A 72,089-nucleotide genomic window follows, 5' to 3' on the forward strand; every position below is an offset into this window, starting at 1 on the left:
AAGGGGAAGTCATCTGCAGGGATTTCTGGGATAGGTCTTCCTCTCTGGCTTATTGAGAGAAAGAGAAGGAAACTATTAAATTGAGTCTGCCTTTTCAGAGGAATTATCTGCTGGTGTCATCTTGAGAGGACATGCACCAAATTTAACATGCTAGTGATCAGAGTGGAGAAAAGGAAAGGAAACAAGTCCATGAGATCATTGCATTACTGAATCAACCAATACCTGAAACACCACCAGATTTCTTGTATATAAGATAATAAATGGTCTGTTATTTAGAACACTTTTAATTAGTTTCTCTATTACTTGCAGCCTAAAGCTCCCTCACTTATAAAAAGGCTTTACTGTAAAAAAAAAAAAAAAAAATTAAATTCAAACCGAACCAAACAGTAATGAACATGATGGTGCTGCAGCTGTTCTTCCAGCCTATGATTTAAGCACATGTAGTCTGGAACACTTGCAGTCTCAGGTATCCAGCTGCCCATCTTCTTGAGAGCACTCTGAAATGGGTACCGAATGTGCAAGCAAACTGGGTGGCAAAGAGATCAAGTAATTTGACCAAAAGAGCACAGGGAAAGAGCTTGGAATCAAAGTCTGCCTGACTGAGCTTGGCCTTCCCTTGCACACCACTTTGCTCCCAAATAAAGCAAAGATTTTCTCGGTGAATATAAAAAGGCCAAAATGTTAATGCACAGAAGTATGTTTACAGGCCACCATTTCAACAAAGACCAAACCAGTGTTTGCTAAAGGCATACCATGCATCTGAATGTTATTCAAGGTCTCTTAACAGTCCATATCAGGGACACTCTTATTTTTCAGCAGTTTGCAGTAGAAGTGGAAGTGCTCACATGTCAGCCCCATAACATCCCACCTACATGCCCACACTCTGCTTGCTTCTCACACTCTCTTCCTAGGCTGGAAACTCCCACTGGCCTGCAGCTCCCAAGGGACTATAGTGACTCTGGTAGGAACCTTTGGATCACACGCTAAAGCCACACTGAGCCAGGCCAAGTGTTTCTGAGAACACTTTCTTGGCTCCCAATAGTCATACAGTGCCTGCTTCAAAGTTTAAAAAAAAAATTGTCTAAGGCTTGCAAAGCAAAGGATCCATTTCTTGGAATTAGAAAAATTAATGCTAGACAGTGTTTAAGGTCAATTAAAATGTAATCTGACAAGGTTTGGATGATAACAAAGACTGAAATGCCTCTCAGCTGCCACCTACTCACTAGGATTGTACTTTCAAAAGATATGTACACAGTCCTTCTCTTAGGATATTGCCATATTTTTTGATTCACTTGCAAAAATTATGTGGAATATTAAGACCAGGAGGTTAAATTTTATTCATCAACTACAAATTAACATAATTTGGATACATGTTTCTACCTCCAGTATGTATTCTTGGAAATTGATTACATCTGTAGGTTATTAACTCTTGTACAGAAGGCCGTTGGAGATGCTGAGCACTGTGCTTTATACGGAGTATCTTATAACAAATAGCAAACTCGTAACAATGCTATGAAATAGTACTGACTGCTCTTGCTGACCTTCACTCTACAGATAAAGAATTTGAGTTGTTAAGTTTCCTAATTTGCCTGATATGGGCTGAATGTTTGTATTCTCTGCCACCCTCCCACCCTGCCAGGAAGTCTACAAGCCAGGAAGGAACCAAATCTGCCACACTTTGATTTTGGACTTTACAGTCTCCAGAATGGTAAGAAATAAATGTCTATTCTTTCAGCCACCCAGTCTGTGGTATTTTGTTACAGCAGCCCAAGCTAAGACATTGCCCAACTTTTCACAGAAACTCAATTAATAGTAAGGCTCTTTGACAGCAAGTGCACAACTTTTCACAAGTACACACTGCTTTATGTTCTTCATATAGTATCAGTGATCATAATGTACTAAGCAATGGCATGCAGAAGGTCATTGGCCAATCTTGAGAAGTCCTTATAAATAAGATGGAGAAATAAAAAGTAATGGCTGAAAAACAGTGCTATTGGTATATCCTTAGTTGATCAAATGATCTTAACCACAGTTTCTAATCAGTTTATCACTGTCAGTCGGAATTGCTCTGTCTACTAAACTACAAGGAATTTGAGGGTAGGACCCATCAAATATATGAACATATGCCAGTTATTAAATATTTAGTGGTTGCCAAGTATTATTTTAAGTGACTTAGATGCATGAGTATGAAGACATTTAATCCTCACAACAACCGTTTCATTGTTAGTTATTAATAACTACTATTATTATCACCATTTGATAGATGAGGAAAGTGAGGTATAGATAAAATACAAAAGAGCTAGACTACCTGGAAAATGGCAGGGCTGGGGCTAAATGCAGTCAACCTGGCATCAGAGCTCATAGGCTTATCATTGCCCTGTCTTGACCCTCTATGTTATTCACCCTGGAATCAGCAAGGAGCCACTAAGTCTTTGTTGATGAATACCTAATAGCTGTTTTTACTAGGTGAATGCCAAAATCAGTCACTCATTACTGTGCATTAAAACAAGGCTTCTAGGAAGTGGGGCTGAAATCCTATCCTTCAGGAAGGGAGGAAGACTATGATGAATGCGTGAAGCCTGCAGATGACTCAGTGGGCGTGGTGTGACTGCACAAAGAGTTAGTAGCTCTCGTTGCTGCATTTTTGTGTTATTTCCAATGAGAATGATCTTCCAATATTACCACCGGCATCTTATTAAGGTGTCAGAATTTGTTTTTGTAAAAATCAGAGAATCCATGTTCTAAAGCATTTCAAATATAAAATGTGTAAATACTGTCAAACATCCCACTGGCCTCCCCAGGCTCCTCTGACTTCAGCAGCAGGGTCCCAGGGGCATCAGAGCTGCAGGCCCAGATGTGGCTGGTCCTCTGGGATTTCAGCCCCTTCCTGCCCTGCTCAGCTCCCTCAGGGGATCTTTCAGAGACATTGCCTCTGGGATGTTTCTCTGCTGGAGCTGGTGGCTCTGAGTCACAGCAGTTTTAATTCCTCTCCCTGACTAAAAGAAAAACTGTACTAGGCTTGACTCTTAAACTTGTCCACAGAACCTGCCGCCTGCCTTAGAGGAGCCACCTGTCAGGCCCAGGCCGGGGCTTTTGATTGTTGTGTGGGAGGAGGGGTGATAGGGACAAAGGGGGAAGTTCTAGGAGTCCAAAAAAGGACTGCAAGGATGAATGGCAAGGATAGGAACCAGAGAAGGGAAAGGAAGAAGGATCAGAGACAGTGTAGATAGGATTCAGTGAAACTGCTGAACTGTGTCAGATGCAAGGGGATTACAGTAATGAGTTATCATTTGCTAATTACAAATCGCACGTTGTAAAGGAACATATAGGAAACTTGCTTCTAGGGGAAGGAGCTTGGACCACACACATAAAGTGTTAGAGGCTCTAACAAAGCCTAACTCATTCAATTTTGAAACAGGCTGAAAAGTTAAATCTCTCCCTGTATGTAGCCCTCTAACTGGACCTTTCTGAGCTTCAGGAATTTTAACTGGAACGCCCCTCTGGAGACCACAGGTAAGGACATTTCATTCTTGAGGGAGTTTCAGAGCATATATCCTCCAGACTTGGTACCAGCACATCTGCCTGGGAGCCATTGATTGACCATCAGTTCTGCATATAGCTCCCTCCTGTCTCCATGAAATTCCACTTTAAAACTTTAGAATGATCTTGGGACACTAGTCCACCATCTCCCAGGTTGCCAGCTTCCTGAGTAAAGTGAGCTTTCCTTTTCATCCACACTTGTCTCTCAAGTTTTAGTCTTTCAAGTGACGAGCAGCTGTACTTGGGTTTAGGACAAAGCTATGGCCCTGTAACAAAAGTTGTCAACACTTAGCATATGCAGGTAAAATTGCAATATTTCCAGAATCTCTCACCTGGCCTTAGTGCATCTCCATATCAGTAGGTATTTCCAAAGGGTGGAGAGAAGTAGTTCATCTCTACATCAATAGGTCATTCCAAGGGCCAGCAGGACACATCTGAACCAAAGAGGTTGGGTGGGGTCCCTTCTGCAGCTGGCTTGTAAGAGACATGGGAGAGCAGAAGTGGATGACTGCTTGTAAGCAATAAATGGGTTTCTTCCACTTTATTTCTCCCTTTGACTGATTTTGATTTGAAAGGTATTTTGCCCAGGGATTTTCCCTCTGGAGTTACAGAGCAGTTTTAGGGGAGCAGAATTTGCCACCTCAACATATACTTCTTTGGCATATTGATTATTTCAAGCTGGTTTTTTTTTTTTTAGAGATGTGTAGACGCAAGACAAGCTTTGATAACCAGAGTAGAAGTTATCCTTTTTTAAGAACCATTTACATGTATAAGAGAAATCTCCTATTTGTAAGGGTGCCTCCCTAGCTGTATCAAGAAGAGGGAGATGACTCTAAATCTCCGGAATCTGTTATCCGTTGAGAAAGCAGAGATTTAAATATGCGTAACAACCTTACTTTTGTTAACTGTGTTTTTCCTGGTGACCTTCCACAACTGACTCCTAAGCTCCAATATCTTTTGTCTATATCTGAAGATGATATTTAAGGTGGTGGCTTCAGCCATTTCCTGGAGTTATTCATTTTCCTGGGTCTCTCTTATGTAAATAGGAGGATGTCTGTTGTCTTCTATTTTATTTTCTCCTATTAATCTAAATCATGCCAATTTAATTTTAGACCAGCCAGAAGAACCTTGAAGGGTAAAGAAAAAAATTTCTTCCCCAACACAGTTTGGGGTATATTTCAAATCACTGAACACAGGTCTTTCACACGGGAGCCTAGAATGCAGCAGAATCCTTGGACTTGTCTCTTACCAGTTCCCTCTGCAGGACTCAAGGCTTCCGCTCCTCCTGCCACACAGTGGGAGGTTCTGAGACCCCAAGACAGACCCTCTCTGCCTCCTTGTGCTCTCTGAAAACTATTGCAACAACCTCTACTCCTGCTTAACCATGTGCTCAATCCCCATTTTCTTCTTCCAAATCCCAGTTCCCCCTTTTTCTAATTATCTCCCATGGTGGGCAGTCAATATCTGTTCATTCTCTGAATGAAATTTTCTAGATTATTGAACAAGTATAAGAAAGTAAATTTCACTGTGCTAGAATTTTGCTTCAGGGAAATTCATGGTCAAAAAGAATTAATGTCTATGTTTTCCCAAGGAGACACATTTCAATTATGTTCTTTATTATGTTAAAAAAAGAAGACCATAAACTATGAATTATAATTAACTCTTTAGAAAAGGACAGTGGCTTCTCCTTTTCAAAAATAAGCTTAGTATGAACTAAATATTAAATAAGAGAAAACAGTTATCTTTCTAAATTAGTTAAGTGGCCAATAGAAAGAATATAAATACTCAAAAACCATGCTCAGATTCAAAGATTATATTTAATGGCAGTGGAATGTAAGAGAGGGACATGATTTTCTGAGGAAGTCTAATCATTCTATTCAGTTTCATGTTATATTTCAATAAGAATTATATACTATTACTATTCAATAAGTAAAATTTTAAATGAACTTAATGTGTTTTTTACTGCCAAGGTGAGATGTACAAACATCTGGGGTGACAGAGAGACACATGGGCAAGAGAGGCATGTGTGGCACGACAGTGGAATGCTAGTGGATAGAAAGGACCCGAGGAATAAGAAGAGAGCTTTGAGAAAGAGGAAGAGATACATTTCTAAGGAAAGCACTGCAGGCAAGCCAAGAAAGGAAAGGAAAGCATGAAAGAAAAAGAACAAGATCAACATCTTTTGCCAGCCATAGTGACACGAAACAAAACCCAACTACCAGCTGTCACCGGTAATTCCCTTAGTGAAGGTCACAAAGTGGGGATCACCTGACAACTTGGCAGTACAGGGGCATTTTTTTATAAATACTTGGTTTCAAATGCCTTTAGATGCAGCATTTCCTCCCCAGTTTACCACCAAACTAAACATGCCCTAGCATCTAAACATTTAGGAGTTTTAGTAATGATATGAGATTTCTTCTAGAATGGAGGACTGTGGTTTTTTTGTTAGGCAGCAAGACAGATATGAATGGAATGAGAAGAGGGTGAAGCCCATCAAGAACTCAGGGAGTTAATCAGAGTAAGCCAGAGAGCCAGAAAGACTCACATCCCTTTGCAATGTGAAGTTCATTCCAAGTGCTCTGGATCTGAGAGGACCTTGAGACTTGCTCCAGCTAATGCAGGTGAGATAGGGCAGAGACGTGAGACAAGCATCATGATTAATTTTCCTAAAAAATGCCAAGATTAGCATATTAAGAACAGTAGGGACTTATCTTAAGGCAAGCAAGCAGTCTTAACTGATATGTTCCCAGTACTTGAGAGTGGCCACTACCTTAGAGAGGAGCAAAAGGTTTGTCCTACAGAATCACCTAGAGGATTGGCTATAGAAAATGACATATTGTCTCTCACTGGAGATAAACATCATGAGACTGCCTGACAAGTCTATGCCCACCAACCTTTTTACCTTCATCCCATTCCTGAAACTTCTTAAAAGACAGAATCCCAGCTTTTGGGTGTGCCTCCTCCTCTCTGAGGTTTCCCACACTCTGCTTTCTTGGAGTGTGTATTTTTTAAATGACTTCTTACTGCTTGACTTACTACATTTTGTTTGTCTGCTCTTCCAGTGGTGTCTTTCTCAGTTTGCTATTCCATTCTATTTTCCAGACATTAAGCTTAAGTCTTCACTCTCTCTGTCCTACTCCAGGTAAGTAGGGACTGGGATACTGAAAGCTCTAATTTGGGTTTGCACGTTCCGATTCAATGATGAGCTTCCCTTTCCTCCCTCTTTTTCCTTCCTCTCTGCTTTAGTAACCTGCCTTGTCTGGCCAGCTCTTCCCTCAGAGTGTATTCAAATAAAACTTTCATTGTGCTTCATAACTGCCCTTCAGTCCTCTACTGCTGTGGGGACAGGAACCGAGGGGAACAAACTCATTGCCCCAAGAGTTTGAACAGTTCCCATCTCACTGTTAAAGGGCAGGGACCCCAGATCAGAATGTTTCATCTTCTCTGGGCTCCTGCCTGTGTCAGTCAACCCCAAAGCCCATTCTCTGTGAGGTTTGCCAAAGTACCTTCCTTAAATTTCTGTTTTAGGAAAGCTGGGTTTCCAAGAATCTCACTTTGCTGAAGCAATCCCAGTTTTTCTTTTCAACTCCTGTCCCCAGAGTCTCTGCTTCCCAGAAACCCCACAACTATGTACAATGAAAACAAAGTCCTAATCATCCCTCCAACTGTGAGTGATCTGCCAAAACCCTTCTCTGTGCTGAGTCTGGCCTCCTCAGTGTCTGACCAGCGCACAATAACCACCACCAACACCGTCATGTTGTCGGCAGCTGCGTCTGGGGAGGTCTCTCTCTCTGGGCGCTAGATGAAACCTCAGCCTGGTGGGGGAGGGTTCTTGACTCTGACTGAGAAAGAATTCTCCAATGTCGGATGAGTGTAGGTAAGGAAGGAATTCATTAAATCTTTAGTAGCGGTGAATGGCAGCAGCCGTGCCGGCAGTAGAGAGCAAGGAAGAACAGAGGGAGGAAAGGGATGTTCATTGAACTCCTGCTTAGCACAGGGCAAATCCCTTGTCAACTCCTGAAGCTAGTATCACCTGGACCTGGAGTCCAGTGTCCTCTTGAATCTGCATGGCATGGAAACTAAGTCCCTACTACCCCAGGATTTTGGGTAGCTGCCAGGCACTGGATGGAGAGAGCTTATGTTCTAGGAACTTTCCAAAGGCAAATAAAGGAAATTTTCGAGCAGGCTACTAAAGAGCATGATTACAAAGCTGCAGTCCTGTCCTGGTCACCCAAGGAATGGGAACTTGCAAGCCCAAATCAGAGATCTCAGTAGTCTTTCCCTACTTGTCTGAAGTAGGACAGAGGGAGTGAAGACTTGTGCTTACATCCAGAAAATTGAATGAAATAGCAAAATAACAAAGACACTTACCACTGGAAGAGCCCAGAGACAAAATGCAATTGAGTTAAGAAGTCTTTATTTAATGCAAAGTACACACTCAAAGAAAGGGGAGTGCAGGCAGCCTCAGAGAGGAGGCACTTTTACACTCTTAGTGTTCTGTCTTTTAAGGTTTTCAAGAATGGGGCAAAGGGCTGGGTGGTGGTGGGCGCTGCGCATAGGCTTGACATGTGGTCTCATGATGTCTCTCTCCTGTGAGAGTCATTATATATGTCACCATCCATAGTCTGTCCTCTAGATATTCCATAAGACAAACTTAACACAAAGAATTTCTTGATCCTTCTCTTCTCCAAGATAGTGGTTACCCTCAAGCAGTGGGGACATATCATTCAGGACTACTTGCCCTGCCTTACGATAGAGTAGGTTATTGGCTGATTATTAAAGAATATTTTAGGAATCTTACTTCCTAACTCCCTGCTTTAAAAAAAAAATGGAATCTTAGGCTTAAGATGGAGTTCCTTCTGTTCTTACTATGCTATCAATGTCTTGGCATTTTTCATTATAGGCAGGAAAAATTAATTATGATGCTTGTCTTACATCCCTGCCCTACAGGTCCCTGGTCTATAGCCATAATCAGTACCACACTCTAGAATTTAATCTGAAAGTCCTTTCCCTTCCTTCACAAAGCACTGTGTTTCTCTGCTTCTGAGTGGAGAGACACCTGTGTAAAGTATTTAGATCTTTGTCTTCACTTCAAAATTCTCCTCAGATAAGCAGAAAATTTAATTTTTTATTATTAACACGAGGGGTAAGAAGGTTGAACAGTATTTCATGCTCAGTTGAGTAGGTATGACACTGACAGAAAACAGTTCTGAGACACAGCTGATCTCCTTGCAAGTGTGTTGGCTCAGGAAGCACAGCCTCATCCCTTCTATGAACCACTCAGGACAGTTGTGTTTGGAAGTGCAAAATATGGTTTAGATTTGAGAATGGTAATATGAATCTCATAGTAAAGATTGCAGAATGCCCTTTCCGCCTCCAGCAAACCAGAGGCAGCACTCTAAAATAAACAGGTTAAGGGGCTACCACAAAATGCGAAAATATACACAGCACACCAGGTTGGAGAGATAAAACCTCTAAATGGCCTTTCATCTGTTCAGACCAGGTTTTGCCCCTACATAAGTTCAGGTCAGGAGAATTTTGCTGGCAAATAGGTAAAAAGCAAGCAAGCAACTGACCAAGTGACAGAGATTTCAGCTTTCAGGACATTTTGGATTTCAGAATTGTGGTTAAAGTGCTGAGGACCTGTACTACAAAAAGGAAAATATATAGAGAGGCAGGGAAAGCTTTTAAATTAAAAAGTGAAGCAGGCAAGCAGAAAAAAAGCGAAACAAAACAAAACCTAGCAGGCATGTGCTGAATGAAGAATGCATGAGTGACTGACCGTCATCTGTGTGAGGGAGAGAACCACAGCAATGCAGAGAGGAGGGGGCCATCTTGGGGCCACTTCACTCACACCGGCCGCAGGAGTATGTGAGTGAGGCAGTAAGGACACAGATGGAGGTGGGCCTGAGACCAAAGAAGAACCAGCGGGACCCAATGTGCTGACAGAGAATGTAGGGTAGGTAACCAAGAAGCTGCTCCAGGAATTTCCCCACCACTTCAACCAGGAGCATTGAAACTATAATCTCAGCAACAGGTGGTGCTATGGTCTGCATGTTTGTAATCCCTCGAAACTCGTATGTTGAAACCTAACCCTCAAGGCAATGGGACCACAGAAACCTCAGATGCTTAGACTGTGATGATGGAGCCCTCGTGAATGGGATCAGTGCCTATAAAAGGCACTGCCCTTCCTTCCTCGCCCTTCTTCCCTATGAGGTCATAATGGGGGAGATGGCCATCAGTGAGGAAAGCAGGTTCTCACCAGACACTGAATCTGCCAGGGCCTTGATTTTGGATGTCGCAGCCTCCAGAACTGTGAGAAATAAATTCCTGTTGTTTATAAGCCACCCAGCATCTGGTATTTTGTTACAGCAGCCTGAATGGATTAAGGCAGGAGGGATTAAGGCTTCCACACTTGATTTGTTAACCTAGACTTTTTTATGTGCTAGTAAATGTCTGTCTTTTCATCTGTATAAAGAATTTATCTCACTCTTGGGTTTTTCATATTCATCTTTACTAATTTTATCCTAAATGTACACACGAGTTATTCTGGGTCAGAGTCAGATTTCTTATTACTTTACTGTAAATAATAAATGCATTGTTCCTCTTTCCCTAGGCCTTACCCCCAGAGTAATGCCATGAGAGTCAGGTTTGTTGTCCTACATGAGCAGCAAGACACTCCATAGGTGAGAGGTGAGGAAAAATGATTTATCATTGCTTATATAAAGAAAGAAGTTCAGGAAGCTAAGGCTTTTTACAAGAGCAATCGAGGGAAGTTTCATTTCCCCACACTCACTCAGGTGGTTTTAATGAGGATTAAATGAGAATTATGGAAGACATTAACACAAAGTCTGGCATTTAATTCTATATAATATCTTAATTAATTTTGTGGGTAGGGTAAGTTGTACTAACATGGGAATACAGGACAATGATATAATAGTCGTTGAAACTACCTTGAAAACTTAGAAAGTACCCTGACCTAGATATTATATAGCTCACCCTTGAACATTGTGGAGCTTAGGCGTGCTGACTCCCTGCACATTCAAAAATCCATATATAACTTTTGACTCCTTCAGATTTTAACTACTAATAATAATCTACTATTGACCAGAAGCCTTACTGTTGATTAATACACATTTTGTATGTTCTATACATATATACATATTATATACTGTATTCTTACAATGTTTTCAAATTGTTATAAATCTCCAAAAATGTTTCCAATATTTTTATTGAAAAAAAATCTACATATAAGTAGACTTGGCACAATTCAAACCCGTGTTGTTGAAGGGTCAACTGTACTAGATTTCAAATTTATGTTTAAGTTTAATAGAATGAAATCTGCTAGAGATGCTATATCTCTATCTTAACATTTTGAAGAGGCCATAATGTTTTTCAATTGCTACATGAGGTAAATCAAGGGCAGGGGTCTGGGTTGGGGTCTGGTGACCTGCAGAGTAGAAATTAAATCAGTTCTTTTAAGATCCAATCTCAATTTTACATATAAATATAGTCTTTTCGTTTGTTTGTTTGTTTTAGAAATTATATCTAAGGAAAATATGCAGCTCTAAGATAACTATTTAGGAAAAATTACATAGAAAGGCAGAAAGACAAAGCCCTTATGCTTTAAAAGTTCCTGTTAATTAATGTATATTTACCCAGAGCAGAATATTAAATTGAATATCATAAAAGTGTTGCAAGTGCTAATTACTTTGCCATTATATTGTTTTACCTATTTATAGCAGGTTTCCTGATACAAATATAATATCATGTGGAAAAGTAGTTTTTTTATTATTAATTTTATGTTAGGGTTATTAAAAACAAAAATCTTTGGGAGACTGAGGAAATGCTGCTGTGTATAGAATGTAAGTTATAAAAGGGGCTTCTAAAAATAAATTGGTGTTGGCCTATTGTTTCTATTGCTCTTCTCAACATAGGTCAGGCTGCAGCAGCAAAGGATGGCGTAATGAGCTGAGTCAGGTCCATGAGGTCTAGCGCTGTCTGCTTCAGCTATCCTATGACCTTCGGCCCAAGTTTCTCTAACACTAAGCCTTCGCCCAGCATGTAAGAAGTTCATTTGAAGGAAAATCATATCTTATTTATCTTTAAATAAGAATCATATCTTATTAATCTTTAAAACTCCAATTGCTGGTGCAGAGTTGGTTCTCAATACTTATTTGGTTAATGAATGATAAAAGAATAAAGGAAGGATAGAAGGAAAAAGAAAAGAAAGAAGGCAGGTGGGAGGGAAATAAGGAAGGAAGGAGGGAAGGAAGGAAGGAAGGAAAGAAGGGAGGGAGGGAAGGAGGGAAGGAGGGAGGAAGGAATATTCTGTGGCAATATAGGGAACTTCAATATGTTCTAATTTCTATGTTTCTTATGCTACCGTCTATATAGATCAATCAGCCCACCACCTGACTTTGTAAATAAAGTTTTATTGGAACACAGACACGGATATTCATTTACATGTTGCCTATGGCTGCTTTCATACTACAACCAAATTTGAGTAGCTGCAAAAGAGAACATATACCACCAAATATAAAATATTTACTATCTGACTGTCTACAGAGAAAGTCTGCCAAGCCCTGACCTAAATATTCTAGTATCTCTGGCCTGCCATAGAGGATGTGTTTCAGGTATAACATCAGAAGCGTTCACCATTAACTTGGGTTATAAAGGACATTCCTCAAAAGACAGCCACACAGTGGGGCTTCTGAAATTATCACTGATGTTTAAAAACCCAGTTCATGGTAATTCTGAAAATAATTAATTTTTGAAAAGAGCCAGGATGTTGTTCAAAGCAGATTTATCATAACTATTGCTGTCAAACAATGTTGCTCTCAAACACATTCTTCCAAAAACTTAGGGTGACCATACATCCCTGTTTACTCAGAACAGTTCTGAGTTCTACCTGGATTCCCAGTGTAATTACTAAGAGTGCCCTTTCTCATCAAAATGTCTAGGTTTGGAGAATCTATTATATGATCATACTTAACATAATTGGCCCTGAATTTACTGCATTCACTCTTGTAAACTCAAAGTCTTTTTTATCATCTTTTGAGTTTCTTGCTGGGCCTTACAGTATGCAATTTTCTTTGTTGTTGTTAATCATGTTTTTTGTTTTATATTCTGAAGCAGTCTTAGCTAAAAAGAACACAGCTTTTAAATTGTGTTTTGACAGAAAGTATGTAGTCACAAAGACCTACATCCAAATGTTCTCCAAATGTGACTTTCTCCTGAAGAAGATAAAATGGAATTCCCTTGAAAATATTGTTTGATTATGAAGCTCAAATATTTCTTCTTTGGTTCCTATAAGAGCATCAGCCTGGGGCATCACTGGAAAGTCACTGAATTTCCCTTTACTTGTGGTGATGTCTAAGAATTCATCTCAGAGTATTTCTGAAGTTACAGATGGGCATCAGTGATCATTAAAGTGCACAGAATGGCTACCCTGAAAATGGAAGCTTTAGCTATAGGAAGACATCTCACCTCTACTACAGTGTGTTTGCTAACCCCCAGTCGAAAAATAGTTGAAACCAAGAAGCAGGTGTGCTATCCTGCTCTGTGTAGACTATTTAAAAAGGAAATTGATGGCTCTAGAGAGAAGAGTTTAACCAGAAGCCAATTTCACAACTTATATAAGCAGACAGTTTCCCTGTTTAAATGGTTTTATGCATCCAAGTTGCCATGAAAGTGTCCCTCAGCCCTAGAAAATATTTTTGTGAATTCAGTATAAATTTATACTATGTAGTAAAAGAACCACTAGACTTGTGGCTACTTAAATTTTAATTAATTAAAATTAAAAGTTTAGTTCCTCAGTTGCACCAGCCACATTTTAGGTGCTCAGTGCCCAAGGGGTTAGTGATTACAATATTAGCACAGATACAGAACATTCTATCACTGCAGGAAGCTCTATTTGTCAGTAATGGATGAATGAATGGAGAAAAAAGATGATTAGAGTAGTTCAGCTGGTAGATCTATAACAATATGTCATCTTCCTTCTAATTAACAAATGTTACATATCATAAAGTGGAATTATTGAGTCACTGATATATTTGGATTCAATTTATTTGTTAAGCATTGTATGATAGACAATATGCCAACTGTTGTGAATAATTAAGGAAAGAAAAGTGTTGCAGTTCAAGATAGCTGACCTGAAGAACTGGCTGTGCACAGGCATGTTTGGGGCAGAGGCATGACTACGTACAGCTAAACATGAAGAGAACGGTTCAAGCACACATAGGACAACAGGGAGATTGAACCATATCCAATCATCCAGGCTTCTTGGAGTAGTCTCAGAAGAGGAAAATATTCATTTATTCATTCATACATCCACAACTCTTGAGGAGTACAGAGCATATCTCTCAGTTTTACAGGATGCAATTAATGTCTTGCCCAAGATTACCTAAAGATAGCCAATCAGTAAGTGGCGGTACCAGTATTAGAGAAAAGCTCTCAGTTGGTGTCTTTTCTACTATATAGCAATCCTATAGCCTAGAAGTTGTAAATTTAAGAATTGGGCAAAGAGCTGTAAGAGGTAATAGAAAAACATTAGCTTTATAGAGTACTTTTTTATTAAAGGGAGATGGTTTTAGTAAGGGTACAACTTGAAGTCTCAATTTTCTTCTATTCTAAAATTTCCATTAAGTCTAAAGGTTTGAGGAAAAATATCATCCCCAAAAATGTTTATGATGTTTCTCTAGGTAATGCAGTTATGAAAATGAGATAAGTTTATGGACTAGTATTGTGTATTTTCCAGAATTAGAAACTGAAAGGCTTACACTGTGCTGACTGCAGTCCTCACCTAGACAAGGAGACGTGTTTAGAGGCACCATCATTTGGAGACCGTCCTGCTCAGCATATGGCTGCATTGCCCTTATGATCATAAAGGGCAGCTGAAGGTTTAGCATCACTATGTACATTTTATAAGGCTCTTGATAGAGTCATCTTTAAAGACTTCACTTAATCTGATAGAGAATGTGAGAGGAAAACATACTTTGGAAATGCATATTTGTGGTAATGTAATTCTTTTGAAGGACATTAGGCTATTTCTGTCTTGAAGGTTAAAGTAAGTTTAAAGCATAAATGTTTGAATGCAAAGTACAAAAGCAGAATAATAGTTCATTATCCAAATACCTAGTACAAACCCAAAATTACTTTCTTGACATAAAAGACTCCTCAGTTGGTTTCCTGGCAAACACTCTATAGTAATATTTCCATAGTTCTGGTTTATAGCTTCAGGGTGTCTTTTTTCTTAAAAAGTACTTTATCTTTTCCCTTTAGGCTGAGATATTTCCACCCCGATGTAAAAATCAATAGAAAACAGTGACGTTGGTCACAAAGAGACCATAGATTTCTATGAAGAAGAGAAAGAGAAAACTAAATACCAGCTCAACAGAATAGAAGATAATTAATATGCACTATGCCATCTAATCCCTGCCTCTCTCTCAACTCATCTTTTACCACATTGCCCTGCTCTCAGCCCACTCATTTCCAGTCACACCAACCTTCTTGCTGCTGCTTGAACATGGCAATTTCCTTCCAATTAAGTATTCTCACACTTGTTCATCCCCCATCCTGAAGTACTTGCCCTTTTGGTCTTTTAATCAAATGCCCCTCTTTAAAGAGATATTCCCCTCACCATTCCATTCCTTTCTGTCCCTTTTCCCTGCACAACTTCCCTTCCAAGCACTTAGCCCATTGGACTATAGCTTTGTTCTCTCCTCCACTAGACTCTATCTAAGCTGCATGAAGCCAGGGGACTCTAGTTCCTAGCTGTACCCCCAAGCAACAAGAGTGATACTCACAGCAAGCACATCACAAATATTTGTGGTGTGAGTGATGGAATGGGTAAGTTTTATCATATTCATTTCCTTTTTAAAGGTTTATATTTTATCTTTCCTATATTGCATTATGAAATGACAACTCAGAAATGCAGGCTTAAGGCGGGTATTGGTAAAGGTGAAGGAAGCTATGTTGTTTTGTCTTCAGTCTACATAATTCAGATTGATGGGGAGGACAGCAGAGAACCTCATAACCCTGAGATTATGTAGGAAAGGGTTGGTGGGAAATTTCTGGACTAAGAAGGAAAATTGTTTGTACACAATGATCCATGTGAACATGAAAATTAAAGTTAACCTGTCTTTAATTGGGAGGATTAGCAACTATCCCAGCTTCTCCAAAAAAAATAAAGGAACTGCCTGAGAGGCTTAACCTTTTTATCCCTGCAGGGCATCTTTATAAGGCAGGTGCTAAGGAATTAGAGTCACAGATTCCATTGGTATCAGAACACAGTGACATAATTTTCCACAAATATGGGTTCTAGGGCCCTGGATTCTGAAGATTTCTGGTTATCTTTTCCATTTGCCCTCAGATTATCAAGGATAAGGAGATCTGATTATCTTCTGAAACAGTGTCTTGTCGTTAAAGGTATCCAAGTCCTTCAGAGCTGCCTATTCCTGACGTATTCTTCAGGAGCATTTTTATTTTTAGCTTTGCTTCTTGAAACTAAAAAGTTTAGTTCATTCCCCAAGGAAATATAACAGCCTTTTCCTTGGGAATGAAACCTAGAAACATTTATCCTGAGTGATATAACTCCCATTTAGCATTTGCACACAAATTCTGCTGGACATTTCCAGGGCATTGCTTGACATTCAGAAATAACATGTAAAATTGGGTATATGGTACCTCTGTCACACATTAAAGTGATATGAGCCATGCTTAAGCTAAAAGACACAAGATTTTTGATCTCTCCCATAGCAAGAAATTATGTCCCCTAACATGTGCTTGGTAATTGCAAATCTTTACGTGGGCATCAGTTCCATATGCATAATACACCCTGGTGGCACCATTTGAAGGTTGCAGAGTCACATTTTGTAGATGAATCATTTATAATCACCACTGCTCCTGCAGCATTGTCTGTCACGCTTTGCTCTGCATGGGTCTTCCTTGAACAAATTTTAAGGTTGCTAAGGGATTTTTCTTTTAAATACAACATAATGCTAGTGTATTTGAGATATTTCTTAAGGTCTATCACAAAATCTCACCATGCACCTTGGCAAAAGAGTTGGATAAAAGAGAGAAAAGAATGCTAACCAAACTTCTTTCATGACTTACTTTATCAATATTTATACTAAGAACAACATTGTAAAAGTCATAAAGACAGGTGAACATTTTTTACTTCTTTATCAGAGCAATTTACCTTTTAAGTTATGAAGAATCTGATGAGGTGACAAGGCTCAAGATATTTTTATTTGCTTAGTCTTCTTTGGTTACATTATAAGACACATGAGGATCCATTCCTTCATTCATTTACATTCATTTACTTTAATTTATTGATTCATTCATATTTCCTTTACAGACATACTTCATTTTGTCACATTTCTCTTCATTGTGCCTCATAGTTACTGGGTTTTTTTTTTTTACAAATTGAAGGTTGGTGGCAACTTTGTGTTGAGCAAGTTTACAGGTGATATTTTTTAACATCTTATCACTCTATGTCTCTGTATCACATTTTGGCAGTTCCTACAATATTTCAAACTTTTTCATTATTATATTTGTTATGTTGATCTGTGATCAGTGATTTTTGATGTTACATTGTAACTGTTTTGGGGTGCCACAACTATGCCTGCCTAAGACTGCAAACTTAATAGATAAAAGTTGTATGTATTCTGATGCTCCACCAACCACTCATTCCCCCATCTCTCTCCCTCTCCTCAGGCCTCCCTACTCCCTAAAACACAACATACTGAAATTAGTTAGTCAATAAACTTACAATGGCCTCTGAGTGCTCAAGTGAGAGCAAGAGTCACACATCTCTCACTTCAAACCAAAAAGTTAGAAATGATTAAACTTAATGGAAATGGCATGTTGAAAGCTGAGATAGGCCAAAAGCCAGGCCTCTTGTATCAAACAGTTAGTCAGGTTATGAATGCAAAGGAAAAGTTCTTGAAGGAAACTAAAAATACTACTTCAGTGAGCACATGAATGATAAGAAGACAAAACTACCTTCTTGCTGATATGGGGAAAGTGTTAGTGGTCTGGATAGAAGATCAAACCAGCCACAATATTCCCTCAAGTCAAATCCTAATTCAGAACGAGGCCCTAACTTTCTTCAATTCTTTGAAGACTGAAAGAGAAGAAGCTGCAGAAGAAAAGTTTGAAGCTAGCAGAGGTTAGCTCATGAAGTTTAAGGAAAGAAGGTGACTCCATAGCATAAAAGTAGATGTATGGAGACATTCATCAGCAAGTGCTGATATAGAAGTGACAGCAAGTTACCCAGAAGATCTAGCTTAAATAATTAATAAAGTTGCTTACATAAAAATAAAAATTTCAATTTAGACAAAACTGCCTTCTATTGGAATAGTTGCCATCTAAGACTTTTTTCACAGTTAGAAGGGAGAAGTCAATGCTGTCTTCAAAGAGTCAAAAGACAGGCTGACTCTCTTGTTAGGAGCTAATGCAGTTGATGACTTAAAGTTGAAGCCAATTCTTATTGACCATTCCAAAAATTCTAGGGCCCTTAAGAATTATGCTAACTCTACTCTGCCTGTGCTCTACAAATGGAACAGCAACTTGGATGACAGCACATTTGTTTAAGCTTGGGTTACTGAATATTTTAAGCCGACTATTGAGAAAAATTGCTCACAAAATAAGATTCCTTTCAAAATATGACTGTTCACTGATAATGCATCTGGTCACCCAAGAGCTCTGATGGAGATGAACAACAAAATTAATGTTGTTTTCATGCCTGCTAATGTAACATCCATTATTCAACCCATGGATCAAGGAGTAATTTCAACTTCAAGTCTTATTATTTAAGAAATATCATAAGGCTAAAGCTACTAAAAATAGTAATTCCTCTGATGGATTTAGGCAAAGTAAATTGAAAACCTTCTGGAAAGGATTCACCATTTTAGATGCTATTGAGAACATTTGTGATTCAGGGAAGAGACAAAAATATCAGCATTCCCAGGCATTTGGGAAAAGTTGAATCCAATCTTCATGGAAGACTTTGAAGGCTCAAGATTTCAGTCAAGGAAGTAACTGCAGATGTGGTAGAGGTAGCAAGAGGACTAGAATTAGAAGTGAAGCCTGAAGATGTGACTGAATAGCTGCATCTCATGATAAAATTTGAGCAGACGAGGAGTTGCTCCTTACAGATGAGCAAAGAAAGTGGTCTCTTGAGGTGGAAGCTGCTGCTGGTGAAGATGCTGTGAAGATTGTTGCAATGTCAACAACAAAGGATTTAGAAAACTATACAAACTTAGTTGATAAAGTGTGGCTGGGTTTGAGAGAATTGACTCCAATTTTGAAAGAGGTTCTACTTGAGGTAAAATGTCATCAAACAGCATTACATTCCACAGAGAAATTATTTGTGAAACAAAGAATCCATCAATGTAGCAAACTTCATTGTTATCTTATTTTAAGAAATTGACACAACCATCCAAACCTTCAGCAGCCATCAAGGCGAGACCCTCCATCAGCAAAAAGATTACTACTTGCTGACAACTCAGATGAGAGCATTTTTTAGAAATAAACTTTTTTTTTTTTTAGAAATGAAGGTGAATGCATTGTGTTTTTAGACATAATGCTATGGCACAGTTAACAGACCACAGTATAGTGTAAATGGAACTTTTGCCATGAGCTGGGAAATCCAAAAATTCACTTGACACATTCTATTGTGGTGGTCTGGAACAGAACTCACTCTTCAAGGTATGCCTGTATTTTCAATATGATCCTCACTGCAATCCTGCAAAGTATCTATTACACTAAAAACAGAATACCAAAGTGGTTAAGGCTCTCAGAATTTCAGAGTTTGACAGGCATATTTAAAATCCTGTTTCCAGTACTCTCAAGTTATATAACCCCCCAAAGTCACTTAACTTTTCTGTCCCTTGGTTTCCTTATCTGTGGAATGGGACAGTGCCAGAATCTCCTTATTAAGTTGTTCCTAGGATTAAATGAGGCCATTGATGTCAGTATCTGACATACGATAATTGTTCAGTACTAGCCATTATTTCTATTACAATAATTTTACATATGAGATGATAAACTTAGTAATGTAATTCACCCAAGATTATATTGTTCACAAGTGGTTGAAATGGGATTTGAACCCAAGTATCTTTGACTGCAGAGGTCATATGCTTAAATATGCTTTGTAGGTCAGAAAAGGAGAACAGAGGATTCGTTCACTCATGCAGGATGATTGTGAAGATCACCTGCAATGTTATATGTGAAACCATGCTGACATACAACATATGTATTTGAGAAATTCCAAAAGGAACACCTTGAAAACCAAGAATTACCAGTAGTGATGTTTTTAAAATTTGGGCCCATCCAAACATCCAAAGTATTTAATTGTATTCATGTTTTATATTTTTTTATGTGTAATTCCTAGTGGATTCCAAAAGCATACTATGTGAAATTTAAGGAAGAACTTTTTTCTTAATACTTTTTCTTAGGAAAAATTACTATTTTTGACCACTTCTGAGACCAAAGTAATTGGTTAAGAGTAACAAATATAGAGACAATCAAACCTGGATTCAAATTCTAGCCATGACTATATTTAATTTTGGACAAATCACTTAATACCTCTGAGCTTTAATTTCCTCATTTATATAATGAAAATAAGAATTGTGCCTTCCTCTAGACTTGTAGTAAATGCTAAATAAAAATGTCTTAATTGTTTGCATTTCATTATAATAATGGTAATAATAATAATTATAGCAATAACAATTATTATGTGAATGTGTTAAAGTTTCAGCTGACCTATTTTACATTAAAATGACTCAATATTATCTTTCTAGGTTTTCAAAAACACGAATTCCAAATGAAATACAGTGATCAGTTAGTTTTAACTCTTAGTTGATCTGCAAGCAATGTACAGGTATAAATATTATTGAATTGAGAATTTTATGACTCATATATACCACACAAATCGGGGAACGATCCAGGTCAATCCTTGAGGCCAATAGGATTTGAAGGATGCCAACAGTCACACAGTGCTTGGTCAGGAACTTGAATATCTTTACCTCCAGTCACTGCTCTTCTTTCTACTATTGGTTTTCAAACTGTTCCCTAGGGATTCCTCTGATGTGTTTCAAGGCTAAAAAAAATGGAGATTTGGAAGCTCCAGAGGACATGGTTTTCATGACAAGGCTCCAAGTGTTCTCTCTCCTTTTCAACTAGACCAGCTCAATTTTTATTAACCATATGTATTTAGATTTTGTATAATGTAGGTAGATTTTTTTATTTTTCAAAAGTTTATAATACATATGTTATTTTAGTATTAAGTTTGAATGATAAGCATAGAACATTTAATTACTGAACAGTCACTTGGAAGAAAAGTTGGTAAGAACAAGGAAAATGACAGAATCTATTTAGACCTCTTGATCCAACTGTTAAGGAAAAAATTGTTAAATTTATGATTAAAAATAAATTTATTTAAACAACTACTATTCCTAATAACCTAGTGACCCAACATAAACATAGATAAAATCCATTTTATATTAGAATATGAATTAAACAGTAACAATGTATTAGATGGTTCCAGCAGAAAAGAGAAAGGATTTCTTACTAATAAGTGATGCTTGAGCTAACATTAGAAAGTCTTTTGAAATGAATATAGTACTTTAGGCATCAATAAAATATTCTAAATTGATAAGTCCTTGTAAATCAATCAGAGAACACTATATATTACAGAAGTTCTCCCAAAGGAAATAAAAGAAACTTAATAAGATGTTCAATTGAGGGCATAAACATACTAACTTTAAATAGACAGATAAAAATATTCAAATAATAATAGCATATTCTTTAATACACAGTTTATGAATATGAATGAAATTTCCAAATGAATCATGCTGTGGTCAACCCAGTAGCATGATATAGACATAACCAAAATGAAGTGAGCAAGGTTAGGTTTATGCATGCAAAACTATGATGAACAAAAAAAGGTAAAATATGGTGAATTATCTGGTTATTAGGTAAATGGTATCTCTAATCTAATTTGTGGCTGAATTAAACTCTAGGAAATTACTTCATTACAAGGTAATTTTTATAGATATAATTTAAGTAGATAAAAAAATTGCTGCAAAAAACATTTAAAACATATTTTGCTTTAAAAATATACAATGAATATTATTATATATATTTGCAGCCTATACTGTTCTATCCCTTTTTGCTTTGCTATCTTTTGAAGTAGATACAGTTGAAAGCATCAGTGGCAATCATCCTGCCATCCAAATTAGACCTGTGTTCTAATGCCTCATATAAATGATTAGGACTGTCAGATAAATAAAAGACTCAAAATCATGGACCTCTAATATCTAGTTTGTTAGAGTTTCTTTGCCTCAGTTAAGAGTTCTGAAGTTTAATTGAAGTCACCGTCGCTGTTTACTTGCATCATCTGCCTTGTCTGGCCAAGGAACTCAGTGGACTTCTGCTACATTTGTGTCCACATCACTGAGCTGTAATAGCTGTGAAGTCCTTTTTATGACCCAATCCAGACAGGGAAGAAAATTAGCAGCCCCATTCAACTGATGAATATAGCTTACAGTCCCAAGTGGGTAGAAAACCTGACAGAGGATCTGGGTAGCCATAGAGCCCATCCTGCAGCCACACTGGGACAAGCAATCAAGACAGCATTCTTATACAATACTTACGAGCTAGTGGCATGTTCCTTGACCTCACATCATGAGCAATGGTCTCATCCAAATGGAGACACTGATAGTAAGCTCCCTCTATACAAGGATGCTACCCACTGACCCATTCAGAACTACAAGCTTAGCTGACTGCTTAAGTACTGTCTTTGCAATCTGTGTTCTGGAAGAGGAGACCACTTATTCAGATGTGCAAAGACCATGTAGGGAATTAAGGATCACAAAGAATCAAGTAAACATGATACCACCAAAGGAAACTAATAAAACTTTTGGTAACCCAAAGAAATCAGGAGGAGCTACTTTATATCAGACAAAATACACTTTAGGAGAAAAATTTTAAAAAGAGATAAGAAAGGTCATAATAGAAAGATAAAGAAAGGAGTCAGTCCCTCAAGAAGATATAACGATTGTAAATATTTATGGACTTGACACTGGAGCACCTAAAAAGAAAATACTAACAGTACTAAATGGAGAAGTAAACAGCAATACAGTAATAATTAGGGACTACAGTACCCCTCTCACAACAGTGGATAGATCATCCAGGGACTCAATAAGGAAATAATGGATTTGAACAACACTATAGACCAAATGAACCTAATAGACATACAAGGGGAATTTCATTCAACAACAGGTGAGTGAACATTATTCTTAGGTACATATGGAACATTTTCTATGATAGATCATATGTTTGGACACAAAACAAGTCTCAACAAATGAAAAAGACAGAAATTATGTCAAATCTTCTCAATTCACAAAGATGGGAACCTAGAAATCAATAACTGAAAGAAAATTGGAAATTTCACAAATACATGGAAATTAAGCAACACACTGAGTAAACAATGGATCAAAGAAGAAATCAAAATGGAAAAAATATTTTGAGACAAATGAAAATGTAAATAAAGCTTACCAAAGTTACAGGATGTAGCAAAAGCAATTGAAAGAGGAATGTTAATAGTAGTAAATACATACATTAAGAAACAAAAAAGAGATCAAATAACAACTTAAACTTACACCTTGAGGAAAAACCTAAGCTTAAAGTTAGCAGAAGAAATGGAATAATAAAGACTAGAGCAGAAATAGATAAAATAGAAAATAGGAAAATGATAGAAAAGATTAACAAAAATGAGTTGGTTCTTTGAAAAGAAAACAAAATTGACAAACCTTTATCTAAACTAACCAAGAAAAAAGAGAAAGAACCCAAGTAAAAAAATTATGAATGAAAGAGAAGAAATTACAACTGATACCACACAAACACAAAGAATCATAAAAGACTACTATGGACAATTAATAACCAATAATTAAATAATCTAGAAGAAATGGACACATTCCTAGAAACATATGACCTGTCAAGACCGTATCATTAAAAAATAGAAAATCTGAACAGAGCAACAGTGAGTAAGGAGATTGAATCATTTATCAAAAGCCTTCCAATAAAGAAAATTAGGGACCAGATGGTTACACTGGTGAATTTTGCCAAACATTTAAAGAGTTCATGGTAATCCTTAAACTTCCAAAAAACTGAAGATGAGGAAACACTCCCAGACTTTGATCAGGCCACCACTACCCTGTATCAAAACCAGATAAGGACACTATAAGAAAAGAAAATATTCCTTGTACAAATTATTGACAAAATATTAGAAAAATAAACTCAGCAGTACATTTAAAAGATCACACACCATATTCAAGTGAGATTCATCCCTGAGATATAAAGATGTTTCAACCCATGCAAACCAATAAATGTGACACATCAACTGAATAGAACAAAAGATAAATATCCTTTGACCACCTCAATAAATGCAGAAAAGCACTTGACAAAACTCACATGCATTCATGATAAAAACTCCCAACAAACTGGGCATAGTGGTCACATACCTCAACATAATAAAGGCCATATATGACAAGCCTACAGCTTACTCAGTGGTAAAAGGTTGAAAGCTTTTCCTTTAAGAAGACAATGGTGCCCACTGCCCACTCTCACCACTCCTATATCACAGTACTGCAAGTCCTAGCAAGAGCAATTAGGCAAGAAAAAGAAAGGAAAGGTATCAGAATTGGAATAGAAAAAGTAAAATTGTCTGTTTTCAGATGACATTTTATGTATAGAAAATCCTAAAGACTCCACCAAAAACCTTTTAGATTGAATTAATGAACCGAGGGTATATGCAGGATACAAAATCAGCTTAAATATCAGTAGCGTTTCTATATCCTAACAACAAATTATTTGAAAGAGAAATAAGGAAAACAATCCCAATGACAATAGTATAAAACACTATGAAATATTTAGGAATAAATTTAATGAAGGAGGTGAAAGATCTGTGCACTGAAAGCTACAAGACACTGATGAAAGAAATTGAAGCAGACACAAATAAATGGACAATACCTTGAATCCTTGAATTAGAAGAAGTGATATTGTTAAAATGTCCATATACCCAAAACCATCTATAGATTAAATGAAGTCCCTATCAACATTCCAATGGCATTTTCTTAACAGAAATAGAAAAAAATTTATAAAATTCTTATGGAAACCCAAAAGTCCCCAAATAGCCAAAGCAACCCCGAGAAAGAACAAAACTGGAGGCATCAAACTTCCTAATTTCAAGCTTATATTACAAAGCTATAGTAATAAAAAAAGTATGGTTTTTTCATAAAAATAGACAGATCAATGGAAAGAATAGAGAGCCCAAAAGTAAATACACATATATATATATGGTCAATTAATTTATAAAAAGAGCCAAGAATGTGCAATGGAAAAAGTGCAGTCTCTTCAATAAAAGATGTTAGGCCAACTGGACAGCTACATGTGAAAGAATGAAACTAGACACCTATTTTATAACACTCATAAAAATTAATTCAGAATGAATTAAATATTTAAATGTAAGACCTGAAACCATTAACCCACTAGAAGAAAATATAGGGAAAAAGTTTCTTTACATTATTCTTGGCAATTATTATTTTAAAAATGACACCTAAAGCACAACCAGGCAAAAATAAGCAAGTGAGACTACATCAAACTAAAAGCTTCTGCATAGCCAAAAAAAAAAAAGATAAAAATGAAAATGCAACCTACGGAATGGGAGAAAATATATGCAAACCACACATCTGAGAAGGGGTTAATATCCAAAATATATAAAGAACTCATAAAACTCAATAAGAACAAAAATAATCTAATTAAAATGGGTAAAGAATCTGACTAGATGTTTTTCCAAAGAACATAGTTAAATAGCCAACAGGTACAGGAAAAGGAGCTCAATATCACTAATCATCAGGGAAATGCAAATTAAAACCACAGTATCACCTCACATCTTTTAGGATGTCTATTATCAAAAGATAAGAGATGATTGTTGGGGAGGATGCAGAGAAAAGTGAACTCTTGTGTACTATTGCTGGGAATGTAAGTTAATACAGCCACTATGGAAAAGAGTATGAAGTTTCCTCAAATATTTGAGAATAGAAACAGCATATGATCCAGCAATTCCACTGGGTATTCATATTCCAAAGGAAATGAAATCACTACCTCAAAAAGATATTTGCACCTCCTTGTTAATTGCAGCATTATTTACAGTAGCCAGGGTGTGGAAACAACCTGAATGTCCATGGACAAATGAATGGATAAAGAAAATGTGGTGTATATATATATATATACAATAGAATATTTTTCAACCATAAAGTAGGAGGAAATCCTGTCATTTGTGAAAACCTGGATATACCCTGAGGGCATTATGTTAAGTAAAATAAGTTAGAAAAAGAAATACTGTATGACCTTACTTATATGTGGAATCTAAAAGAATCCTAACTCATAGAAACAGAACTGATTGGTTATTGCAAGAGGTGGGGAATGGGGGACTGGGGAAATGAATGAGGGTGACAAAAAGGCATAAAATTTCAGTTACAAGATAAATAAGTTCTAGGAATCTAATGTAGAACAATCTAATGTAGGACAATGTAGCAAATAATACTGTGTTGTATATTTAAAAGTTGCTAAAATAGTAGACCTTAAAAGTTCTCATCACAAGGAAATAAAAACTGTATGGTGCTGAATGTTAACTATTGTAGTAAATATTTCACAATATATACATACATCAACTCATCATGTTGTACACCTGAAACTTATACAATGTTACGTCTCAATTATATCTCAATAAAGCTGAGGGGAAAAAAGGACAAAGGGCACTGAGTAGAGGGCATCGGGCCAAAATTAGTTGAGGTACAGAGAGAAGGTCTCTAAGGTAATTACAATTAAGCTACAACCAAGACACTGAGAAGTAGGTGCTCAAAAGTTTGGCAAAGAATGTTCCAGGCAGAAGAAAAAATAAGTTCCAAAGCCCCAGTTTTGAGGAAATTAAATAATAAGGTTTAATAATAATCAAGCCTCTTACATGGCAGAATTATGAATAGAACAAAGGATAAGTCTATTCTAGACAAATGGATCTGGGATGAATTCCCACTTCCCTCTACTACCTGCAATATGATGTTAAATGAGTGAAACTCTCTGAACCTGTTTCTTTATTAGCAAAATGCATATAAAACTGCCTAGTAAAGGTTTGCTGAGTATTAAAATGAAGTTATATATGCAAAGAATACGTCTGATAATAGGCACTCAGTGATTTTTCATTCCACACTATTGGAATTACTTGACCAAATGTTGACATATTACCCTTTACCCTTTTAAGCCATGAGAGAGAGAGATTTGTTTTCTTATGAAGAAGAATTAGACTATTTAGAATAATGAGAGAAAATAAAAACTTTACCTTCCAAAAAAATGTAAAAACCTGAACCTTTCTGTTTTAAATTTTCTAATAGGTTTTCATGAATATATAAAAAATAGTGATATTAAAGACATATTTCATGAGATTATCTGTTACTGCAATATATTTCTTCATATATTAGATAACTCAGGTTCCAACACTTTCTTCAGTCAAATTTTAAGGAAAATTTTTAGATTCAGGAGATTCATTTAATTAGTGAATATCCAAATATAAGAGCAATCAGAACCTGAACATTTTAATGAGAAAAGCACAAGAGAAACTGAAGGAGAGGGGAAAACTACGTAGAGGATGTTAGGGAATGAAAATGGAGAAATGCAACACCTTCATACATTATTTTAACTGACATGAGGAAATAAAGCACTAACCAAATGCTAATTTGACTTAGTACTAAATAGAGGTAAAAAATTACAGTGAGTATGTGTGTGTGTGTGGTGAGAGGGAAGGTGTAGTTCTTTAAACTTATTTCTAGTTGAAAACAAGGGGATTCGCCAATAAAATAAAATTCCTAAAAGGGAAAAATTTTCATTATGTTGCATGAGGAAAATATTCTTTCTTCAAAATAAAATGATGTGGGGAAAATGGAAGTTCCTATGGCCAGGATCCTCACTTGACTTCAAACTACTTGATGATGTAATTGGCCTACTGCTAGGCTACAGCTTTCACACCCATATACAATAAGCTATTATTGATTGAGTCACTATATAAAGAGCTCTGCCCGATGCTCTGGGAAGAGGCAGAGATGGAGGAGGATAATGGACTTGCAGACTGCTGGATGCAGGTGTGATTCTAGTGCTCAGCCTACCGCCAGGAGAATAAAGTCGGGTATAAGCCCTTTTACCCCAAGAATGCCCCACTGTCATTTCTCAGTCTCACCAAATCCATAGTGAACTTGCTTGGGGCTAAAACACTCAGGCAAAACAGATGATTTTTAAAACAATCATTTAAAACATTCTAATTTAAAAGATTCTAACTGCTCAAATGACTTGTTGGGGACACTGTTCAGCTCAACTTTCTCCAGTGTAACTTTTTTTTAGATGAATGCTAATACAGTACATATCAATTATTTATTTTAGAAAGTCAACATTTTTTCTGTCATATTGATTTCTATTTCACTTCTTCCAAGGGTTATTACAATTACTGGTAGGTAGTATGAGTTGTCAGATGTTATTTTCCAATGCTAATTGTTTGAAGTGGTGGGTGGTGGGCTAATACCTACAAAACACTGGCTTTATTTATGTAGTCTTGTTTTAGAAAAAAAGAGGGGATATATTTTATTTTTTAAGATGCAGTACAAGCTGAAGAAAATTTAAATGAGATATAAAAGATGCAATAGTGTATATGTGTAGAAAGATGGAGAAAGAAGCAATAAGAAACAAATGGAGAAAGAAAAGGTTTCAGATATTACGCAGCTGAATTTCATATATCCTGACTGATAGCTTGTCCATACAGGAGGTGAACTGAAGTTGCCACTTTCATTCTGCTCAATCCCATTTGTCCCAGTTCAAATTTCAACCTCTTCCGCATTCTCCATTTAACTTCTTATAAGTGAAATAGAAAAAAAATCTTTGAAAGGCTTTCTACTTGCAACCATAAATTTAGCCTCAGAACTTTCAAGTTTCATGACTTCCTTCAATTTTTTTTGACATTATCATATCTGATGTGCAGGTGCCTGATGTCAGTTAAAAAAATGTATGAAGGTATTACATTTCTCCATTTTCATTCCCTTACATCCTCTATGTAGTTTTCCCCTCTCCTTCAGTTTCTCTTGTGCTTTTCTCATAATTGTAATGAAAATAATTGGAGTATCTGTTTGCTTCTCATGTCATCTTTCAATAATTGTGCCAGCAAATTACTTTGCAAAGAAAGAAATTATTAAACTGACAGAACAGTCATTTCAGTGGAAAAATTGTTCCATCCCCTATTTTCCACACAGAAATGTTATTAAAAATGGGAAAACAAATTACTGACCATGGCAATATCAAGAAAATGAATTAACTTAAGCATATATACATTGTGTGCTATGCATTCTTACTGTCTTGAGTCTGCTGCATGAGGTTCCTCAAAGCAAAGTCTTTTTAGTCAGGGCCAAAAATTTCTTCATGTGAGAAAGTGTGATCATGTTTTATTAATTTTATCCCCTCTTCATTTTTACTATTATCTAATATCTAACCTAGATATCATAAAAGATGGAGTGGAAAAAGCACATACATTTATAAAATCTATAATGGATTGGAATTAGGGGGCATATGTGAGGGAATAAAATTCAGAAATAAGAATTGTTACCGTAGACACATTAAGTTCTCAGTAAATGTTAATCACAATTTCCATTTATTGCTTTATTCATTTACTTAAATATTATCTAACTCTGCCAATATAAAGCCAATGTATGAGCTTTGATTTTGCTGCACAGTATATCCAATACTTTCAACAAATATTCTAATGGATAAATGCATACATGCCTACTCTTTAGAAAAAAATGGTAAAAACACTAGCTTCTTCTATTTTGGAGTATGTATGTACATACTGATCAGAGTGTATATTAAAAAATATAGTTTTATGTGTTTTGGGAACCTATTTGTTTCAGAAATCAGAAAGGTAAACTTTGCTGATTGAAGAAGAGTCACTGAACTAAAATGGGTCTATTTATTTATTTATTTCATTAAGTTATCATTGATATACAATCTTATGAAGGTTTCACATGAGCAACATTGTGGTTACTACATTCACCCATATTATCAAGTCCCCCATAACCCATTACAGTCACTGCACATCAGTGCAGTAAGATGCTAGAGTCATTATTCATCTTCTCTGTGCTAAACTGCCTTCCCTGTGCCCCCCCTACATTATGTGTGCTAACATAATACTCCTTAATCCCCTTCTCCCTCCCTCCCCATCCGTGCTCCCATTCTCCTCCCCTTTGGTAACCACTAGTCCCTTCTTGGAGTCTGTGAGTCTACTGCTGTTTCGTTCCTTTTCAGTTTTGCTTTGTTGTTATATATCACAAATGAGGAAAATCATTTGGTACTTGTCTTTCACCGCCTGCCTTATTTCACTAAGCACAATACTCTCTAGCTCCATCCATGTTGTTGCATATAGTAGGATTTTTTCTTCTTCTTATGGCTGAATAATATTTCATTGTATATATGTACCACCTCTTCTTTATCCATTCATCTACTGATGTCCACTTAGGTTTCTTCAATGTCTTGGCTATTGTAAATAGTGCTGCAATAAACATAGGGGTGCATGCGTCTTTTTGAATCTGTGATCTTGTTTTCTTCAGGTAAATTCCTAGGAATGGAGTTCCTGGGTCAAATGGTATTTCTCATTTTACTTTTTTGAGGAACCTCCATACTGCTTTCCACAACAGTTGAACCAATTTACATTCCCACCAACAGTGTAGAAGGGTTTGCCTTTCTCCACATCCTCCCCAGCATTTGTTGTTCCCTGACTTTTGCATGTTGGCCATCCTATCTGGTGTGAGGTGATATCTCATTGTGGTTTTAATTTGCATTTCCCTGATAATTAGCCATGTGGAGCATCTTTTCATGTGCCTATTGGCCATCTGAATTTCTTCTTTGGAGAAGTATCTGTTCAGATCCTTTGCCCATTTTTGAATTGTGTTATTTACTTTTTGGGTGTTAAGGATTGTGAGTTCTTAATGTATTTTGGATATTAACCCCTTATCAGTTATATTGTTTATGAATATATTCTCCCATACTGTACGATGCCTTTTTGTTCTGCTGATGGTGTCCTTTGCTGTACAGAAGCTTGTTACTTTGATGTACTCCAATTTGTTCATTTTTGCTTTTATTTCCCTTGTCCGAGGAGATGTGTTCAGGAAAAAGTTACTCATGTTTATATTTAAGAGATTTTTGCCTATGTTTTCTTCTAAGAGTTTTATGGTTTCATGACTTACATTTAGGTCTTTGTTCCATTTCTAGTTTACTTTTGTGTATGGAGTTAGACAATAGTCCAGTTTCATTCTTACTTGTAGCTGTCCAGTTTTGCCAACACCGGTTGTTGAAGAGGATGTCATTTCCTTTATCATATATTAATTGGCCATATATATGTGGGTTTATATCTGGCATCTATTTTATTCCATTGATCTATGGGTCTGTTCTTGTGCCAGTACCTAATTGTCTTGATTACTGTGGCTTTGCAGTAGAGCTTGAAGTTGGGGAACATAATCCCCCCAGCTTGATTCTTCCTTTTCAGGATTGCTTTGGCTATTCAGGGTCTTTTGTGGTTCCATATAAATTTTAGAACTATTTGCTCTCGTTCATTGAAGATTGCTGCCAGTGTTTTAATAAGGATTGCATAAAATGGATTTAATCTTTATTTATAAAAAGGTGTAATCAAATAGATAATTGAAGCAATTGTAAGATATATCATGACTGTATTTTGAATAGAAGTGCTCTTTTTGCTTATAATCTCCAGATAATTGCTTAAATTTTGTAATTTATTTTGTTTGAGTAGAAGTTGAAAGATGTCATCTGTCACCCTGTGCTCAAACTCAAAAACTCTAATAGAGTCTTACATGTCTTTTTTCTTTCCCATATTCTCACTTCTTAGCTCAGCCACACTGCTTTAAAATGTGTTGAATGTGTCCAGTTCTTGCCATCTGCCTAGCTAGTCCAAACCATCACTTTCTCCTGCATAACTGCAATAATCTCCCTTCTGCTCTTGCCTTCTTCCCCAGTCCCTTCCCATATAGCAACCTGATTTTTTCAGTCAATCCAATTATTCTGTCTCCATTTCAAAGACTCTAGTGACTTCCATTTCAGCCTAGAATAAAATCCAAACCCAATACCTGGCCTATAAACTTTATATAATCTGTACCTCTCTTAGGTCATGACTGAAAATTCTAGCACACTGTATTCTAGCAACACTGGTCTTTTCCTTGTTCTTCAAGAAAACAAAATTGTTTTCTGCCCAGGGCCTTTGCAAATAAGGCACCCCTTCCTCACATACTCTACTTTCAGATGTTCATATGCTTACACTTGGCCACTTAACACTCACATTCTCTGGAAGTCTTCCCTGACAATCCTATCTAAAGAAAGCCCTTCATCCCCATTTATTCTCTATTCCAAGGTTTGGCAAACTGTGGCTCTCAGTTCAGCTACCTGACTTAATAAATGCAGTTTCATTAAAACATAGCTATGCTATTTGTTTATGTATGACAGCTTCTGCATCAGAGTAGAATAGTTTCAACAGAGACAAAATGGCCCACAAAACCTAAAATATTTACTATTGATCCCTTTAAGAAAACATCTGCCAACCAGCACTCTCTGCCATTACTCTGAATGCAATCTGACAGTATATAATATTTTTTAAACATTTATTGACTGTGATCAATATGAGAGCAGAAACTTATCTGTCTTATTTGAGTCTTAATCACCACCATTGTTATTTCCAAGAACATAGCAGGTTTTAAATAAATATTGTTGGATTTGTGAATGAACAATATTAGAAAAAATTTAGATTTTCAGACAACTGGTAGATTGCAGTATTATTCAAAATATTGGCTCTTTCTTTCTAGGGGAGAATAGTTCCCTAGTTTGTCAAAAATGATGTGAATTGTGTTACACCCTCCTGGGTAAGGATTAGACATGCTCTCTACAGTTACTGCTGTTGAACTCAAAATTGCTATTTGACTAGATTTGGCAAATGAAAAGTGAACAAGAATAATAGATTTCAAATTCTGGACAGAAACTAGAAGAGCCAGCTCTTGGTTCACCAACTCATTCATTTCCTGTTACTGTAAGACCCCCAATGTCCAGAATAGGCATTGCTTCACTGTCTCAGGTCCTCAAGTAAAAACCTGACTAAAGAGATGCATTTCAGAGATTCTAAAAGAAAGAGAAATAACCTCTTGCTGCAAATCACTTCATATACCAACTTAGCCAAAATAAACGGATACAAGGAGAATGTAGGATACAGTGTAGATAAAAATAAAATGTTTTTTAGGTTAATGAAATAAGTCTTCTTCAAACCATGAAGACTTATTTCCTTGTTACAGCCTGAGGTGTTCAATGTGTCTTTACTAACTGTTCTTTTCCATCTCTTGTGGTTGGGAACAGATGGCTTAAATGATTTTCAGATGATATTCTGATGATCTGGGAAAACTTGGACAATCTTTATTCATCTTGAAATTCTTAAGAAGAATTTGTTTTTTATTGGGAAAATGAACTGTGAGATATGTTTCCTTCAAGAATGACTTAGCATAGAAAGTACCCATAATTAGGACAAAATATCAGCTAAGACCAAGTGCAAATTAGGTATTCTAACTGATTTCAACTGCATTTTCTTTCCTATCAATGTGTGAAGATCTGTGTTGTGCAAAACTATAAATTCTGACTATCAAGCAGTTACTGAATAAAAGATCAGAGGCAAAACCAGTATAATGTTCTGACATTCAAATAGATCTGAGGTTGAAATTGTTATTTGAGGTAAGAATATTTAGTAAAAGTCATTAATGCTTTACTCACTAATATCTTCATAGTTACTCTTTGACGGAAATATACACCTAGTACTGTAAAAAACATAAGATTGTATTTTTTATTTAATATTATTTTTCTTACTTTATAAACAATAATTAGAGATAATTTAAAATATAAAGAGAAATAGAAACTGTATATGAACTTCACCACTTAGAAGTTATTAATCACACTCAATATTTGGGGTTAATGTTATAGTGTGTCTGTATCATATCCATGGCTTTATTTGCCCAAGGTTTTACAAAATTTAGATCACACATTATAGTCAGTTTCATATCCTGGATTTTTGTCATTATGAATGATTTCTATTTCTTAGATATTCTTAGAAAATACATTTTGTTAATATCGCAATGGCTAATAAACAGATTTACTGAACTATTTCCCTATATTAGACAATTTTATGTTTATACATTTTGCTAGTAAAAGTGCCATTAAAAGAAATTCTTCCTTTTTATAAAGTATGTAAATGTTCTTCCCATTGTAAACATTATTGAATGACTATACTGCTGATGCATATCAAGCAGTTACTGAATAGCTTTCTATATACATTTGTACAGTTTTCTACCCAAGTGAAATATGCATGAAAGTATTATTTTAATATGTATTCATTAGAAATACTTTAATTTTTTATTTTTATATTTTGCTGCTTTTATAGAAAAAGTCTATTATTTTGATGTATATTCTTTCAAATATTTCTACTGATTTGTTATACTGCATTCATCCAATAATAAGTTTTCTTTGTACTACAGTCTAATTTTGGGTCTTTCTTCTGTCTCACTGATCCATACCACACCACAACCATTTATATTATGGATCCTGTCTTTTAAGATATTTGGATTATCTCTACAATAACAGTAGCCAAATGATAATAGTAGCTGAAGTTTTAGTGAGTTCCTAGAATGTTAGCCACTGAGCTAAGCCAATCTAGCCTTACCATGTACAGGTGTTAGAGTGTATGGGTGTGCATGTTTTGCCTCAGGGAATGAACCTTTACTTACTATCTAATGATATGCTCTTCCTAAAATTGTCTTGTATCTTAAATTTTATTTCATATTGACATAGCCAAGTATTTTTTTCTTGGTAAATATTTGTCCAGATTTTCCCCATATGTTTATTCTCAGTAATTCTGCTGTTACTTTAAGTATGTGGCTTGAAATCAACATATAACTAGATTTTTAAAAACATCCTGACAGTTTCTTAAGTGAAGAGTTTAGTCCATTCAGGGATTTTTATACTATTATTTTAAAAATTCAGTGTATTATGCTTTTTATCTTTTAAAGAATTGATTAGTGTTGAAATTCACTTCATATTTTTCCTAATTTTTTTTACTCTTTACTTGTTAGAAATATATATATGTGTATGTAAAGCACTCAAGGCCCTTTGGAAATCTAAATCCTTTTTTTCTGTAATTCCACTCACTGTTTAGCTTTTATTGTGCCAATGCATTGTAAAAAAAAAATCTCAAAAATCTCAGTGCCTGTAAAAGCAACAATTATTCAGCAATAAGTCTCTTTTGCAGGGCTTCTCAGTGGCTGTGGCTGTGTGCTGATGCTCTGCTTTAAGACGTTACCTTCCAGTCTTCTCCAAATAGCTTCTTACATGGGAGTCAGGGGATGTGACTGCCTACAATGTGATCTCATGATGGAAAGGAGAATGGGAGAGTGTGCAGAAATTTGCCATGTCTTTTATATTCCTTTGACTAATGCAAGTCATATGTCTAAACCCAACGTCAGTGGAGCAGAGACAACACTGAGTATGTGAACATTTGCAGATGATTTTAAAAATCATCATACTCATGAATACTTGCTTCTTTTGAATGTGAATTCATTGTTTGATCTTAATCAAGGATGTCCTTTGGATTGACATTAGGATATTTATTCTTCAGAGGATTTTCAGAGATGAATCAGTATTTTGTAATTGTTTTTTCTGTGGATAATTAATAACATTGCGGAGGAATATAATGCAGGCATTGTTAATAATGGATTTCTTAATAATCTATGGCAGGAGAACTTTCATCTACTGTGGGACTTCACATATAATACTGATATTAAAATGATAGAGGAATTCATACAATGCAGTAAAATTTCACATTTTATTACAGGTGATCTAATTTAGAGTAAGTAAAGATGACCTTATTGTCCCCTTGGATTTCTTTTCCACAGTTGTGATTTTTAATGCCTGACACACCAGTATTTCTTCACTTGGAGAACAGGTATACAAAGGTATGTTTTTATATAACCAGTTATATTCCTTCTTTTCTTTTATGAAATCTTAGACTATCTGATCATTTTGGAGACCAATATCTATTATTTCATATGATTTACATTATGTAGCTACTTGCAGCTATTGTGAAGACTACTAAGAAAATATGCAGTCATTCAGTCCTGGTAAAATAAGAAATTAACAATTTATCCTTGACTGTAAGGCAGGCCAAGTAGTACAGTTAATGATAGCAATTGTCTTTTGCATTGAGTTTAGTAATTCAAATGTCTTTCACTTTTGTCATTTATTAGCCAAATGAAATTTGTGTTAGTTGTTACAGATAAATCGCTGTTTACCAAGTGAAGAAGTTGAAGTCATCCCCATTAAAAGGAGTACATAACATAAAAAATGAACTTGGTCTCGACATTAACTGGTATGCATTCTATCAATAGCGCAATGCTTAGTGTCACTGACAAAGTGGGTGAAAAATTATCATCTAAAGGTCTCTCACTTAAACCATATTCATATGGTTTCTGCATTCTAGATCCTTGGAAAATTCAGCCTATCTCTGTAAAAGAAGTGTCACAAAGTTGATTTAATCAAACAACAATTTGGTTAACATATTTCATATAAATTTCTAACAAGTGAATTCCTGTGAATACAATTTTATTTGTAAAAGAATATAAAAGAATTTTGTTTTCAGATAGTGAAATTTTCTAAAGTTTTTTTTTTTTCCTTTCTCAGATGTTTGGAATTTCACGGAGTTGTCTTAAGTCTGGGTCTATATGGGAAGGTAAGTAGGTTGGTTCCAGTTGCAAGCCTTCCTTCCATCAGGGCAGTTCTGCTTATAATCACCATTATATTCCATCAAAGACTTGAGAAAAATGATGAAGATACTCTAATACAGAATATCATTGTGTTAGATACTTTTGACCTCCAAGAGAGAAGTGTGGACACAACTGTGGCCTGCTCTCACCTTCCATGAACTGGCGCCCCAAGGAAAGATGCACAGAGCCAGCTTCATCTAAATATTAAACTCCATGCAGTGTTCCAGGGGCATTGTCGTGAGTAGGGCAGAGGCAGCGAGCCTCCTCAGTACTCACTCCTGTCTTCTGAGCAGCTCTCACATGCTCCACCAAGACAGATTCTTAAACAACTTTGTGAGTCCCTTAGGAAGTTGCATTAGGTTTAGGGGACTGCATTAGGCAGCAGCTGCTGGCTACAGCTGAATGATTATCTGTTCAAACGGAACAGATTCTGGGGAGGTTGTGGAAGGAAGCTTTTCCCTCACAGTGACTCTGCAAGGCAGACGACTCTTGAGCCATGTGAAGCCAGAAGGAGAGAAGCAGTAAGGTTTTATGATGCTGCTTAGCTTTCCTAAAATCCTTCTGAAGAGAAAGATACAAAAAAATGTAGCAATGGAAAGATGCTGGGGTGGGGGGGGGAAATACCCTCCAATATCTAGAAATAATGTAAGGATGATAAAACTTCATTTTTCTTAGCTGGTTTGCTTTCCTACATTATTTTGTGCTGATGAATGAATTTTGTTATCCTCTAAACTAGATAAGGAGCAAGTGAATATATGAGCATAACTTCATCACAATAGACCTGATCTGTAGAAAATAAGTGGGAGTTACATGATTTTTCTAAGGATTCTTTTTAGAAATTATTTCATTAAAATGAATGATTGCACAGCTGTTGCATACAGTGGTATTTTGAAAAGTGTCCACTTCTGCCTAATCAGCAATTAAATATAGGTAAAAGCAAATGCCACTTTCTTCCTGCTGGTCATATAGTCACAGGTACCTTTTAACTTGCATAACTGTAGAGAAATCTGTGTTCCTATTTTGTGGTTCAAATATCACCATCATGACACAAGTAAACACAATTTTTGAAATATCCTAACTTAAAATAATTTACATATGAAAATATATCTCACAAATCCTTAATGTAATTATCCTAACTGAAAGAGACTTTTTCAAATTATTTCACAGAAAAGGTACTCCACAGATCATACTTTTGGAGAATGCTAAATTAAATAGATTGGTTTCTATTGCCTAAGTCTATTCAGAAACTTTAGTTGTGAATCTCTGAGAAAAGAAGATTCCCTCTTTGATGATTTTACTATAGAATTATATATATCTGCATGTGTGTGTGTGTGTGTGTGTGTATGGAGGTGTGTGCAGAATATATAAAACATACTGAGAGATACAGTATTCCATAGAACATAATTTGGAAAATAGTCTAGAGTGCTCTGTGGATCCCCACTGTGTACTAACAATACTGTGTGAATAGACAGTCTATAAAAGTGAATTGCTTATTCAGATTGCTCCCTTATCTTCAGTTATGTCCACAAGCAAGTGTATCATGTCAAGCAAACGAGCATATTCTTTAATCATATTGATCATGCACTCTTCAGTTGATAAGATCCTGAAGCCACACTGATAATCAATTTAGTCATTGACCTTTTCCCAGAAGCATGTAAATAATTCCTTGGGTTTCCAGATCCCTTGGAACTTCTCCGACTACAGAGAGGGAAAGGGATTTATTCACAAAAGTTCTTTGGGCAAAGAAAAAAATTTGAGGGTTATAAAATGAAAATCCTGAGTGATTTTGAGAACCATTCAAATCTAAAACCAAAAGTTGTACTGGAACTCTTTCTTTCTAGCCAGAAGAAACTTAATAGAACAAGTGACAGGGGAAATGAGGAAGGAAATCATGATTATATATTAATGAATAATGAGAAAGCTAGCCTTTGAACACCTAACATAAAAATTCCATTTATAAAATCAAACCCTGGGAGTACCTGAGTTGAAACTCTCAGTCCCACCCATGGAAGATGAACAGGATGAGCAACACTATCTTGAAGAGATCAAAACACAGATGAATGAAGCTTAGAGTACAAACTTAAGTCAGAACGCATGGGCTGTCAGCCCAGCTCAACTGCACATAGCTACGTGGACTTGAGCAAATCATAGAGCTTTAGCAGTATCTCTGCTCCCCATCTGTAAAATGCAGATAGTAAAAGAAACTAGTCTATGAGGCTGTTGTGGTGTTCCAATAAATTAACTTTTTTAAAGCACTTATAATGGTGCCTTATATATATATATATAGATGGAAATAGAGACAGATAGATGGGTAGACAAACAGATACCTATATAACTTGATGTTTGCTATTATCATTTATTTTGTTTCATATCTAAATAGATGATTTTGCTAAGTGGAAGAAGGCCCTTAACAAATTACTGGTGCCAGTAAAGTCTGTCTCATGTCAGGCTGTCTGACTCTGTCCCTGACAATCCCTATGAAGGAAGATGTGTCCTCTGTATGCAAGGAATGCATTTTTTACAAAAACTGATTTTGCGAATAGATTGTAAGAAACCTCAGAAGACATTTGAGGTTAAATATTCTTGTATGCCCTGGCTTGAAAACATGATTACCATTTATAAAATTGTATCTATAAGGATACCTACCTATTATAAACTTTGTAACAACTTCTGTATAACACCTATGCATAAAATAAGGACGACTTGTAAAATTCATACTCTAAAATTCTAATGTTGTAGATATTTGAGTGTGCATGTATCCTACTGAAAAGGACAAAAGGGAAAATAGAACATGTGTAGAGGAAGGATTCTGATTCAAGTCCATGGCCTTTTGAGGGGAAGTAGTGCTAGGAAGTCTCTCAAAAGCTGGGAATCTTCTGGTATAAGGTATTTTAAACCATAGTATGTTATTTTGTCCATTGTTTTTTGACTGCTTAATCTTTAATCTGTTAACTTGCAGATTCAGTGCAAGTCAGGTAGGAAGAAAAAATGGCTGATGGGCTATGTCATCTGAAACTGGATGTGACTGTTAAAGGCATGATAAAAACAAAGGCCTTTTTCTGGGTTTCACAGTTTCAGCATTTTTTCCAGCAGAATTTCATTAGACATAAACAAATAGCCAACACCTATAATCATTTTATTGTCAAAGAATTTTCTTTGTGGCTCATGTGGCTCGCAATGTACAAGGAAAGCAAGTATCAATTTTAAACGTAAGCATCTAGGAATCATACTGAGTGTTGGCTTTTTACCCAGACCATCTGGGATCATATCCCTGTGCTATCATTTACCATCTGTGTGACCTTGGTCAAATTCTGTGACCCAGCTTCATCAGTATAATAGGGAAAACAATAGTTTCTTACTTCATAAAACTGATGTGATTGCTCAGTGAAAGCACACATTTTAAATACTTGAACTATAACCTGGAAAATAATAGTAATTGATGGATCAATTTCAACCATTATAATAGCAGATTACCAGATTCCCATCATCTGAATTTAAAGTGTTTGTTATTCTTTATAAGGTTTCTTCCTCCCTTCCTGATGAGTTTAGCCTTATTTTCAGTGCTAAAAGATTCCTTGTCACAGCACAAAGACATTTAAGAGTTGTGATTTCCAGAAAATGATCAGTGAACTTTCACACAGTGCTTTCTGACTCGCTTAGTATTGCTTCCATTTACCAAAGTGTTGCTCCCCAGTTTGCAATCATCATGGTGCAGCTGAGAGTGGAAAAGTATTTACCTTCAGTAAAGCACAGAGATCAGTTACACACAAAACTAAGGTGCCAACCACATCTCAGGAACATCCTTACACATTTCTATGAGTCAGCTGACTCACCAGGATGACAGATCATTCATGTAATTCAGATTTGAAATGTGATCCATGGAGAAGCTTCACACATAGAAGTCTGATGTGGCTCATTTTAGGGAACTATAAAATCTATAATTAGACCAGAAAACCATTAGATTCCAACTTTACCATATTATTCAATGATCTAACACATACACACAATTCAATATATCAGAAAACAGAGAGGAGTGAAACCTGTCCAGAGTACCTCTTTTAACATGTGTCAGGCCTGAGATGGAGGCAGTAATTTACATAAACAGAATCGGTTCTTGTGAAAGATGCACCAAGCAGGTATTTTCCAAGTGTGTCACACTACAGCAGCTATCAAAAGGGCATCAGCACAACAGGAATATCTGAATTGCTGTAATTCTGATGAGAGTGTTTTATTCAAATACCAAATTCTTATATAGGTAGTGAATTAACCAGCAGCAGATAATCTTATCTACTTCTAGATGACTGCCAGTGTTGGGAAATGGAAATAACTCTGGGGATCCTGCCTAATTAGGATGATCAGTGACTTAAGCACTAAGTGTCAGTAGAACACCTATACCCACACCTAGGGCCAAGGACGGTGTGGTATTGTGTCAACCAAGTACAAGGCTTGGACTAACAAGAAGTTTACTTTTGGGACATCAGTTAGGACTGATAACTGTCCATTCCTCTCTAACTCCATGTCTGGAAGATGATAATCTCCAAAGAAAGATTTAGAATTGTAGAGCAGATGGACTTGGAAAGAAAGGGGGATAACATTAAATGCTCTTAAATTAAATTGAGGGAACTGAAACCCCGAAAGGGTGAGAAAAGATTTCTTGTCACAGTATAAAGTTACTTGCTTAAGGAAAAACGATTATTTAAAGGAACAGACTAGACTAGATTCTCTGTATCCTGTTTCCCAGGCAGGGATGAAAATGTCATTGCTTCCCAGTTTCTTGCCTCTTTCAATTTCCTCATTTTTTCTTCTCTGTCACTGGACAGCTCAAAGCAACTGCGTTTGCTGAGCCTCAACAACCAGAAGAAATTGCACTTCAGGGATTTTTTTACTATATATCCTGGATCCCAGCATTTGTGACCCTTCTTGTTGCTGCCATCAGATGTTCAACGGGAGAAGAAAATTCCCTGGGTTAGCCTGCTAAGAAGCAATAACCTGGGCAGAGTACTTATTGCCCTGAATGGTGTGCAGTTAACTTTCAATAACTATCCTCATCCTTCTGTACTTTTAATTTATGTGAAATGTTTGCTAATGTCCTTTATCTTCTTCAAATGAAATGTTTGCCTTTTTCTTAATGCTTTGCTGGCATTGTTAGAAATAGTTATAACTTCACCTTCAACTGAAGCTTGCCCACTTTAACTATAGATAATAACTAGACACCATCCATTTCTTTAAGTTATTTATCATCATTCAGGGAAAAGATCTAAGGAGATGCTGAAGGCTTGTCTATTTTTCCTTTAAAATATATTTTCTAATATGTACCCCTATGTTTATCGCAGCACTATTTACAGTAACCAAGATATGGAAGTAACCTAAGTATCCATCAATAGATTAATGGATAAAGAAGAGGTGGTACATATACACAAGGGAATATATTATTCAGACCTAAAAAGAAAACAAATCCTACCATTTGCAACAACATGGATAGAGCTAGAGGGTATTATGCTCAGTGAAATAAGCCAGGCAAAGAAAGACAAGTACCAAATAATTTTCCTCATTTGTGGAGTATAACAACGAAGCAAAACTGAAGGAACAAAACAGCAGCAGACTCACAGACTGCAAGAAGGGACTAGCAGTTACCAAAGGGAAAAGGGTTGGGGAGGGCAGGCAGGAAGGGAGGGAGAAGGGGATTAAGGAGTATTTTGATTAGAATACATAATATAGGGGGTCACAGGGAAGGAAGTATACCTCAGAGAAGACAAGTAGTGACTCTATAGCATCTTACTATGCTGACGGACAGTGACTGTAATGGGCTATGTGGTGGGGACTTGATCATAGGGGGAATGTAGTAACTATTATGTTGCTCACATGAAACCTTCATAAAATTGTATATCAATGATACCTTAATAAGAAAAATACTATTACTAAAAAAAAAATACTGCCTGGCCAGGTCACTGGGTCTAATTCCTAACTCAGCCTGAGTCTCTAAGAACTGAAACCCAGTGTAGTCCATGACTGCTTTTCTAAAATTATTTTTAAAAAGATACTAACATTTTGATTATATTTCAAGCAAAAAGAATATGAATCAATATCTGAATACCCACCTAAATTCAAATTTTGTTTTGCCATATTTGCATTACTAGTTTTGATGAAGTCAAATATTACATAGAGGTTGCAGCCTTTCAGCTGCCCTTCCATGTGCCATTCTTTTCCTCCACATGCAGAGAAAAGCTGACTATGGTGTTATACATATATATATATATGCATGTATTAATCAAATACATATTATTATTTGTATGTTTAGACTTCAAAATGTTGTATAATTTTGTATTGGACATTCTAGTATAGTTGTTAAATACTATGTTTTGCAATTCATCATTGTCAATAGATCAAACTAGTTCACTAGCTACTCTACAGTCTTTTCTTTATGTATTGATACTTAACATTTCTTATAATTTACTCCTATTAAAAATTTTAAAATAATGTTTCAATAAAAATTTTTTTGTTCACTCTTCATGGTGTATTTCCATGAGAGTTTCTTGAAGGTACATACCTAGAAAGTGAGTCCTCTCATGAGGCAAATGCTTATAGACCAATTTCTACTTCTGTTTTATCAGATCTTGCCAGATTGTTCTTCATAATTGTTACAATTCATATACCCACAAGCAATTGATGAGAAAATTTTTTAGTAGAAATTCTCAGCAACATTTGTTATTGTTATTATTTTTTTTACCAATCTGATGGATGTGATATAATGCCTTGTTTTAATTTGCATTTTATGGATTTCTATTAAAAGGAACATCTGTTCACATGTTTATTAGCCATTTGGGTTTTAATTTCTGTGAAATGTTTGCTAATGTCCTTTATCTTCTTCAAATGAAATGTTTGCCTTTTTCTTATTGCTTTTTAGTGGTTCTTTATATATTCTGGATACCTATTCTGTGTTTATTATATGTATGACGAATATCTATTCTAAGTCTGTGGTTTATAGTTTCCTTTTGTTAATGGTGTATTTTGCCATATTGAGAATATTGTTTGCTTTCGTATATTTAAATGGATCAATATTTTCCTTCTTTGATTTGCACTTATTTATAATACTTAATGTCCTCTAATCCAAAGTGTAAAAACTATCTGTAGCATTTTTACATCTTTAATCTACCTGGAATTTATTCATTTATAATGTGAAGTAAGGTTCTTATTTTATTTTCTTGTGTGAATAAATTATTCCTTCTGCATTACTTATTAAATATTTAGTTACTATTTTATATCATTCCCTATATCATTCAGCAATTTTCCATATGTATGTTGCCTTTGTCTCTGGACTCTATCCTTAAATCTTGTTCAAATGTCTAATCCTGAAAAATATGATATTCTCTTAATTAAATTTCCTTACAATTTCCCTAAGTAGAATGCAATCTCTATGAAGTCAGAGATCTTCATCAGCTTTGTTCACTATTTATTATAAGCACTAAATATATAATGTCTGGTTCATGAACTGTCTTCAGTAAATATCTGTGGAATGATTTTCTTTTGGAGTGGGTATAGTTTCTGTCACCTGCTTTTTTTCTACAAAATTTGCCAGTCTATACTAGGTCCTTTGTTTCTCCATATTCAGATTTTGTTCTACAAGTCAATCTCTCTGAAAAACATTATTGGTAATTTTATGAGAAATGTAGTTGATTTATAGAAATTTTGATATATCTTCCATTTTCATATTACTTATTATCCCCATTCATGAATGAAGACTCGCTCTCTATTTGGGTCTTTTTATCATGCCTTACATTAAAGGTTATAGTTTTTCTCCAGAGAGATGTCCAATTTTTGTTGTGTAAATATTTTCTTTATTTGGTAAATGATATTTTAAGAAGAGATTATTTGTTTTTTATAGATTGTGGATAGGATCAAATTAATTTTCTGTAGTAAACTTACTATGTCTGTTACAAGCCACTAACCCTAATTAGTATCAAATGCTTTAAGATTCTCCTGGATTTTCTTTGTAATCATATTATAAGTCAAAAATGACATGTGTATGCTTTTCTTCTCATTTACTTTTATTCCCATTTTACTGTGTGGATTAACACATGCAGTAAATGATGAATAGACTCTAAAAGGAATGGTTATACATTCAATATTATGATATAATGTTTTGCTGTATGCCTTTTACTCACATACTTCTTTACTATCTATCTTTATTCAGGTCCTTAACAATTTCCAGACTTTCTTTTGCAATATAAACGTTAAAGATTATCCTTTTCTTTAAGTAGTACTACTTTACATATATTCCATAAATTTTTACACATAATGTTTAATTATTGGCACTAGATTGTTTCTGTTATTATTTTTTTCTGATTTTTCAAACTATAAGCACATAGAATATTATTGTTTTATTTTCAAATAGATGGAGGGTCTTTTTCTTTAACTTTGGGTAAGAGTGAGAAAAAGTTGCACTTGAAAATGCATAAGCAGAGGCATGAACTACATAGGGCTATGGCAGTCAATCTATACAGCCTTTACTGAGTATTAAAAATTCCAGGACCTCCCTATGACAGTGGACATATGTTTTTCCCTAGAGCAACCTTTTACTGAGTATGCATCCTGCATCCCTTTAAAAAGTCCCAGCCTCATGCTTCAATTTGAATACTCGCTTACTCATACCTAAAAACTCTTGACTCTGGTCTGTGTGGATCTTACCTAAAGACCTACGGATCTCTGACAGACAACCATAACCATGTAACTCTACCCAATGCAGCCACAACATGTGTCCAGTAGCACATTGCTCTCATTTTTAGTTCTCTCTTCATCACTGGCTTATTGAGATATACTTCACAGCATCAGTGTATCTGAGACAATGTTTCTTGCATGCTAACTTTCATTTTTATATGCCTATTGTAATAGGGTTTCAAATTCTTCCTATTATTATATAGCTGGAATCAATGTCTTCAATTCTGCTTTTATTTAGTATTTAGTATTTGCTTTTCTATTAATTAAAGGGCTTCCAGATCCAGAGCTCTCTATCTGGAGGTGCCTACAATACTTTTCTAACTCTAGCATGCTAAATAAACCATCATTCAACTCAAATGTTGACTGTATTGAATCTCTTTATTTCAGTCTCTACCCCAATCTCTTTTTTTTTTTATCTAGTAAAACTCTTTGTAAAAGGTGACTGAATACTTTTTTTCTTGCCTACTTCATCTACCTCCTTAGCATGTAGCCTTTTTGGTTATAAAAAGATTTTTGCACATCTCATCACTATCTAGCGAGAATGGCAAATGTGTTTCATCCTGGAAGTCAGTTCTGATCTGAAGGCACTGGCTGCCAGCAATGTGCTGGAAAGAACTCTCACTGTCTAGACGGGGAAGGACAGGCGGGATTTGTGACCAACTGCAAAGGAAGGATCTACCAGGAGTTTTTACACTGCTGCACAGTAACACATTACAGTTTCCAGTAGTCAAGATATACATCAAACACATCAAAACGCCTCAGATTTGGTAAGACGATGTTTTCATCAACACATATCTACTCTCCATTTTCAAATTATACCTACTATTTTATATTTTAACAATGGGCTTTGGAGTTCGGAATACCTATGCTGCAGTCTTGATTCCACCGCTCACTGATCTCTCGGGTGGCTTGAGTTTTTAAAGGACTTTCTCTCATATGTGTCATTCGGTCTTTTTATTGTCTGTTATAGTCCAGCTATTGCTGTAGATGCGTTAATACTCACTATCATAATCCCTTAGGAATGGCCTGAAAGCTAAATATGATTCTTGCCATAGAGATGACATAACTGAGTCTCCCAAACTCTTACTATTATTTCACCAAGCTATAAACTATAATAATTTATAACTATTTTATATGGTAACTTTATATAATTCACAGTGATTTCAGAATAGGGAATGTCATTTACTTATAGGGAATCATATTAAAATTATTATTTTTAAAATCATATTACCTAAGCAATTGTAATAAAACATATTTTCAAATAAATGTAATTTTTTAGTAATTTCATTGGTCTATAGCACAACTTCTCTCTGAGCAGTTTTCAATAACTTGCTAGCATATGTCCTATTTGTTAAAATAATTAATGATCATGTAATTATGATCATATAATTTCTTTAATGTAGAATGGAGGCATAGTAATAAGCTATTTCAAAAACCTAATTAGTTTATCAGAGTCCAGTCAGGAGACAGAAGAACATAACCACAAGTTGAATAAGAAAATTTAATATAAAAACTGTTAATTACCAAAAAGTAGTTGGTCATTAATAGGGTTAAAGTGAACACTGAAGGGTCAAGAATAGATGAAAAAATTGAAAGCAACTATCACCACCAGGTTGGGGAAGAGTGGGCAACGAAAGAACAGAGGACCTTGAAGTTCTTCCCCAAGGAAAAGTTCAGATTTCTTCAAAGAGGGTAGAGCTACCCTAGAACAGCCAGTGTGTCTGTACTGAAGAGATCTTCAGAGGGTGTGGAATGGAGCCACTGCATGGAGCTGGCCCACCAACTGGGGAGATGGCTGTCTGAGAACGTGGCTGGAACAATATGACAGAAATGATCTCCAAACTGAGAGTATGGCTACAGCTGCTTAATGCAAGTCACCGGGCCACCATGCTGAATAATAAAGAGGGAAGGTCAAAGCCCAGAAACACATGGCCACAGGCCTTCATGGAGCAGTGCACTGAAATGTCTCAGCTGACGAAGTCTCACTGCACCGCCTGGCAAAGGAGAGCTGTCTAAAGGGCCTTATTCTAGAATCACAGTTTTGTTGAAAAACTCCGAATTGTCAAACACACTTGAAAATTGTTGTAACTATTTTAGGTGGCAAGAATATTTTCATTATTATTTTACTTATATTTTTCCTTTTACATTTGAATGCTCATAAAATGGGTTTGCAAGATTTTGCCAATGAAGGAAGTTTTGTTCTAAATTTAGAAATCTTCAAAGAACAGAAAAACTAAATTTCTTGAGGTACAAGTAACTTTGACAATGAGTTAAATTCAAAACTTTAAGCCTCTAATTTGAAGGTGATTAACTTGTTATATGTTTGTATTTAAAAGAAAAAGTGGATGTGTTTGTCTCTGTGGGTTTAGTTTTAACCCAACAAAGTTAGTTTTCTAAGCTGAAGCCTTTAGGAGCACACTCTAAAACCAAAGGAAATATGCCTATTGACTGTCCCATTTTTTAACGATTTCCAGAAATAGACTGCAAACTGGAGTGTAGATTTTGACTGCTGAATGGATTATCATTCCTAAGTAAAAGAAATTATATATCCCTGTATAAAACATCTTTGGAGTTTGCAACTTTTTCTTAAGAATATTCTAGTGCCCCTTTTCAAGAGAACAAATGTAAAAATTGGCACTCTGATCATGAGGGATGAAAAGAATATGTGTTTAATACTCTGCCACCTAAAATTAAGGAAATAGTTACAATCACTAAACTTCAAGCAATCTCATCTGAGAACTGTCTGCCTAACAATCAAATGTTGCAATGAATACGTACAATGACTAGTTTCCAGAGGAATCCATCTGTCGTCTTTTCATTGGCCCTTAAAGGTTTCTTGTCTTTAAAAGTAGACTTTGGTCCTTAAAAGTCTACCATACTATCCATTTAGCTCGTGGGTTTGGGCCCTTTTAAAATATGGACATTATGGTAATAGAAACACCAAGAGAGCCAAATTTTATTCCCAGTGTTTTTGGTATGAATGTAATTCAAATCTTTCTTTTTAGGGACACAGGAAAAAAGGATAAGCACACAGTGGAAGGCTGACATGAGCACTGCACAATTGGTAAATGGCTTAAAAATTACGGGAAATAGGGGCCAAAAGACCTACAACTTGACAAATTTACCTATATTTGGGATTCGCACTTCTGTGAGGGCCTAGGCTTTTACTTTAAAGAGCTAGAAATACTTTGAGTGTTTTCATAATTGTCTCAGAGAAATATGGGATTGTTTCTTTCTGTTCAATTTTTCTATTGAATCAAATGTTCCCTTTGTGGGTTTTGTTTTGTTATTTTATTTTAATTCAGCCATTTTGGGGAGACTCAAGGGAGGAATGCTAGACGTGATAGGTTAGAGATTGAAGACAAGATATAGAGATGGGAAAGGGGAGTATAAATGTAACACAATGCTGATCCTTGGCCAGTTGTTTCTGCCACATTCTTTACAGTTCAGCCACTTTTAACCACACTCTACCTCTTAGGTCTGTCAAAACTTAGGCCATTCCATTCGTTGGCATCCTGGGCCACTGTTGGCCAAATCCTGCATCCTCTCTCCAGTATCTGTCTCTTCTTTTCTTATTGGGCCCCAAGGGAACATGTAACAAGTTGGTTAGTGGGTTATAACGGAAGATAGTGATGCTTCTTTCCCTGTCACAGTTCTGTATATTTTCTGTAGCCTATAGAATTAACAGTCAGCATTTGTTCTTTTTTTGGGGAAAAAAAGGACTTTGGGTGGAGGTAAGGGAGGTGTTACAATTACATGAAGTTGGACATAGCTATCTGGGGTCAGCAGAGGTTACCACTACCCATTGCTTCTATATTCAGATTGTCTTAGCATCTAAAAATGTGTAAATGCCTAGGGGAAAATGTCCTGGATGATTTAAACAAGGTGGCTTATTCTCCATAGTCAAAATTATGAAACTCAATCTGAGGACATATTTTTGAAATATTTAAAAAGAAATCAGATTGCAGCTTTTCTTGGGATGGATATTTAATGCATTTGTTGTTATCTCTAGGAAACTAACTAACCTCAGGGAGAAAAATCCTCAAAATAGCCAAGAGTTTTGGAAAGTAGAGAGAGAAGAAAGCAGACTTGATTGCTCAATATAAAACTAAGTAAAAAAGGATGTTATCAGCAATTAACTACAAAGTTTGATTCTAAAGAAAAAAAAAAGAATCAGAGGGGAAACATTTTTAGAGATGAAAACACCACTGGCAGCACCATAGGGTATGGGATTTCTAAGAGGCCATAATCAATTCATATTTTCTTGTATCTAGGCAATTTCAGCTGTCAGTTATTTTATGGGGATGTAGGGATACAACTGCTGAGAACATATTTAAAAATTAGAATAAGCCAGAATGACCCCAGAGCTTTCATCTCTTTTTCCTCCTTTTTCTTCATTGTGCTTAGCAAATAAGCTATCACTACAAGGCAAAAAATGGAACTGAAACATCAAAATGCAGAGCTTCATTAAAAATCAAACAAAATTCTATTGCTTGCAGCAGCCATGACAAGACTTACGATTAACTACTAAGTCACTCACAAGAGGAATCACTCAAAGAGAAATAAATGTCCTGGGTGATAATCTAGAGAAGAAAAGGTCAAGTAAATAAATAAGCAGAGTCTTTTCACATTTGAGTTAGAGATGTTGCAAGGAAAATAATTCTTGTGTTAGAAAGAAATAATTTTTCTTTAAAAAAACTGAGAAAATCTGCTTTTTAACAGAATTACTGTGAGGTCTTCTACTGATGCATTTCCACATAACCTCGGAGCTAGGAAAACTGGTGATTATCAAACTCATGCCCAAGTACCTAGTGGGGCCAGGTGTGTATCAGAGAACACAAAGGGAGGAAGATTTGTGTCAGGTATCAGGAAAAAGGAAACTACAAGTTCCCCTTAGAAATAGGTTGGCTGTCCTTAGATATGTCATGGCTCTCAGGTAGGAGTTGCTGCAGAAGTCTGCAATCAAACTCATCCAAGCTAATTTATTATGATGTAAGTGTAACAGTCCTAGGATTTCTCTCATGTCCTGATGTTTACTCAGACTTTTCAGTCCTTCAATATGAAACATAATTCAAAAAGCATAATTGCATAATTGTTAAAGATCCAGAAAAACATGGTAATTTAGTGACATATGCCACAAATAATAGTTGTGTTTGTTACATTTTATTTTTTCCAAATGTCAAAATGTTAATAGAAAATCATTACACTTACTAACCTTTCAACAAACAGAAACAGCAGAAGATACATTTTCCAGTTCATTCCTTTTCTAGTCTCCCATCTTTACTCTTGCCTTACAATCTAGAAATTAGCCACATTTTAGTGATTAAAACTTAGAGATTAAGACTATGTACTCTTCTTCCATTCTGGTGACTGTTAAAAGCTTTCTACCCCCTTTTAAGGAAACTGAGAGGATTTCTCAGGATATAAGCCATTCTACATCACGGACTGGCGTATAGACACTATAGAAGATGGTTCCAGCTGTCAAAAATGGTGGCTTTGAAGTTACAGAGAAAAATTAGGCCCTGTTTTCCCATTGCAGTTCATTAATGCTATTGAGCATGCACAGCCTGGCAGATTTACAGGTGGCAGAAATAAAAGATTAATTGTTTTACTTTATTTATGCCGGGAATGTAACTGAGGACAAAGTAATTTGATTCCCATCAGTAATCTGTTTCCTTTTGTCATTTCCCAACACCTGTCATTCTGTTAATTCATCCTTCTGCTTATAAATGTTAGGCACTTGAAGAAAAAGCATCTGTTTTTTTCATTTGCTTATGTGAACTAGTAACTTGGGAAACTTTCCTCTTTGCATTTGATTTCCCCTTAGCAGGAAACAAAAGACATATTATAAGACTGCAGCCTACTACAGGAATTGCATTTCTCTCCTCAAATTGCATAAGATAAAGAGATGGGTATGGATAAAGGACACAGAAATAAAGGAAAACAAACAACAGTTATTTCTCAAAAACCCCATCTCCACCATTTTCTTATCTTAGTCTTGTGTAAAATTTAGTAGCAAGAATTGTTAAGACGTGAAAAGGTATTTTTGTCCTTTTTCTTATTTCAAAGGAGGTTATTTCTCTGATTTCCTCTTTTTTCCTTCTTCAATATCTAACATTTAATTATTAAAATAATATTACAGAATGCCAATCATTATATCTGCCAAACATTCCCACTCTAGTCACACACCAGGTTCTCAAAGAATGTGCTCTCCCATAATCCTGGAGGGCGCAGCCTCTATATACCATACGGCCCGGCTTTGCTGGTACTGCTATGGAGCTGAGAAGTGTTATTATTGGTCACATAATTATTGTGATTTACCTACAGATACAACTTTTCATCAAAGGACAAATATCCTAAATGTCAGGACTGGGCATAGCTTCCTAGTCTGAATTCAAGGACTTACTGACTCCACAAGCTATTTTTTTTTCTCCAATAGTAAAACTAACCTCTACTGGTCTCCTACTCAGACCTGGACAATCTTTCTAGGTAAAAGAAACATCTGACCATAAAAGAAAGAGTTGGGACTGCTGCTGGGGTCTATATCCAATTATTCCATATTCTACATCCAATTTAAAGGCTTTCTTTTCTTTTCTTTTTTTTTCTGTCTAAAGAAATCCTTTACTTTCACTTCTCTTTCACCTCTGGGTGAGCCTGATCTTAAGTGTTAGCTCATGGAATGTGATGAGCTGGAGGAAACGCAGAGAGCTGAAGCTCGCCAGATAATCATAAAAGGTCTGGTGTGATATACGAAGTTTAGATATTATCCTAGAGTCAACAAGGAGCATAATTAAGTGATTTTTAAAATAATAAGTGATCAAATTTGTGATTTGAAAGTTTGGGAGAGACTAAGACAGTAGCAAGAAGACCACAAGAAGAGGCTATTGCAGCAATCTAGGCAATAAATATGCTGAGGTTATATTAAGGAAGCAATAATAAGAACAGAAGAAAAGGGGGTAGATTCTAATAGTATTGAGTAGAACAGATTACCGCTGATATATGGGTTAAGAAAGAAGAATGAATCAGCAATAACCTCCAAGTGTCTAGTTTACATTCTTGGAGGGTGTATATATCAGTACATAGGTTAAGAGATATGAGGCCAAGATACAAATGTGTAAGTCATTAGCATTTATGTGATGACTGAAATGGCATTGCTTGCATGAAATCACTCAGAGACTGTAATGGTCATTACAGTTATTTTCTGATATTCTTGTTCACTCTTTTTGTGCACATTATTGGATTATACTAACCTGTCCTCTCTGAGTTTAGCTTGATTACATTACTCACTTGGGTCAAAAATATTGAGAGGAAGGAACTTATGCCTCTTTGGGGCAGAAATGTTTAAGTTGGTGCACACCTTTCCATGTTCTCTTCTCCCTACCACTATAGCTAGGAATATCTTAGGTGAGGGAGTATCTGTTAACCTGTATACCTGAAAGAAGACAATGTGATGGGAATCCTCAGTTGAACTGAGATGACTGTGTACTATGAGCAAGAAATACATGTTGTTGTAAATTACTGAGATTGTAAGAGTTGTTAGTTTTAACTCAGCTATCCTGTCCTGATAGAGTGATAGGAAGATTCAGGGACAGAATCTTAGACAACAGTGTAGCAAGAGGTATTGAAAGAAGAATCTAGGGAAAAGGCTGAGGATACAACCAGAAGAGGTAGGAGAAGGAAGAAAATGAGAAAGAAAACAATGTACCTGCTAGGGATTGTGAAAGATCCCAGTAGGCAGGAAGAGGGGACATTGTGGGCACTAACTGGTAACCTTGGCAAGAGTCCTTTAAATAGAGTGGAATGTGGGCAGAACCCCAGTGCAATGTGCTGAGGGATGAAGAAAGGTGAGAAAGAGACCTAAACTGTATACGGTGCTTTTGAGTAGCTTGACTTTTTTTGACAGGAAAGAGAGAACTATTGTGTCAGTATAGGGGGGAAAAACCTGGAAAGTAATTTTTTCCTCGTTGTTTATGGATGGGCAGGCAGTGTCAGAGTGTATTTATATGCTACAACGAAGGAGCAGAAAGGGAAAGGTTAAAGAGAAAGGTGAGAGAGGGTAATGAATGACCTCTCACAGGTTAGAAGGGACTAGACCGCTGGCTCATTTGAGGTGAAAAAACTGGCTCTGGAAAATAATAAAGGCAGGAGGTTTATAGACCTATTCTCACAAAATACAGTGCTTAACGAGACTTAGCTATTATGAATCAATTCACCAAACTGTCCTCCACTGAGTTCACTTTATGGTTTAGACTTACACAATAGTGTTAAATATACAAGAATGTCATCCACATAAGAAAATAAAAAATGCAAAGCCATGATTTCTGACGTTATAATTTTTAACTATATTCATCCTACAATAGTACAGAAGGACAATGGGTTGATTTTGAGATTAACTGCATTCATGCTACATTTCTTTCTCTGCAGGGTTTGGTGGGAGAGAGAGTGGTGAAGTGTAGTGGTAATCTGTTTAAGATTGTTCCCTAAATAGGCAGATTATTTTTTAGGCTCTTTCTGATGTAAAAATACCAGTGCCCCATTGATCCTAAGAGAATGTATGGATGCAACATTAAATTGCTCTTTAGAAAATTATCATACTATGAATCTCTGATGAGATTCAGTTCTTGTCCTCAATACAATGTGCTGTTCCCTATCAGTTATTTACTATGCATATTTGTTCTTGGGAACAACGTGCTGCATAAATAGCAAGGTTATTTGAAAAAAAGTATTTTGCAGATGTTTATTTGTATTTAGTGTTTCAATGATTTTTATGCTGATCCAATGTTTATAATTCTTCCAGATAAGAATCAATGAGTTTAGGGCAAAGGCTTTAAAGTTTCAAAGTCCATTTTCTTTTAGGTTGATATTTATAATCCCTAAATTAAGATTACCATGCTTTCTTAATACTATAATTTTGATATATGATTAGAAACTATATAATTCCTAACATTAGATTTGATTTTCACATATCTTCATACATTTTTAAAAATTATTTTTGTTTCATAAATTCTTTGGGCTTGACTTTGTATACATCAGCAAACAAACCAAAGTGATCCGAAGTCCCTTTTCTTATTTTGTCATTGGAAGACTGATGTAATTGACTTCCTTTTACTTTATCCTTCCAAAAAAGAGGAATAATGCTAGTTTCTGACACATGAAACATTATTCACCCAGAAATGCCTTGATTTTTTAAATTCTATATGGTTAAAAAGAATACAATGGCAAAGCTAGCATAGGGATTTGAAATTAAAAAATAAAGTAGAAAATGTTGCAGAGTACCTTATGTGAGAAAACTTGTGTGATATTACACCATTTTGGGCCAACTGTTCTATTTAATTTATTGCCATCTCTAACTTTCTTCTCAGCACACTTTTACTGTCAGCAGTGACTATCTTGTAGGGAGATGCTGTGGAAAGGATTCTAGTTTTAGGTATAAAGCTTGATAAGATGATCCCAAGGTCCTGTCCTATACAACAACAGGATTTGATGACTCCCCAAATTATAATAATTTCCACCATGCTCAGTCCTTAATTGTCTGACCCTCTAGCAGACTATCCAGTTTTTCAGATTTGAGGACCTTCCCTTAGCTGTCTCCCTGAGTTTTGCTTTGCAAACTGAATTACTCAGTGTTTAACTGAATTACTAAGTTTATAATATATGGTGGTAAGATAGAGAGGAGTTACTCACACAAAGTAGGCTAAAAAGTTCTTTTGAAAGCAATAGCAGAGAATAAAATAGATGATTGATAAATCATAACTGTACTTGAAAATTTAATGAACAGTATTTCAAAAATGCTGAGCAAGTTTTTCTAGAATGTCCAACTAAGCTCCTACCAGACCATTCTCCCTGCAGATAAAAACTACAAACTCTGGGCAAAATATAATAACTACCTGAAAGCTCTAGAGTCAAAAAGCAGCAGGACCAGCAGATTCTACAGGGGACTCCAAAACTTCAAGAAGGGGTTCATATGGGAGTGCATTTCTAGGATTTTTTCCAGCTTTTACTCAGACAGATTTCATGGCAAAGCACAGCCACTAGAAAGTAAGGAGATCCAGGAAACGAGTAACAGAGGCACCCCCAAATTGTGTGTATTTCCTACCCAAGTCTCCACCAAACCTAAAGTACACATGCAAGAACATACTGCAGAGTCAGCCAAAGAGACTATTAGAGTCCTTGCTGCCACAGTCTGCTGCTTTAGCCAGACACAGCCACCATGGACTCTTTCTTTTACTATAAAAATCAAGCCATCACATGTGTGTCATCAGTGTCCCCCAGCCAAGGTTGCCCACAACCGCAGATCCATTCCAGAGCCCAGGTACCTTAAAATACAATGATAATGTGTCTTTGAAGGGATTTGCCAAATATTTTTTTTACCAATCCTGTAAAGAAATGCAACAAGAAAACTAATGGAGCTGAAAACTTACAATGGTAGTTCAATTTTCCACTAGAATATCAAGAAACAAAACTCTGACAATGGTGAAAATGGGCTGTGTGAAATCAAGTGTGCTCTACTCTTAAAAAAAATACACAAATCAGTCATTCTTGGAATAGCATAAATCAGCCACTGTTAAAATGTAAATTGTATTACTTGCTCCAAGCCCATTACCTGAAAGAACAGGTAAAATCCATCAAAAAATTTGGAGATCATGTAACCAGTTTGTGCAAGGCGGCAACAGTCTCTGCTCAAGCATATTTTTTTCTTTCAAGAAAATCCTGAGGAACAGGGACAAAGAAAACTGAACATGCAGCTGGCTTCTCCAAAGCCTCAAGGGTCAGTTCTTGTGTCAGTGGCGTAGTCCCTGATTATTTGGGTTACCTACAGCTTTGTCCTAAAATGAACCAAACTTTTGTTTCTCTTCCAAGTAGGAAACAAAAGGAGATCTGCTACGCCTCCCTGCACAAAGAAGAAAAGAAGTAAGATCTATGTACTGTAATGAGGTCAAGAATTAGACATAAAATATTCAGGTATAATTAGATTTTTTTCTTTAAATCAGCATATAATTTTAGTGCCTGAGCATATGATAAGAGAAGGTTAGCACTGATTGATAGCCAAGAGAATTTCCAAGTCACTGTAAGTTATCCATGCACTGGTATAATTAACAACACAGCTCTTGTGCAGTGAGGTGAAGCCCACATCTCCATTAAACAGAAAACAACAGTCAACAACTACTGAGTCAAGCAGATTAATGCTCAACATTTGGAGAGGATTTAAGGGGACATAATGATAGTGTCCTTGTCCTCAAGGAAGGTTGGTTTTTACAAGAGACAAATAGATACATTCTCAAATGACAAACGAAACAAGTAATATAAAGTGCTTTGATGATACAATGTTGAGAATGATTAATTTTGCCTGGGAATATTGCTGAAGAAGCAAGGAGATTTGACCTTTGAACTTTTGGATCTTAGAGAAGTTTATATAGCACCAAAGTTGAAGACGTGTTCTTTTCAAGAAATGCTTTGAAAGTCATTTAGTTATATCTATAATCTATAGAATGAGTTTTTAGTGAGCTCATTTGTTCTTATTAATCTGATTAAAATTCCACCATCGGTCTGTTTCACAGTCAATCTCATTTGATTAAGAAATTCATGAAATAAGAAATTCACATTTAGTTTGTTCATTAATTTGTGAAGCATTTCCTGAGTGCTTACTAAATACTGGTCCCTGCACTTTTCTGATACCAGCAACACCCAATAACTCATCATCTGGTCTTTGCTTTGAAAGAGGCACTCAGAGGAAGTAACTATTTTAATTGATATGTTCATTGCACTTGAATGAAACATCCCTCTTACTATCTTCATTCATCTAACAAATACTTGAATGACTAGTGTGTGACAGACATTATATAGGGCAAAGAGGATGGAAATTAACTTAAATCCTGTTTCTGCTTCCAGAGAGCTAACAGTCTGTGGACTTACTGATTAATCTTGATTTTATCATGAATCACGTAAACTGGTGTTCCCAACCTTCATTGTCTAATTAGAATTACCTGGTAATATTTTTTAAAATACAGGTTCTCAAGGGCTACTATTAACTCTTAATAATTCTGTGATAGAATTCTCAAAGCTCCATTTTATAAAATTTTATAAATGATATCTAAGCACTACCAACTTTTCATCCAATAAAATAAATATCTCCTTCATATTATACCCATTCGGACATGTGAAAACAGAAATTCTCTACCCCCAATTTTCTCTCCCTCTTCTGTGATTTGTGTGATTTTGTCTTATAATTATTATTGTCAAAATCATGGACTCAACCAACAATTAGACAACCTTGAGGTTATTTTCTTAAAATACATGTTTTATATCAAACCTGAAAGAGACTACTATATGTTTGTTTTTCTACCAGCACTTAGTTGTTCAATCGTAATACCATATTAATAGTACCATAAATTAGAATTAATTTGGCCTCTATTTGCCTGGTGTTTGTGATCACTTAAAGAGACTGTAGGTTTACCAGGAGATTTTTTTTATAAGTACATTAAATAATACAGGTATGTATGACAACTGTTTTCAAGTACCTTATAAATGCCCCTTAAAAATATTATTTATGCTAATTCAAAATTAATTTATTCATTAATGTTTACCCAAAGACTCAATACAACTTTCATTTTATTTTGTTTCTTTAACTAGAATAGGAAGATGAATGATATTAAATAAACATTCTTACTACATAATGATTTTAATCATGCACTACACTGTTTTTTATTTTTTTATTAAGTGAAAGGCTGAATAAAAATAATAAAAACAATTAGGTATCAACAGGACCTCCCTGAGTTATTTACCTTAAAAACAGCAAAAATGCACTATGCACATAAAGGGTCAAATTTAGAGGACTATGTACTCTGGACTATCAGTAGTATTTATAACTTTCCTCTTTATATAATTTTCCCTTTCTAATTTACAGACACTGTGTACCACAGAAACCTAAGAGTGTTGCTTCTGCGTCACGCATGCAGATCAGATACCCTTGTGTTCTTCAGATGAACTGAATCATGATTCCACAGCCGATCCAGCCATACTAACTGACAAAGGCTTACCCTAGATCACCACTGCCTGCCTAGGAGGGTGCACTGCTGCTCAAGATCCATAAAAGAACCTGTCAAGATTACACTCCGTGTGTATGTGTGATATTAAGATAAACTAAAAATAGGAGAGCCTTTCTGAGCTGATACTGGTAAAACCTTATTTAAATGCTGAACACTGCAGGCTCAAATACCTTAAAAGATGAGAAGCTATCCATGTAGCACTGAAATTTTCACTGAAGACACGTACAGGCCTTAAAGCCTGGTGCACAGGAAGACATGGGGGGGGGGAATCCTTTCATCTAAGAAGATAGAAATCTCTCTTTTAATAAGTTAGTCCACAGTCATGGAAAAATACACATTTGTGATCACCCATCACAGCTATTTTAAACTTTTGGGTAAATAATATGCATTTTTAAGCAGTGTTTTCTTTAGAGATTGAAAATTATGAATTTTTATTGCAGATTTTTGAAAACAAATATGTTTTCATTAAAGGAAAAAGTGAAATTTCAACAAGTACTTCTTTACCTCTCTACTTATAACATTACATCCTTTGTTAAAATATATACAATTCTCATTAAAGAAAGAGTATGTCTAAAGAATAAAAATATATTGAAATAGTAAACATCCTAAAATAGTGTCAACTCTTAAATACAGTATCCTGATTTAGGGGGCAAAAGGTCAATAGTATTTCCTTATTTATTTTAATGCCAAGAAAGTCATTTCTATGCAGGGATATATTCATTTTAATAATATAGTCACATTACACCATTTTATATCCGCCATTTATATGTCACTGCCATTTTAAGATGGTTGTCTTTGAGGGATGCCACTGTCTGCCTGGATCTTTCCCGTCTGTCATTTCCTTTCTGACATGACTTGATTTTAATTTTAAAAGATTCCTGCTCTACTGAGTCATTGCTAACATTCCCCTCAGAATGCAGAAAAGGCTGGACAGGACTCTGCCTAATCTGCAGTACTTTCTAAGGGCTTGAAAACAGCAGAACCTCTGAAACAACAGAGGCAAATAAAATCCAAAGGCCAGTAGGAGTGAATGAATGAATAGCTCTACCAGTTTCTGATGCTGTCAAAGCATCAAGAACAAATTCTTCAGGATCATCACAATGGTCTGTTTTCCAATGTTGGCTCTCATATGTAAACAAAGAGCTTTTTAGCTCAGTTTTAAATCCCATTTAAATCCCATTTTAATAACACTAGATAGAATTTGAAGTGTCACTTAATCTGAACTACTTATTGTTCCCAGCCGATGAAATGTGCCTGATTGAAAAATGGTGGCCTTGTTCATGTGGCTCTATGGATTGGCTCCATCATTTCATCCTCATTATCCTTACTATTATTAGGTAAAAAGTGATTATTTTCTAAGAATTGATCATGCTTTATAGGCCCACTCTCATTTGACTATCATCACAGTCATGAGCAGGAAGAATTTCACTGTTTTAATCAATACAAATTAAGTTTCTGACCAATGTGTTTATCTTGTCATCTCACATAACTACACAAAGCTGATTTCAGTCAAAATTGTGAATATGGTGAAATATTTACTTTGTTTACTTGCTTCTACCAAGATATGTTTCTTTTCATTCTTCCTCCTGATTTTGCTCCATTTCCTTCCTTATGCTCTTTCCCTGATTTTTTTTCTCCCCCCTCTTAGTTACTCAGGGAACCTAAGAAATTAATAGAGAAATAATTCATACTAAATGTAAGCACTTACTTTTTTACCAAAACAAATTTTTCCTACATGATTATATATATATATTTTAAACAAATTTTATCTACAAGATTATATTTTATCTGATTCTCATAAAAATCTTGCAGGTAATCTCCATTTGCCATTTTTTAGACATAAGTAACTTTTTCAATGTCACATACTGAGAGTACTTAAAGACTCTGTTAAGTCTAGACTCTAAGCTAGACCCCCCACTTGCTGTGCACTGAAGAAGAGAGAATAACGCTTAATACAAATGAATGAAATCTTAAAGAGTAGGACTTTATGCTCTAGAGATGTTTGCTACTATTATTTCTAAGAGCACCATCTGGCATGCCTCAAGCTGTACCACATAAATAGACCCCCACTTCAAGTAGCTTTGATAATCATGCTGCTTTGCAGCTAATGGTATATTAAACGTTCAAGAAATCGACAGATTCTGATGGCGAATAAACTACAACAACTGAAAACATAGGCAGATTGCCTAAACGTGGTACAGACTGGATAATTATGGCTGGAGTAACTAGGATTAAAAGAAGGGGAGAATTAAACAATAAGCTTCTTCCCTTTTCAGTGATTTTGGCATTAGTAGAGGAATAAATTATTGTAAATGTAAGGAAGGTAAGAGGTTCATTACAGGTTACTCATCTTGATTAATTTTATGTTCTAAAGAATTATCCTTCATTGAATAATCTCGAAGCAATGCTGAAAAGAAAGTAGAGACATAGAATATACCAAGAATATACTGTTTATTTTGAGCATGATCCAAATTTTTGAAGGAAAAAAAATGAGAGAGAATAAACCATTATGCCTTTCAGGAAATACTGTGATTGTTTTTATTTACATTATATTTATACCTCATTTCAATAATAGGAATGTGACATAAAATTTTATAACAAATTATTATTCTTCTAGGCTATTCCTATAGGTCATCATTTTTTACTATAGAGTGGTTGAGGTTCCAAAATTCTCACTTTTTATTTCCTTTGGTTTACTTAATAGAGTATTATTTTTATTTTTATATCCCAAATGACTTGATTCTATGCAGGTTGATTTTTTAAAAGTAATCAAAGTATGAGTATCAATTTGAGAAAACTCAATATTGTAGTAGTTTAAAAAAATCCTTTGAACAATTCCATATTCTTTATAGCTCAGCCATTTTGATAATTATAATTGTTAGACAACCTGAAAGTAACTGGTAGATTATTACTGTATGTAATATTCACTTGGGTCACATCAAAAAACAGAAACAGACTGCAGTTTTTTTTAATTCAGTATTAACACATAAACATTTTTCAGACAACCTAAATTATTAAATTATGAACCTAGATAAAGGATTTTACAAACACATCAGTGTTTTTAAGATGACAGATTTTATCCTCAAATCTTTTAGTAACAACCAGTAAATGGAGATAAAATTGCACTTTTTTCATTACAAGTAATATTTTTTAAAACCAATAATAGATATTCTTCATCAAGTCAATCTTTAAAACCCCTTGTTACTTCTTCAAGAGCAATTATATTATAAATTAAGAGATCTGTCTCTCTATAAACATACTCTCCTTCACGACTGATATCCTCTGAGGCATGCTTTAGCTGTTACACTTTTCTGTGAAAATGTGAGGAAAAGCTAATATGATTAAAACGACAAATCAAAGCTGTCTCCTGAGAAAGTTAGAAAACTTATTATTCAAATGGCTCCTTCCAGAGTGTTGCTGGGTACACACTGGCAAGATATAATACCAAAACATTTAGCTATAGGTAAAAGCAGCTTTTATTTTCCTAAAATTCTAACAGGTGAGATTCAGTGAATTCACTAGATTAAGGTGATAAGAACTGGGAATTCAGGACTAGTTTTCTAACTAGTCTGTTCAAAATGGATATGTGAGCCAATTATTTCTTTTTATTTTTTATTTTTTATTTTTGGTATCATTAATCTACATTACATGAAGAACATTATGTTTACTAGTCTCCCCCCTTCACCAAGACACCCCTCCCCATATACCCTTTCACAGTCACTGTCCATCAGCGTAGTAAGATGCTATAAAATTACTACTTGTCTTCTCTGTGTTGTAGAGCCCACCCCGTACCCTCCTCACATTATATATGCTAATTGTAATGTGCCTTTCTTTTTCCTGCCCTTATCCCTCCCGTCCCACCCATCCTCCCCAGTCCCTTTCCCTTTGGTAACTGTTAGTCCATTCTTGGTTTCTGTGATTCTGCTGCTGTTTTGTTCCGTCAGTTTTTCTTTGCTCTTACACTCCACATATGAGTGAAATCATTTGGTACTTGCCTCTCTCTGCCTGGCTTATTTCACTGAGCATAATACCCTCTAGCTCCATCCATGTTCTTGCAAATGGTAGGATTTGTTTTCTTCTTATGCCTGAATAATATTCCATTGTGTATACTTACCACGTCTTCTTTATCCATTCATCTACTGATGGATATTTAGGTTGCTTCCATTTCTTGGCTATTGTAAATAGTGCTGCAATAAACATAGGGGTGCATCTGTCTTTTTCAAACTGGGCTGTTGTATTCTTAGGGTAAATTCCTAGAAGTGGAATTCCTGGGTCAGATGGTATTTCTATTTTGAGCTTTTTGAGGAACCTCCATACTGCTTTCCACAATGGTTGAACTAATTTACATTCCCACCAACAGTGTAGAAGGGTTCCCCTTTCTCCACAACCTCACCAACATTTGTGGTTGCTTGCCTTTGGATGGTGGCGATCCTTACTGGTGTGAGGTGATATGTCATTGTGATTTTAATTTGCATTTCTCTGATGACAAGCGATGTGGAGCATCTTTTCATGTGTCTGTTGACCATCTGAATTTCTTCTTTTGAGAACTGTCTCTTCAGCTCCTCTGCCCATTTTTTAATTGGATTATTTGCTTTTTGTTTGTTGAGGTGCATGAGCTCTTTATATATTTTGGATGTCAACCCTTTATCGGATCTGTCATTTATGAATATATCCTCCCATACTGTAGGATACCTTTTTGTTCTGTTGATGGTGTCCTTTGCTGTACAGAAGCTTTTCAGCTTGATATAGTCCCACCAGTTCATTTTTGCTTTTGTTTCCCTTGCCTGTGGAGATATGTTCATGAAGAAGTCACTCATGTTTATGGCCAAGAGATTTTTGCCTATGTTTTTTTCAAAGAGTTTTATGGTTTCATGATTTACATTCAGGTCTTTGATCCATTTCGACTTTATTTTTGTGTATGGGGTTAGACAGTGATCCAGTTGCATTCTCTTACATGTAGCTGTCCAGTTTTGCCAGAACCATCTGTTGAAGACACTGTCATTTCCCCATTGTATGTCCATGGCTCCTTTATCATATACTAATTGACCATATATGTTCGGGTTAATGTTTGGAGTCTCTATTCTGTTCCACTGGTCTGTGGCTCTGTTCTTGTGCCAGAACCAAATTGTCTTGATTACTGTGGCTTTGTAGTAGAGCTTGAGGTTGGGGAGTGAAATCCCCCCCGCTTTATTATTCCTTCTCAGGTTGCTTTGGCAATACAGGGTCTTTGGTGTTTCCATATGGATTTTTGAAGTATTTGTTCCAGTTCATTGAAGAATGTTATTGGTAATTTGATAGGGATTGCATTGAATTGGTATATTGCTTTGGGCAGGATGGCCATTTTGGCAATATTCATTCTTCCTAGCCAGGAGCATGGGATGAGTTTCCATTTGTTAGTGTCCTCTTTAATTTCTCTTAAGAGTGTCTTGTAGTTTTCAGGGTATAGGTCTTTCACTTCCTTGGTTAGGTTTATTCCTAGATATTTTATTCTTTTTGATGCTATTGTGAATGGAATTGTTTTCCTGATTTCTCTTTCTATTACTTCACTTCTGTGTATAGGAAAGCCACATATTTCTGTGTGTTAATTTTGTATCCTGCAACTTAGCTGAATTCCAATATTAGTTCTAGTAGTTTTGCAGTGGAGTCTTTAGGGTTTTTTATGTACAATATCATGTCATCTGCAAATAGTAACAATTCAACTTCTTCGCCAGTCTGGATTCCTTGTATTTCTTTGTTTGGTGTAATTGCTGTGGGTAGGACCTCCAGTACTATGTTGAATAACAGTGGGGAGAGTGGGCATCCCTGTCTTGTTCCTCATCTCAGAGGAAAAGCTTTCAGCCTCTCACTGTTCAGTATGATGTTAGCTGCGGGTTTATCATATATGGCCTTTATTATGTTAAGGTACTTGCCCTCTATGCCCATTTTGTTGAGAGTTTTTATCAGGAATGGATGTTAAATTTTGTCGAATGGTTTCTCAGTATTTATGGAGATTATCATGTGGTTTTTTGTCCTTCTTTTCGTTGATATGGTGGATGATGTTGATGGATTTTCGAATGTTGTACCATCCTTGCATCCCTGGAATGAATCCCACTTGGTCATGGTGTATGATCCTTTTGATGTATGTTTGAATTTGGTTTGCTAATATTTTGTTGAGTATTTTTGCATCTATGTTCATCAGGGATATTGGTCTGTAGTTTTCTTTTATGGTGGGTCTTTACCTGGTTTTGGTATTAGGGTGATGTTGGCTTCATAGAATGAGTTTTGGAGTATTCCCTCCTCTTCTATTATTTTGGAAAACTTTAAAGAGAATGGCTTTATTTCTACTCTGTATGTCTGATAAAATTGCGACGTAAATCTATCTGGCCCAGGAGTTTTGTTCTTGGGTAGGTGTTTGATTACCACTTTAATTTCCTTGCTGGTAATTGGTCTGTATAGATTTTCTGTTTCTTTCTGGGTCAGTCTTGGAAGGTTGTATTTTTGTAGGAAGTTGGCCATTTCTCCTAAGTTTTCCAGCTTGTTAGCATATAGGTTTTTATAGTATTCTCTAATAATTATTTGTATTTCTGTGGGTTCCATCGTGATGTTTCCTTTCTTGTTTCTGATTCTGTTGATATGTGTTGATTCTCTTTTTCTCTTAATAAGTCTAGCTAGAGGCTTATCTTTTTTGTCTATTTTCTCGAAGAACCAGCTCTTGGATTCATTGATTTTTTCTATTGTTTTATTCTTCTCAATTTTATTTATTTCTTCTCTGATCTTTATTATATCCCTCCTCCTGCTGACCTTAGGCCTCATTTATTCTTCTTTTTCCAATTTCGATAATTGTGACATTAAACTATTAATTTGGGATTGTTCTTTCTTCTTTAAGTGTGCCTGGATCACTATATACTTTCCTCTTAAGACTGTTTTCACTGTGTCCCACAGAAGTTGGGGCTTTGTGTTGTTGTTGTCATTTGTTTCCATATATTCCTTGATCTCTATTTTAATTTGTTTGTTAATCCATTGATTATTTGGGAGCATGTTATTAAGCCTCCGTGTGTTTGTGAGCCTTTTTGTTTTCTTTGTAGAATTTATTTCTAGTTTTATACCTTTGTGGTCTGAAAAGTTGGTTGGTAGAATTTCAATCTTGTGGAATTTACTGACGCTCTTTTTGTGAGCTAGTATGTGGTCTATTCTGGAGAATGTTCCATGTGCACTTGAGAAGAATGTATATCCTGTTTCTTTTGGATGTAGAGTTCTATAGATGTCTATTAGGTCCATCTGTTCTAGGTTGTTGTTCAGTGCCTCCATGTCCTTACTTATTTTCTGCCCAGTGGATCTATCCTTTGGGGTGAGTGGCATGTTGAAGTTTCCTAAAATGAATGCATTGCAGTCTATTTCCCCCTTTAGTTCTGTTAGTATTTGTTTCACATATGCTGGTGCTCCTGTGTTGGGTGCACATATATTTATAATGGTTATACCCTCTTGTTGGACTGAGCCCATTATCATTATGTAATGTCCTTCTTTATCTCATGTAACTTTCTTTGTTTTGAAGTCCATTTTGTCTGATACTAGTATTGCAACACCTGCTTTTTTCTCCCTTTTGTTTGCATGAAATATCTTTTTCCATCCCTTGACTTTTAATCTGTGCATGTCTTTGGGTTTGAGGTGAGTCTCTTGTAAGCAGTATATAGATGGGTCTTGCTTTTGTATCCATTCTATTACTCTGTGTCTTTTGATTGGTGCATTCAGTCCATTTACATTTAGGGTGATTATTGAAAGATATGTACTTATTGCCATTGCAGGCTTTAGCTTCGTGGTTACCAAAGGTTCAAGGTTAGCTTCTTTACTATCTTACTGTTTAATTTAACTCGCTTATTGAGCTATTATAAACATAGGCTGATGATTATTTCTCTCCCTTCTTATTCCTCCTTCATTCTTCATGGGTTGAGTGTTTTGTTCTCTGCTCTTTTTATGAGTGCTCCCATCTACAGCAATCCCTCCAAGATACCCTGTAGAGGTGGTTTGTGGGAGGCAAATTCCCTCAACTTTTGCTTGTCTGGGAATTGTTTAATACCTCCTTCATATTTAAATGATAATCATGCTGGATACAGTATCCTTGGTTCAAGGCCCTTCTGTTTCATTGCATTAAATATATCATGCCATTCTCTTCTGACCTGTAAAGTTTCTGTTGAAAAGTCTGATGATAGCCTGTGGGTTTTCCTTTGTAGGTGACTTTCTACTCTCTCTGACTGCCTTTCATACTCTGTCCTTGTCCTTGATCTTTATCAGTTTAATTATTATGTGTTTTGGTGTTGTCGTCTTTGGGTCCCTTCTGTTGGGAGTTCTGTGTGCTTTTGCAGTCTGAACAACTAATTCCTCCCCCATTTTGGGGAAGTTTTTAGCAATTATTTCTTCAAAGACACTTTCTATCCCTTTTTCTCTCTCTTCTTCTTCTGGTACCCCTATAATGTGGATGTTGTTCCTTCTGGATTGGTCACACAGTTCTCTTAATATTGTTTCATTTCTGGAGATCCTTTTATCTCTCTTTGCATCAGCTTCTTTGCATTCCTGTTCTCTGGTTTCTATTCCATTAATGGCCTCTTGCATCCCATCCATCCTGCTTTTAAGTCCTTCCAGAGATCGTTTTATTTCTGTAGTCTCCCTCTGTACTTGCTCCTTTAGCTCTTGCATATTTCTCTACAGATCCATCAGCATGTTTATGATTTTATTTTGAATTCTTTTTCAGGGAGACAGGTTAGGTCTGTCTCTGCAGATCCTCTCTCAGGTGTTGTCTGAACTATTTTGGACTGGACTAAATTTTTTTGCCTTTTCATGGTGATAGTGGTGGCTGTAGGCAGGTTGTGGGTATGTCAGCTGGGAGAAGAAAGTCCTTTCCTGCTTGCTGGGTGCCTTACCCTTCTCTGCTGCCTGTGTCAGTTACCTGCACTCTTGGAGCAGCTGCCAGGTTAATCCTCTAAGCTGCTGTGGGTGGGGTCTCCATCAGAGCAGCATGGAGCCCTACAGGGAGTGGCAGGCATGCCAGGTGCACTCCTCCACAATAGCGGTGCCCCTGCAGGGTAGCTGTGTGCCAGCAGCGGCCTTTGGGTCTGGCTCGGGTGGCTGTGTGTCAGACTGGGATTCCAGTCGACTGCTGGGGGCGTGGCTACCCCCTCTGGCACCGCTGCAGGTGCATGCAGGCCTCTCCTGTGCCCCTCTGGGGCCACCGCCACCAGCACGCACCAGCTGCTCCTGGGCTGCTCGGTCGCCATCGCTGCCAGTTCACGTGGACCTCTCCTGGGTTCCTCTGGCACCACTGCCACTGGCGCAAGTGGGCAGCTCCCCGTCTGCTCAGTCGCCACCGCTGTGGGCTTGCACGAGCCGCTCCCGTTCCCCTCCAGCACCTCCACCTCTGTCACGCACTGCCACTCTCCCACTACTGGACTGGTGTGTCGGGGTCTGTGCCAGTTGGGGAAATGACTGGCAGGCTGCTCAGTGCCATGAGGGGCTTCAGAGCTGCCCTGCCGCCCAGGGGTTTAGGGCGCCTAAAGTTCCCCAGGATTCCCAGCTGCTGGCTAAGTGTGCTGGGATGACTTCGTCCAGCTGTGGGATCCCTGTGTCTTTAAGACTTGTGGAAAGCATTCACTTTTCTTTTATCTCAGGGGTGCCAGTTGCCAGGACCTGCCTGCAGGTTTTGCTTTTCCGTTTCTCTTATATCCAGCACCCCATGAACCTTGTGTCTGCGTTCCGGGTGCAGATTTCTAGAGCTGGTTGTTTAGAAGTCCTGGGCTTTCACTCCCTCCCCATTCTGACTCCTTTCTTCCCACTGGGTTCTGGGTGGGGGAGTGTTCGGGTCCCACCTGGCCGTGGCTTGTATCTTACCCCCTTCATGTGATGTTGAGTTCTCGCAGATGTAGATGTATCCTGGCTGTTGCACTGTATCCACTGGTGTCTCTTTTAGGAATAGTTGTATTTATTGTATTTTCATAAATATATGTTTTTGGGAGGAGATTTCCACTGAACTACTCATGCTGCCATCTTCCCATGATCCTGTCCTCTAATTTTTTGAAGTATATATTTATACTTTCTCTAGCTGGTCATATTTTTTATTTTTTCTTTTATTTATTATTTTGATTATTTTAATTCTTGCTTGCAAGATATTGACTTGATTATATTGATTTTTGTTTCCTGATTATTATACCTTTATTTTTCTTTCTCACTGAGTGCAAGAATTTGTCTTTTAGTATGATAGAAAAATTACATTTTTGCAACTTCATTAATTATATTATGAAATCATCTGCTATCATTTACTTTATCTAGTTATGTAAGAAAGCTAACAAAGTTGTTAAATTATGTTCCTGTCACTGTTTCCTTACATTTTCAGTACTATTTGTTTTACTTTTTAAAGCTCTTGTTATTTAAACCACACTTCATCAGTATTACATTTTCTTTCTACCCTGCACCTTTTATTAATACATAATTACCTTCTTTCTCATTTTGTTTTTGATACATATTTTATTAATAATGATATTTATTTCTATTTCATTTGAGTTTGCCTAGTGAAACTGCACCATTCTTTTTATTTTTGTCATTTCTCAGAAATTTTATTTTAGTTTTGGATCATGTAAGCAGTATAGATTTATATTTAAGACTATTTTATAACAGAGGAGGAAAAAAGCTGTATTCACTAACATAATAAATAGGCTTGCTTGTACTTCCATTTGATAGAAATACCCTTTCTAATTTTCATGCCTCCCTGTTTTACATTCTCAATTTTTAAAATTTTTGTTTTGTTTGACTTTCAGTGTCTTTTATTTCTTCCGTGATTTTAATGTTATCAATGTTAACTAGAGTTATTATTTTACAAATACTTTCCATTAAAAACTTCAACAGTATTTGTAACAGTTTTTATTGTTTAACTGCATGATGCAAAATGAAGTATTTGATACCTTTTTATTTTCCACACATTCCTGTCTATGTAGGATTTTGTAGATATAGTATATATCTTAATATTTATCTCCTCTTTGAGTGATTTATACTTAAACATATTTCCACAAAAATTAAGTTGACATCTTTTAGACTTACAACAAAAGTAGTTTTGGATATTATTTTATTTAACATTTTAAAAGCTTATCACTTATTCAGATGCACTAATAATTTTCTATTTTTATATTCCTGTTTTAATTAAACTCTTAGTTGACTGAGTTAGTTTCTAGTTATTATTTACAAGAAATACTCATGGTCAGTGATGTTTGAGCCCTTGAAATTTCTGAGAATTTTTACTCTTTTCTTGATACATCAAAACCAATTAGGCTATTACAAAAATTTGGATCACCAAACTCTTGTCCTTCAAAACTCTACAGACACTATTTATCTTGTTCATATTTACAGCAAATAGAAAACAAAGAACAGCTTGATTTTGTTCTTTTGTAGGTGAGTGAATGTAGAAGTATTTTCATTAGCATTGTATAGAAAATTTAAGAGTATTTTTCTTTGTGTCTGTTTCCATTAGTTTGATCTACAAGTTTAATGAGCTCTTTTGGTCTGCAAATCCATGATTTTTTTTTTAAGCCTCTGGAGAGACACTTTTATTTTATCTTTGATTATTGATTCTGTCCCAGTTTTTGCCCTTTCATAATCAGAAAAGCATCTTTAATTTTTAGTTTGACTTCTGTTCTCTGTCATTTTTATCCATTTGTGGATAACAAACTTCGCTGGTTTTTAAAAATTTTCTTCTGGCCCAGAAAAATAATTCTCATAAACCAGTAATTACTTACTTAAAATCTTTAGTACAATGATATATATATTCCACTTGTTCTTTTAGGATATTCTTTATAGAAGCTGTTTTGGTTTATTTCTTTCCTTTTTTTAGTTTTCATGTAATTAATTCAATAAGGTGATATTTACATAGATCTGTGCTGTCCAATACAGCAGCTAATAGTCACGTGTGGCCATTTACATTTAAATTAGTTAAGTTATATTAAATTAAAAGTTACTCATTGTTACATGAAATCTGCACATGTGTTCAAATTGCACAGACTTTTGGAACTACTGTATATCTACCTGCAAAGGAATGAAGTTGGACTGCTACCTCACACCATTTACAAATATAATTTATATATTAGTATTATTTTATAGGTTATATACATTATATATTACTTAGATAATATAAATATATGTAAAATTATATATATGTGATTATAAGATATAGACTATATATAATATATCCCCTTATCATGAGATTATTAATCACATCTACAAATATCCCTTTTTCCAATTAAGGCAACATTTACAAGGTCTGGAGATTAGGTCTAGTTATCTTTGATGACCATTATTTAACCTCCTACAGGTACATTCTGTAGTTTCACTTAGAGATCAACTCAGATGATACAGGCAAAACACTAAGTCAACAAATATTCTAGAAACATAATGTATAAATTGCCCACTCATTCCTAACAGCCACCATTTTCAAGGCTACTTGAATATTCATTTTATACTCTCACATAAAGATCCATGCTGAACTAGTAACTAATACATTTTTATTAGGTGATTATGATGTTAGTACATATCCACCATCTCTTATTTAGAACCTTTTGTCTGATGTGATATACACTGGTTAGGTAACTATTTTCCTAAAGTTTGGAACATACAGATAATTGGAAGATAAAACTGATCAGACTCAGGGTGCTGTCCTCATAGTATTATTCTTCATGTGCTACGTTACTAATCAGTATAATTCAATCTAAACAATGTCCCTAAATATATCCACTATTGAGTGTGACTTGGGTTAAATTAGGTTTCCAGTGTGTTCTCATGGGCATAGTTATCTCTGCCTCTAGGTCCTATTAAAGAGAGGAGGATATGACAGATTATTTTAAAGTTCACCTTGTACTTAAATTGGTTTTCTGTTCAGGTTTCTATTACTAAGAAGAAACATGATGCTTTCAATGAATTCCTAGGTGTTACTTTCTCCAAGGTTTTATAGAATTTTATTTTTTCATATTTGGGAATGGATATTTAGTCCCTGAACTTTGTTTGTAGTTAAAGGAAGAAGAAATTTCTCAATGCTGAGACTTTGTAATCTTTAGTAGTGCAATCTTGTTAAAACAAATGTAAAAATATCTTGCCACTCTTTTTATATCTTACAGGAAAGGAAGTAATGCCTTAAGTATTTTCATGGTTTCCTGAGTATTAAATGAGAAAGAGAAAAGCATGATAAATAAAGGATATAAAATTCAAACATGTAGAATAAAATCCCATGACTTCAATGCCACAGGGATCAGATTATATGTAAGAAATTCACGGTTCAAACAGCTAAGGACTGATAAGCTTAACTTTCATGCAACTAATTTCTTTTTCTGAATCCTTTCTCTTGATATTAAATAATAACAATAACAATAACAACCGCCTTAGGGAAGTGGTTCTCAGTATGAGACCTGCTCAGTCTGAATGAATTGAGATTTTTAAAAAATGGTATTCCTATGCTCCACCTTATGACATTATGATTTAAAAGATGGGCTAAGGGACAGGGTAGTGTAACCCAGAAATGTGTACTCTTTGCAAACCTCACCAGGTCATTCCAATAAGTAGCCAAGATTGGTAACCATTGTAAAAAGTGAACTGCCCTAATCTCTCAGTTCTACCAAGTTTCATCACAGCTTTAAAGAATATTGTGAAAACCTATAAATGTTTAAAAGGGACTAATTTTTTAGCTAATTTTTCTTTAAGAGGGAGTCTCTTTGACTTGAAAATATTTTCCTAATATTGACATGCAAATCTACTATATTGACTATTAGGTAAAAAGTAGGCAAGGAGCAAGTAAAACCTACTTATTGTAGATCAGTTCTGAACAAACACCTTT

The 72,089-nt window shown here is 35.8% G+C and overlaps 1 long non-coding RNA gene across 2 annotated transcripts; it reads left to right on the forward strand.

The window, feature by feature from the left end:
- Positions 1-9,771: 9,771 nt before the first annotated feature.
- On the forward strand, positions 9,772-58,377 carry LOC140850075 (uncharacterized). Of its 2 annotated transcripts, none has more exons than XR_012132817.1 (9): positions 9,772-9,855; positions 10,157-10,226; positions 15,273-15,390; positions 35,625-35,684; positions 35,996-36,097; positions 36,409-36,457; positions 48,212-48,270; positions 56,067-56,168; positions 58,111-58,377. It is a non-coding gene; the product is annotated as an uncharacterized lncRNA (long non-coding RNA). The 2 variants fall into 2 exon arrangements; XR_012132816.1 differs by having other exon boundaries at positions 56,070-56,168.
- The last annotated feature ends 13,712 nt before the right edge of the window (positions 58,378-72,089 follow it).

Source organism: Manis javanica, chromosome 6 (assembly GCF_040802235.1).
Source record: "Manis javanica isolate MJ-LG chromosome 6, MJ_LKY, whole genome shotgun sequence".
NCBI lineage: Eukaryota > Metazoa > Chordata > Mammalia > Pholidota > Manidae > Manis > Manis javanica.